The sequence below is a fragment of the Diabrotica undecimpunctata genome, chromosome 6 (assembly GCF_040954645.1).
Source record: "Diabrotica undecimpunctata isolate CICGRU chromosome 6, icDiaUnde3, whole genome shotgun sequence".
NCBI classification, from domain to species: domain Eukaryota; kingdom Metazoa; phylum Arthropoda; class Insecta; order Coleoptera; family Chrysomelidae; genus Diabrotica; species Diabrotica undecimpunctata.
Genome location: NC_092808.1, coordinates 69,410,005 through 69,482,093, shown reverse-complemented (window position 1 = coordinate 69,482,093; position 72,089 = coordinate 69,410,005). Strand labels below are relative to the sequence as shown.

The window sequence follows — 72,089 nt, the reverse complement described above, 5'->3', positions numbered from 1 at the left end:
TGGAAAGAATATTTAGAAGGCCCGTTTAATAATGCCCTATCAAATAGATCCACTATCAATGTGTGTTACTATGTGTAACTGGATCAAAGCAATGCTGGAAAATATATTGTTGAGTGAATAGAAGATTGTCACAAAGGTGCAAGGAGAGATTTTGGCCAAAACTGCTAAGGGTGTCCACAGTGGGGAGTGTTTTCTCCCCTCCTCTGGTCACTCCTGGTGGATCACTTGATGTCACTTTTTGACGCACACGGGGAAAGAAGTACATGCCTATAGGGATGATCTAGTAATTATGGTAAGAGGAAAATATGGTAATTTTCTTTCCAGCACACTCCAAAGAACATTAAATATCCTTAGTAGGTAGTATGACATGGAAAAATTCTCTATCAATCTTAGTAAAACATGTAGGAGTAATATTAGATAAGCAGCTTACATGTAACGCCCAGTTGGAAAGAATAACCAACAAAGCAAAGGTTTCCCTTTCTACATGTCGAAGAGTATGTGGGAAAATTTGGGGTTTGAAACCCAAACCGATGTACTGGCTATATATGACTACAGTCAGATCTATGATTACGTATGGCGCATTTATATGATAGTTTAAATAACAACAAAATACCACTTAATAGAAGCTGAATAAGCTTCAACGACAAGCATGCTTAATCATAACATGAGCAATGTTGACTACCCTAACCGCATCATGGAGGTCATGCTTGATCTCTCTTCATTACATATATGGATGAAGAAGGATGCGAAGATAGAAGCATACAGAAGGTGGATAAGATGTCAGGAAGCAGAGCAAAAGATACCTGGATTAAATCTGGAGAGATAATTAAAAATTACCTAGATTTGGAAATAGTACCAGATGCAATGCAACCTAAATATAATTTTGAAAAATCGTTTACCATCCTCTTTATAGGAAGGTACAAATAGGAGTTAAATAAAATCAATGCATTGGCCATTGATAAATTGTTGGCAGCACCCTTAAAAGTTAATGAATAGACTTTTATGCCTGAATCATAAATAAAATTTAAGCAAAAATTTACTAAGGATGCTTTTTCTTATCCACAAAAACTCTCAATTAAAAAACATGCAACTGGCACTTTAAAATTGTCATTTAAGGCTACTAACATAAACACCAGTGACTCTCATGCTTCTGGTATATTATCAGATTCTATATCTGTACCAAAATCTACAGAGCCAATATTTTTTTTCCCATCCCATTTTCATCTTCTTACAAAATCATAGGCTTTTGCTGAATACAATTTAAAGCCAGTGCAAATGATCTTAATTCTGGAGAATATTTGGCACCCTTTAAAAATCTTTGAAACAATGCTTTGGCTGATTCTCGTAAAGAGGCCTAAAACAATAAAAAATACAAAAATAAAAGAATATAATAATAATTTAATTTTGTTCTTTATGGAATATGTAAAAGTAAACTTACCAACAACACAGATTCAGCATTTTCTGTAACATACAGTTTTTCTTTTAATGATTGTACCAATGCGTTTAATGTTGTTGCTTGTGGTTTTCATCTTTTAGTAGATTTTCTTAGGGTGTCAATTTGTTTCTTTTTTTTTGCTATATACATGTTTACTGATTCCATGTATCTTTTTCTTTTTCTTGGACAGTCTAAGTCCGACATGGAAAAATCCCCCACATAATGCTTCCTAAAAATAAAAAGATTTAATGAAAGAAAAATTGCTTATTCAAGGATATAATAATGCAAATGAAAAATTAAATGAATATTGCCTCTTGTTATTTTTTTTTAGCTATTAATTCTCTATCTGCAGCATGCCCTTCAATATTTTCCTTGCCTAAGAGTTCCTCAGTTTCTGAGGCAGACAAAGTTAGTTCACTGCTAGCAGTTCGAAATTTAAATTGTGGGTGTCTGATGGACTAGGGAGAGCTTTAGTTCCTACCACCTCTTTAACGTCTTTAGAAGACCTGTATGCAAAGAGAAAACAATATAGAAGAAACAATAAACAGAAAATTTATATAAATATTAAATACCAATGTAAAAATTTAATAAAAATATTGCCCACCTTGGTATAGGTACTGGTTTTACATTTTCTTTTAGACGAACAAACCTAGATTTCATGATAACATCATTTGGATCAAAATAATCACAACAAATACGTGACCATCTGGAAAGCTTGTTCTTATTTAATTGTAAAATGTATATCCAAATTTCCTGTTTTTCTTCGTCAAAAGGAAATCTATGAAAAAAAAATTAGTAAGAAAAATTATATTTAAATGATTTTAATAAAAAAAACGACAAAAAATTTAATGGAAATTGTTATTATTCAGTATAATGCATAATAATTTATTTATTTATTAAATAAATAACAACTAAACGCCTCCACTGGCTATCAAAACATAACCTAATATTTATAAAATATAGGTACATATAAAAAATAACTTACTTGAAAAGTGATAACTAGACTTCGGCAAATATGCAAATAAAAATGTAGAAAATATGCGCATAAATATGCACGTGTTTACCCGAAAATATGCAAATATTTTACAAAATATGCATACAAATAAATAAAAAAATCGTAAAATAGTAACAATTTTATTTAAAAAAAAAGTGTACATAACTAAATATTTCCTACTATTCATTAAGATTTACATTTATTTTAAGTAACTACATCATTTTTAAGTATGAATAAACTTATTTAGAATTATGGTAACAATAAATGACCAAGTGGTGTTCAAAATTTTCTAACAAAAACTTGTGGCTTCTGTCTGAGTACATATATTTATATATGGAAAAACTTCGTTCAACATCAACTGATGTAACGGGAGCATTTTTCAAACTAACCAAAACATTTGGTTCTAAATTAATTGTTTCCGAAATATTTCCAGCTAGAACACTGAGTACTTCAGAAAGAATATGGTAACCTTTATTTTTTTCCATAGTAGCTTCAAATTTTTTTAAAATATCTTTTCCAATATTACCTCTAACGTTCCGACAACATGACGCAAATTCTTTTATTAATGCTGTACTTTCGAACAATGACAGTTTTGGTGATTCTAACTGAGTAATTGTTTTTTGAACAAAACTAAAATTTGATTTTATAAATGAAAGTTCTTGTTGAAGCAAGTTACTCTAAAAAGTTTGTTTAGAATCCAAAAGAGATTGGGAACTTTCATCTGTTAACGTATCAATTATGTTCTTTATTTTAACAAAATGATCTGCATAAAAATTAGCTGCTTCTAACCATGTTCCCCATCGCGTTAAAATAGGTTGTGGTGGAAGAGGAATGTTAGGTAGCATTTCTTTATAAAGTTGAATTCTTATAGGAGATTTAAGAAATACTTTTTTGACACTGGATATCATGGTATTTACAAGAGGAAACTTTTTTCGTATTTCCTCTGCAACTCTGTTTAATCCATGCGCTACACAAGTAACGTATTAAATCTGGGAAAAATATTTTTAAATTTTGTCCTGCTTTCACCATATAAGGAGCAGCATCCGATAAAATAAGCAGTAATTTATTAGAAGGAATAGTTGTCGGAAGAAAAAAAGTTGCTAATGTTTCTTGTATAAAACGCGAAATTGTTAAAGCATTTGTTTTCTCAAGTTGCTGGCATGAAATAAGATGAGATTTTGGTAAGGTATCTTCTTTAAGAACACCAATCAATAAATGAGCAATATACTTTCCTGAGGAATCAGTGGTTTCGTCTACAGATATGTAAAAATAATTATCTGCAATTTCTTCCTTAATATTAATTAACACCGACGAGTATAGCCCGTTCACATTATTTCTTCTTAGAGACCGATCACTTGGAACATTAAGTTTGCAATATTTTTTTAGAAACGAACTAAAATTTACATTTGCTAATTTTGAAAGCGGTATGTTTGCAGACACTAATGCGCGACACAAGTCTTCATTAAAAGTTTCTTGCTCATCTAATTTTTTTGAAGTAGATTGGAAACATTTAGCCACTGAAGTTTGATGTTTTCCTCCTATTTTTCCTTTTTTTGCAATGTGTGAAGCAGTTCTCACATGTTGGTCTATCTGAAATTTCTTCTCACATGCTATCTATAAATAAAAATAAAAACCTTTATTTTAACCCAACCTTTAAAATATAAAAATAAACAAGGTGTTTTTGGTTAATCAAATAACTGGTTTGGAAAAAAAAACACTCGCTGAGTGTTTTAAATGCAGTATTAATCCACAAATTAGTTTTTGTTACTAACCATTAGTACATCATATAACTTATTTTAAAATTCAACAAAAGTTTTTTTTTGTTAATTCAATTACAATAAAAATAATTGTGTTTTAGAATAGCTGACTTCATAAAAAAAAGTAAAGGTGAAAAATTTTTCTAAATACACACCATTGTATTGTACCATGGACAATTTTTTCTCACTAAAGGAAGCTATTTTTCATTTAAAAACAACCTACGAGTACTAAATTTCAAGTAAATACGTTTATTGGTTTTAAAGTTATTGTTGTTATTAATAAAAAGAATTTAATTTTTTTTAATTTTAACACCCTGTATCTCGAAAAGTAAATAAGTTTGACCCCTCATTAACTATATCGTTTTGTTCAATTTTTCGAGAAGTATTTACAGTCAAACGTTGTAAGTGTCATTTGGAAACACCCTGTATGTATGAAATATTAGATATTTAATAGAAAATATTAGATACTTACAATTTTGCCACAGACTGAACAGTAGATTTTTCCCATATCCATAGACAGCTCTTTATAAGGTTTAATCCAAGTTGAAGCACTGGTTGTTTTAGGCATTATAAAATCACAATCTTCCTTTTTGTTACGCACAACGAGTGTTTACGCTTTGAATATCAAAACAAAAATGATTTACAAATCTGAGCATCAAATTAGAAATGTTTAGGTACCTAATTCAATAAACTGGGAGATTTTGGAAAATCCCTAAATTAGGAACAAAACTATTAACCGTGTACCTGCTGTTAAGATACAATAAATTGTAGATAGATTTGGGGATTATATCATAAAATGCAAATGAGCGAACCCTTAGCGATTATCCAATAACTGAATGCCTCAGTGACCGAGACTTTCTAAGAATGTTGAGGGCTACTTAAATTGATCTTCTTTGAAATTGTAAATGTTTTGTACCTGTAGAGATTACGTACTTAGATCATTTCTTGATTAAAATGACTACAAAATTTTATACAAGAATTGAAATAAATTGGTATGTTTAAAAATTTTCAAATACAGTATAAAAATCTGAACTTTTATGCACTTTATGCAAACTTTTATACAAATATGCCAAAATATGAAATATTTGCATAAAATATGCACAATATGCAAAATATGCAATATGCATATTTGCCGAAGTCTAGTGATAACGTTTCGCTCTTCGAACTTCAGCGACCACAAACAAGACACCTAAATGGCATTTTACTAAAGTAGTAGGTAAATGACTCTCAAAAATTTTAAATAAAATTTGCTTGTCACAAAAAATATGTAAACACACAACTTCATATCAAAACAATAAACAATAACAAAGGTATTCATGTTGTGGACACTTTTTAAAGCATTCACGGAGTCTATATATTATTTGTCTTTTTGCTCGATGATTTTACGTCATTGATTATAACGACTATAATAACCACAAACCACATTTTTTACTTTTTTGGTTAGTTTTAAAAATTTATATAGCTATTTCTTATTTTTAATTAATAAATTTCTAATTTTTAAAATGTCGTGGACAAGAGACGAAGTGCTAATGCTAATAGAATATTATGACAAGCATAAAAAACGGGTGTGGCAGTCCAGTGGGACTGCCGGTAGAAGTTATACTTCTATACACGCGTTCGTCGTAACAAATTTATATGGGAGTCAATCTGCACAATCATTACATATGTAATACTATAGGTAAGAGAGAGCAGAAAGCGAAAAAGAATTAGGTATACAGGTATATGGTGCATCGTTTGCTGTATATAAACATTTGACCTGTAATAGGAGTATAGTCTCTCTCTCTCTCTCTCTCTTTGTCAACCATTTTCCATCCACTCCTGAATGTAGGTCTCTCCCAATTGCTTCCATCTTTCTCTATCTTGCGCCAATCTAATCCACTGTTTGCCTGCCACTGTTCTTATGTCATCTACCCATCTTTTTTGAGGTCTTCCCGTGCTTCTTGTTGTCGTCCTTGGTCTCCATTCTAGAATTCTCCGTGTCCACCTGTTGTCATTATATCGGGCTACGTGACCTGCCCAACGCCATTTCATTTTTGCAATTTCTTCCACAATATCCCTAATCTTCGTTCTACGTCTTATCTCGGTGTTTCTAATCTTGTCTCTTAGTGATATTCCAAGCATGATTCATTCCATTGCTCTTTGCGTTGTTTCTAATTTTTTAGCAAATTTTTTGGTAAGGGCTACTGTCTCCAAGCCGTAAGTACAAACTGGTAGTATGCATGTGTTATACACCTTTTTCTTTAAGTTTACAGGAATGGAAGTGTTTTTCAAGATATATGCTAATTTGCCGAAAGCGCCCCATGCCAGTTGTGTTCTTTTAATTTCAGCATCTTGATTTGGTTTTCCTAGTTTGATAACATGACCTAGATATACATAATGTTCAACATTTTGTATGGTATGATTTTGTATTGTTATATTTGTCTGGTTTCGGCTCAGTAGTTTTGTTTTGCTGTAGTTCATTTTTAAGCCTACCGCTCCTGAAACTGCATTTAATTGTTGTAACATATCATTTAGTTCTTGGATATTATCGGCTATTAAAACTATGTCATCTGCGAATCGCAAGTGGTTTAAGTATGATCCGTCGACGTTGATACCCTTATTGTTCCATTCTAGTTTCTTAAAAATGTCTTCTAGAGCAAGGGTAAATAGTTTGGGAGATATGGTGTCTCCTTGTCTTACTCCCCGTTGTAGTCTTATGGGATTAGTTTTTGTGCTTTCGTCCAGCTTTATCTGCATGGTGGCATTTTCATATATGTTTTTAATTATGTTAGTGTATCTTGAATCTATACGTGCATTTTCTAGAGATTCAAGCACTGCCCATAATTCGATGGAATCGAATGCTTTATGGAAATCGACGAACGCCATATGAATTGGAACATTATACTCGGTGCATTTTTCTATCAGTGTTCTTACGGTGTGCAAGTGGTCTATGGTACTAAAATGTTTTCTGAATCCAGCCTGCTCGATAGGTTGATAGAAATCGAGCTTATGTGTTAGGCGGTTGGTTATGATTTTAGTTAGTAATTTATACAGATGTGAGAGCAAGGATATTGGTCGGTAATTCTCGATGTTTGCTTTGTCTCCTATCTTGAATAGTAAAATGTCCGAAATGAAACGAATAAATGTCCGGGAGAGGAGAAAATTACAGTCGAAATGTTGAAAATCGGTGGAAGAAAAATAGAACAGGTATTAAATATTTTATTTAATAAAGTAATTGATGAAGGAAAGATTCCTCAAGAATGGTACAACTCCGGAGTATAGTAATAGAAGTAAATAAAGGATTGAATCAAAATTTTAATGAAAATATATATTTTTATTTTCATATATGTATAAAAGGACTTGAATTCAAAAAAATTTTTTATACATACTCTGCAGTAAAATTCATTGTTAAATAATTGTTGTTTGTTGTGTATATAAGTACACATTTGAACTTTCTTGAGATATTTACAAGTTTTAATTTATAATTTAACATGCCTAACGAGGCTTGTTACTCCCGTGCAAATTTCCGATTCACTCCCGTGCAAATTTCCAAAGTCGAACGCGCGTATATGTTAAGTATAGGTTGGTAGGTACATAGTGTAGGTTGACGGCAGTCCTGATGAATAACTGCTGTCAACGTCAACATATATTAGGTAATATAGTTAGTTTTTAGGAACAATAAAAAGGTATAATATGAATGTATCTTATAATTGTAAATTTAAATAATAAAGAGATAATCACAAGAGCAAATATTCAAAAGGTTATGGGCCTGTAACGATGCTCTGATCATTTAACAGTTCGAACCGTGGGAGTGTCAATATTTGCGCATCCACTTCTACAACGTGACGGCGTAGTGGGAATCAGAACGGCTATTTAAGGCGTGTGAATAGCGGAATTAGACAGTCTTGTAGCTAGCGCTCTAGGCTCCCTGACTCGCCGGTGTAGTGAACCAGCGAGCCATTCTGGACAGAGATAGTTCCGTATTGAGGATCATACTCTGTCCCTAACCAAGCGGAACCCATCGGTATTGCGTATTGAGCATTACCGTGGATCTGCACAGAACCAACCGGGACAGAGATTTCCGTATTGAGGATCATACTCTGTCCTTAGCCAAGCGGAACCCGTCGGCATTGTGTATTGAACATTGCCGTGGGTCTGCACAGCTAAATATTTTGTTTGCGAGCATATTCGGAGCTTTCGCTGAATTGAAGCGAAAGCGAGTATATTAATAGTACTAATTAGTTTCTTTTCTTTTATAGACGTTTGCCGGGGAATTCATTCATCGCGGGACCCAGACGGAAACGTAGAATTCATTTTATTTTTGTTTTATAAGTATACAACGTAGAATTCCTTTTTTTTAGTTTTTATTTATTGTATATATATATATATATATATATACTTAATAGATTTATTTTTATTTCAAACCTGTGTTTTACTGAGTCTGTCGCCCCGAAAGAGCTACCCATCACAGGCCCAGATAACTCCTTGATAAAGGAATAAAACATAAATCAAGAAAACGTGATTACCTTGGAAGATGTTTGCAGGTCAACAATTTCCGATTCTCTCAGGTGAGAATTTTAACAGTTGGAAATTCCCTGTAAAGACCTTATTAAATGAAAAGAAAGTATTACCAGTGATTGAAAGTATAGACCCAACAGAGAGAGAAAATTTTACAGATGAAGATGCAAAAGCAAAATCGATTATAGTTCAATGTGTTACAGATAAACATTTAGACATTATAAAAGATGCCAAAACCGCTAAAGACATGATGAAAGCACTTGAAGACGCTTTTGAGAGAAAAAGTATATTCACCAAGCTTACATTAAAAAAGAAGCTATTGACTTTGAAGTGTAAAAGAGATCAAAAACTGGAAGACCATTTTATGAATTTTGACAGAATTATAAGAGAACTGGAAGGTGTAGGTAGTAAGATAGATGAATCAGACAAAGTATGTCATCTTCTATTATCCCTTAATGAAGAGTATGAATCAGTAATTGCAGCAATAGAAACATTAAACACTGAGGTAACTATGGAATTTGTTAAATCTAGATTATTGGATGAGGAGCTGAAGAAATTTGATAAAAACAAACCACATACTATGAACAATGAGGCAGCATTCAAAGTAAGTGATATTAAATGCTTCAAATGTGGTAAAATGGGCCATAAATCATATGAGTGTAGAAGCAGAACTTCAATTGTTAAAAACCAGAGTAGAGGAATTAGTAGTTCCAGAAGACGTGGATTTTATAGAGGTGCCAATACAAATAGAAGTAACTCTGAGCATGCAGGTTATGTAGAAGAAGAATTAGGTTTTATTGCGATAAATGCCATTAATGATGATGTTGAAAACCAGAAAATGTCCAGTGGTGTTTCTAGTAGTGAAGAAATAGTGCGAAATGAAGAGACGGTTTATCCTGCAATGAACTGTGGTATTCTTGATGAGGTACATTTTGTTTTAGATTCAGGTTGTACACAAAATTTTTTGTCAGATCAACTTGTGGACTATATGATTGATGTAACAAATTTGGATAAAACAAGTTTTGTACAAATTGCAGATGGTTACAAATTGAAATCAACTAAAAAAGGTAAACTTAGAGGAATGTGTGAGGGAAGAAAAGTAAGTATTAATGGTTTAATTGTTCCAAACTTGAAACATAACTTAATTTCTGTTTCACAATTAACTGAAAAGGGTAATAAGGTTTTATTTAAAAATGATTGTGCGCTTATTATTGGAAAAACATATACTGTTGAATGTCCTAAAGTAAATAATTAGTATCTTTTTAAGTTAGAAATAGAATGTGTGGCTTTAAATGTAAATGTTTTAGATAAAATTGAGTTTAATAGAAACATTTGGCATAGACGCTTAGGGCATTTGAATCATTTAGGCTTAAAAATTTTACAATTACCTTTTTCAAAAGAACCATGTGAAAGTTATATTCACGGTAAAAGTACAAGACGAAGCTTTCATAGTAAAGAAAAGAAAAGCAAAAGAATTGGTGATTTAATACATTCAGATATAGCAGGGCCAGTTGCTAACCCTACTTTAGATGGAGAAAAATATTTTCAGGTATTAGTTGATGATTTCTCACATTTTACAGTCTAGTAGTTAGTAGTTAGTAGTTAGTAGTTCTCACATTCTAGTAGTTAAATTATTAAAACATAAAAGTGAAGCTGAAAATAATGTTCTTGATTTCATAAATTTAATTAAAACTCAACATAATGTTAAAACTAAGAGTATCAGACTAGATAATGAGGGTGAATTCTCATCAAGAAATTTTAAAAATATTTGTAGACAAAAGGGTATTGAGTTACAGTATACTCAACCATACACTCCACAACAAAATGGTACATCTGAAAGAATGAATCGTACATTGATAAATAAAGTTAGAGTTAAACTAGGAGAAACTAACTTGCCCAAACATTTGTGGGGTGAAGCAATAAGATGTTCAGCTTATGAATTGAACAGGAGTCCTACAACAGCTAATGGTGGTAAAACACCATCTCGCATGGTGAGAATAATATTAATAATCTTATTAGAGTTTTTGGTTCTAAAGCATGGAGTGTAATTCTTCCAAAACCGAATAAATTTGATATTAGAACAACAACAATAATGGTAGGTTATTCTAATTCAGGATATAGATTATGGGATTGTAAAAATAACAAAATAATTACATCTACAGATGTTATTTTTCATGAAAAACAAGTTGAATATAAAGGTAATGTAATCGATGAGGTTAACGATAACAGTAAAAGTCAAACAGTTTGGATCCAAAATGAAGAAAATTCTGAAAGTTTAGATGAAAACAAAGAAGTAATTAGAAATGAAATAGATAATAATAAAGAGGACCTAATATATACTAGAAGAGGAAGAGAGGTACACTTACCAAAACATTTAAGTGAATATGAATTATATTCAGCTTATTGCTTACTATCATTGAACGGTGAACCAGAGACGTTTGAAGAAGCGCAGAAAAATGGAGAGTGGAATAATGCAATTAATCAAGAACTGGAGTCATTGGAAAACCTAAACACATGGACACCAGTTAATTTACCTGATAACAAAAAGATTATAGATACAAGATGGATTTTTAAAATTAAAGATGATGGAACTTATAAAGCAAGGTTGGTTGCAAAGGGTTTTCAAGTACAGCAGGAGAATCCACTAAAATCGACCTATGCACCTGTGGCAAGAATGAGCACAGTGAGAATGATGCTGGCTCATGCACTGCAAAGAGACTGGAAAATTTATCAACTTGATGTGCCAACAGCTTTCTTAAATGGAAAACTTGATTCAGAGATATATATTTATATATATCTCTGAAAGGTTTTAAAATTAAATAGAGCAGTATATGGTTTAAAAGAATCACCAAAATGCTGGAATCATACTTTTAATAGAGTTGTAACAGAGAATGGATTTAGCAGATCAAAACACGATTTTTGTCTATATATTGGAGAAGACATATTTATGATTGTTTATGTTGACGATATAATATTAACAGGACATGAACAGAAAATAAAAGAAACAATAGATATTTTGAAAAACAATTTTTGTGCCAAGGATCTGGGTGAAGTGAAGAACTTTTTAGGAATAAAAATATCAAGAGAAAGCGGTAATCTCACATTAGGACAGCCGAAAATGATATCAAAGGTATTTAGTTCATTTGGTATGAGTGATTGTAAAGGTGCGGCATCGCCAATGGAAACAAATCAAATTTTCAGATAGATAACACTCTAGAAGTAATTGATGTTCCGTATAGGAAACTTATAGGTAGTCTTATGTACATAGCAACTACATCTAGACCGGATATTATGTTTGCTGTTTCATATCTTAGTAGAGTACTTGATAAACCTTCACAACAAACTTGGAAAGCAGGAAAAAGAGTGTTGCGTTATTTGAAAGAGACACAAAATTTTTCATTGACATATAAAAAGAAACCATGGGAACTAGTTTGTTATTCAGATTCAGATTGGGCATCAAATAAAATTGACAGGAAAAGTATTACAGGATGTATTGTATTTTATTGTCGGAATCCAGTTTCGTGGTTATCCCAGAAACAAAACTGTGTTGCTCTTTCAACTGCAGAAGCTGAATACATAGCTGCGGCTACCTCAGCTCAAGAATTGATTTACTTAAAAGGTATTTCATCTGACTTTAATGTACAAGGTAAATCAAAACTTTTGATTAATAATTTAAGTACAATAGCAATGTGTCAGTCCTTTGAAAATTCTAAACGTGCCAAGCACATTGACATTAAAGAGCATTATATAAAAGATTTAGTTTCAAAACAACTGATATGTATTGATTATATTTGCTCTGAAAATAATTTGGCAGATATATTGACAAAGCCTTTATCTAAAGAAAAATTTTGCCACCTAAGGTCAATGTCAGGCGTTTCTTAACTGATGTAAAATTATTGTAAAAATATTGATATATATATTTTTTAATTATTTAGATTTAAGCGATTTTTCCTCCTAAGTAATGTATTGAAGTTCAAATCAAGGAGGAGTGTTAAGTATAGGTTGGTACATAGTATAGGTTGACGGCAGTCCTGATGAATGACTGCTGTCAACGTCAACATATATTAGGTAATATAGTTAGTTTTTAGGAACAATAAAAAGGTATAATATGAATGTATCTTATAATTGTAGATTTAAATAATAAAGAGATAATCACAAGAGCAAATATTCAAAAGTATAGAAGTATAACTTCAAAAACCAACAACTCGGATTATGTTGTAAATTTTCATTTTATTTTAAAATTTAGCATTTTTGCGTATATAACATATATTTAATAAAATTAACGTGGGGTTTTTAAATATTTCAAAAATAAAAAGCGAAATTCATATTGGGATTCGAACTCACATCCACCAGCGTATGGACCAAACACGTAAAATATTTGCCAATTAGACATGACACAAACGTATTTCAAAATTGACAGTTCTCGGTCATACAGTGATTTATTGAGATTATTATTTTGAAATACAAAAGATTAAAATAATTATGAACATTTAATAAATAATCCAAACATATCACATAAATAATAATATTAATAAATATTATATTATATATATATATATATATATATATATATATATATATATATACATATATATATATATATATATATATATATATATATATAATATTACATATTTAGAATATATGTAATATTAAATATATATACAAAAGGAACATTCTTATGCTCGAGAGAGGAAGAGACAGAAAATACATCTTCTGTCCCTCTCTTACTCATTATCTTACATATGTAATGATTTCACTGATTCACTCCCGTACAAATTTCCAACGTGGGGCGCGCGTATAGAAGTATAACTACAAAAATGTAAAATCAGCATTATATAAAAACAAACACGCTCGACAAACTGCCCTGGAAGCTGTTGCTAAAGAGTTAAGTCTAGTTAGGCCAGGCACAACCGTACTGGATGTTACAAAAAAATTTAATGCTTTGCGCACGACTTACATGGCTGAAGTCAAAAAAATTGTTGCTACAAACAAAAGTGATGCTGGAGCTGATGATGTAAGATTTTAATTAAAATTCTATGTATTTGTGTATTATTAATGTGTAAAAATATTTTGTAGATTTATGTATCAAATCTATACTATTTTAATGAAATTGATAAGTACCTTCAGGGATCAGGAATTGAAATAAGGGAATCATTTGATAGTATAGATAATATAGATGCTTCTGATGGAACAGTTTTAATAGATGCCATGATTAATACAGATGGCACTTTAGACAGTAATGATGAACCTTCCACTTCATATTCTAATTTGTTCTCCAACTATACAAGATGTAAGTAATTACAATTACAATGTATATGATGAAAAATTAAAATTTTTTGCTTTTTAGAACTTTCCAGATCATAACTATGCGATAGATGAGTTTTTAAGCCCCAGATCAAGTCGTGAACCCACAATGCAACCAAATAGCAAAAATAGACGAGTTCAGAGTGAACAAGAAAGTATTGTTGGAATGACAGAAGCTGTAGTGACTCTTGGACAAACCTACAAAAAAGCAAAGAAGTACCAGCAGAAAAACCCCCAACGCCTGATGCAACTGACAGTTTATCTCAGTTCTGTGCAGCTAGAGTAAAAGAAATTAAATGTCCAATAGTCAGAACAAATGTGGAAACAAAAGTATTTATGGCAGTACAGGAAGCAATACTAGAAGATTTAAATAAAAATAAATAAACATTTGAAATAAAATTTATTTTTGTTTTATAAATCATGTTTTTGTATAAAAGCCTCTTGCCATTCTAATTTTCCAGCTGGAGAATTGAAGTAGTCTCGTAGCTCATCACGAACCTTTATTGCTGTTGTGCTTGAACGGAAGTTTTGTTGGGAAACAGATCTTAAAATACCGGCACTAGCATTGTTACTAGAATATTCATCTTCTTTAGCGGCGGTACTTTGCTCCATTAAAAAATTATGTAACACAATGCATGCAAGAGTTATTGTTTGAACTTTATGAGGTGATAAATTGATTGTAGTTAACAACATCCTAAATCTTTTTTGGAAAACACCACCATCACTTACTCTGCCATTCACTCCAATGTTTACATAAGTAAATTTATAAGATGCATCTACCAATGCCAACAAAACAATAGAGTGATCCTTTTTATAATTAAAATAATAGGATCCTTCAGATATAGGAGCACGAAATTTAATGTGTTTACCATCCATAGCTCCTATGCAGTTTGGAAATTACCACAAATTTTTGGATATTTTATCCCATTCTTGAGGAGTTTTGGGTATCTACAAATAAAAATCTGATGTAGGTTGTGCTTGTTTTTTAAATTTTTATTTACCTGTAAATATGTGCTTTTTAAACGATTGTAAATCGCATTACAAACTTCGGGTATAAATTTACTTATAGTGGTTTCATGAATACGAGATGCATACATAAGTGATCTATAAGTTTCATCAGTTGCTAAAAACCGGAGGGTAACCTGCAACCTAAACTTAATTAATAAGCTTTATTTATACTTTTACTTTAGAAATTGACAAACCTTATGCGTCCTGAGATGGACTCCCTTAACAAGGTGTTGGTTTTCTCTATGTCGTCTTTAAGCAATTGGTACAATGTTTCTAATTGCGGATCTGTCATCCGAAAAAAATTTTTGTATGCATTTGGGTCCTCAGTTTTAAGCTCTTCATTTTACATTTTTAATACATTATTACATTCATTATTATTTCTTCTCAATAAGAAAGGCCTGCTCCATAAACGTTTAATTTTATTTTTTCGTTTTAATTTTTGTACTGCTGCTTTTGCGGAACAAAGGGCAGTAGCTGCTGTTACAACAAAATCATCATCCATATCCATTCTTATATCACTTTATAAATCTCACAAAAATTAATAAACGCAAAACAGCTGATTCCACTGTCACTGTCGTTATTACTAAATTACATAAAACGCGGTGTGCGCAAAATTTCGCACATTTCTTGTACAAGAAAATGTGTACTAGGATCCAAATTCTTGCATAGTTTCTTCTTCTTCTTTTTACATAGACATGACTCTGTCTGTTTTTCAATGTACCTCCAGTAAGTTGTCATTCCATCGTTTGCGTGGTCTTCCTACTGATCGTCTTCCTATTGGGAAACCGTCTCTTGTCGTCTTTTCTTTACTACTCTATTTGTTGTCATTCGGCTTATATGATCGTTCCATTCTACTCTTCTATTTCTTACCCAGTTTTTGATGTTCTCCACCTTGCATCTATGTCGTATATCTGTACTTCTAGCTCTGTCCCATAGTGTCTTACCATCAATTTTTCTAAGTGTTTTCATCTCTGCTGTTTCTAACATCCTTGTTGTTCTCTCTGTGTCAGGTCTTGTTTCTGCCGCGTATGTCATTATTGGTCTGATGACTGTTTTGTAAATTCTGCCTTTCGTTTCTTTCCCGATTTTTTTATTTCTCCATATTGTTTCGTTTGGGCAGCCTGCGGCTCTGTTTGCTCTATTCACTTGATCTTCCACTTCGGTTTCGAGCTTTCCGTAGCTAGATAATGTGATGCCTAGATATTTAAACTCCATCACTTGTTCTATTATCTGACCTTTCAGCTCCAATTTATATCTTAGTAAATTTGTTGTTATAACCATGCATTTTGTCTTTGTTGGGGAAATTAACATGTTAAATTTTCTGGCGGTTATATTAATTTGGTGCAGCATACGTTGTAAATCATCTTCACTTTGAGAGAGTAGTATTGCGTCGTCTGCATAGCAGATTATTTTAAGTTTAGCATAGTTTCTTGTATAAGAAAATGTAAGTGTGTATGACACTATGCATTTTTTTCTTGGTTAAGAAACGATACAAGAAATTGTACAAGAAAATATATAGTGTCATACGGCCATTCGTAGCTTGTGGCCTTGCTTCTAGTCAACACCTTCAGACGTGTTGTTTTAGAGAGAGACACACATCGCTTGATAATTGGAGGCATTGGTTAGAAAGAGATACAACTAAACGGTAAAAGCGTTAAAAATTTAGGTTAGAGTTAGAAGTGGCAACACAGTATAGACAACTATACTGTGGTGGCAGATTGACAGTTAACCTCCAGCCACAAATGGGTTGACTGTGCTACCGAAGCGAAGGAACGTCGACGGAGAAAAGAAGAGGAGATCAGAGCAGCTAATGGCTGTCAGAACACGATCACACGACGAGGTGACAACGAAAAGAACTCTTACAGTTTTCTTACTTGTTTTTAGTATATAGTTTATTATTAATAAATCAATAAAACAATTTAAAGTGTGCCCAGACTATTTTGCTTCCCGAAAACAGGCCACATTGGTGACCCCGAGAAAAAAAACTCTAAGTACAACGTTTTATACACAACTATGACAAACACCGACCAAACAATGCCAAACAATATGAATATTACACCGTGCGAAGGCGATGATCACTCATTAATTGCACGGGTAGGCATCAAAGCGCCAGAGTCTTGGCGCACTGAACCAGAACTATGGTTTCTCCGGCTGGAAGCGCAGTTTCGACAAGCCAAAATCACAACTGACAACTGTAAATTCGACCATACTGTTGCTAGTTTAAACAGTGAAGTACTTATAGAAGTAGCAGATATAGTAAAGAATCCCACTGCTGGCAATGTCTATATACAACTAAAAGCTCGACTTCTCGACAGGTATGGCACCAGCTCAGATGAAAAGATCCACAAGTTGATAGAACTCACTCTAGGTGACCTAAAACGCACTCAAATACTCCATCGAATGCAAGCTTTGGCCATGGATAGCATTAGTACGCAAGTTCTCAAAAATGTTTGGTTGGACCGCCTACCACCTTCAGTTCGAAGCGTTATATCTATTCTTGATGGAGACCTAGAAGAACTTGCTAAGAAAGCCGATACGTACCTCCGGTGTTCCAGTTTTCCAGTCATGGTTGTTACAGAAAGCTCTACCTTAGACAAAACAGTGGCTGCATTGAGTGACCAAGTGAATGCTTTATCCAACAGATTAAATGTAGCTGAAGAAGAGTAACAGATTCAAATGGTCAAAGTACCAAGTCATCATCTGACGAACAGTGTTACTTCCATCGAAGATTTGATGCACAAGCAAAGAAATGTAGACCACCCTGCAGTTTTACAAAAAACGATCAAAGGGCGCAGTAATGGCGGCAACCGCAGCCCCCCACATACCACGCCGCCTCTTCATTACCGATAGTGCTCTCCAACTTCAGTTTATTATTGATACAGGGGCAGACCTAAGTGTGCTTCCACGTAAAATCTGCACTGCGACTCAGCCCAGCACTGTATTCTGCCACCGGATCGTGCATCCAAACATATGGTCAGAAACAGCTCACACTAAACCTTGGTCTAGGCCAACCTGTAACATTGACATTTGTAGTCGCAGATGTCACCACACCCATACTAGGAGCAGATTTTCTGACGTACCATGGCATTAGTGTAGACATGAGAAACAAACGACTAGTAAGTCCAAGTATGTCAAGCAGTATTACCTGTATGTCTCGTCGTGTTAGAGTGCCAGAAGTAGGCTTATCCACTGCCCATCCTTATGATCGTCCAACTGTTGCTATACTAGAGGATACTGAAAGAGTCCAGCACTATATTGAGAGTCGAGGTACACCAGTTTTCTCTAAACCACGACGACTTCCACCAGACCGTCTTCAAGCTGTACGAGCAGAATTCAACGAGCTGATGCAGGCAGGCATTATCCGACCATCAAAGTCATATTGGGTCAGTCCGCTTCACTTAGTTCAGAAGTCCAATTGACGATGGCGTGCCTGTGGAGCTTTCCGCCGTTTAAATGCCATGACGAAACCAGATCGCTACCCTATACCGCACATCCAGGATTTTGCTAACCAGCTACATGGTAAGAAAATTTTCTCTTGCATCGACTTGGTACGTTTTTTTTACCAAATTCCAGTCCATCCGAAGGATGTCCAAAAGACGGCTGTAATAACCCCCTTTGGGCTGTACGAGTTCCTCCGAATGCCGTTCGGTTTGCGAAATGCTGCCCAGACGTTTCAGAGATACCTCGATCACCTTTTTCGAGAATGCTCATATGTGTATGTATACATTGACGATATTTTGGTTGCCTCGGAGACTGAGACTGAGCATGAGCAACACCTGGCATCAGTACTTCGGATTCTGGAAGCAAATGGACTCCAAATCAACAAGGATAAATCAAAATTCCTTAAACGTAAGTAAACTTCCTGGGTGCCACGGTATCCCCAACTGGCGTTCGTCCATAGCCGGCTAAAGTTAGCGCGATTCGCAAGTTTCCACAACCTACGACCTATCGACAGCTACGACGATTTATGGGTATGCTCAATTTCTACAGACGTTGGTTATCTAATGCTGCCAATGAGCTAATGCCTCTAACGGAGTTATTGTCTTAGCAAAAGAAAAAGCAGCAAAAACTAACATTAACACCAGCAGCTTTCACCAAGGTAAAAGAACTCTTGGCCGCGTCGACTGAATTGGTCTTTCCAGCACCAAATGCCCAATTGAACATGTCAGTTGATGCCTCAGATGCTGCCATCGGCGGTGTTTTGCAACAGCTTATATGTGAACACCTACAGCCCATCGCTTTCTTCTCACAGCCCGAGAGTTGCTTGCAACATTCAGTGGCATACATCACTTCCGCCATTTTCTTGAGGGCATGCCGTTTACCATTTATAATGATCACAAGCCTTTAACGTTTGCCTTCCAACAGCGACATGAGCGGTAGTCTCCACGACAGATACGTCAACTAGAATTTATTGGCCAATTCTCGACCGTAATGAACGCGGAGACCGTTTGATTGAATTTGCAACTGAAGAAATGCTCGTAGTGACAAACACCTTTTATGATCTTCCTCCAAGACGACTATATACGTGGAAATCTCCCCAGGATACTCCAGATCACACAGTACGAAATCAAATAGACTATATTCTTATTAACAAACGATTTAGAAACTCTATAACATCTGTTAAAGCGTACCCGGGATCCGACATAAATTCGGACCACAATCCACTTATCGCCAAAATGAAACTTAGTTTAAAGAAAGTTCAAAGACCAAAAATTATGAAGTACGATATTAACCAACTGAAAAATAAAACAGTAAAGGAAAAGGTACAAAAACGTCTAAAAGAAAAAACGTGGGCTCGTACAGAAAAACCATGGGCCCATACAGAAACAGATAACACAGATGTAGAACTAGAAAATTTGCACAAAGTAAGTCAAGAAATAACAGAGAAATACTTAAAACCTGAAAGAACAAATAAAAAGGAATGGATGACGGAGGAGATTCTATGTATGATGGAAGACAGAAGAAACGCTAAAGATAATAAGAATTACTACAACAACATAAATAACGAAATAAAAAGGGCTATTAAAATAGCAAAAGAAAATTGGTTTAGCTCGAAGTGTACAGAGATAGAGTCATTACAACAAAAACATGATTCATTTAACCTCCATAAAAAGATTAAAGAAGCGGCAGGCTTATATAAACACAAGAACACTGGATTCCTGACAGATAATCAGGGAAACATAGTACTGGAAATAGAGCATAAAAGAGATATTTGGATTAAATACGTAGAAAAAACTTTTGAAGATATACGAAGTAACACTGGTATTACAACAAACACCAATTGCGAATCTGGACCACCATTTACAGTCGAAGAAGTAAAATATGCCATCAAAAGCACCAAAGATGGTAAAGCAGTAGGCCCTGAAAATTTTCACTCAGAATTCTTAAAACTTATGGACTATGATGGCATAAAATGGTTGACAAATATATTTAACAGTATATATGATACGGGCGTGGTTCCCCAAGAGTGGTTAGTGTCAACTTTTATAAATCTTCCAAAAAAAACCCAATGCGAGAAAGTGCGAAGACTATAGAATTATAAGCCTTATGAGCCATTTACTTAAAACATTTCTAAAGGTCATTCACAAAAGAATATATACAAAATGTGAGGAACAACTAACAAGAACACAATTCGGATTTCGTGATGCTCTGGGAACACGGGAGGCCCTTTTGCTGTACAGGTGCTATTTCAGAGATGCAGGGATGTGAATTGTGACATATACGTATGCTTTATAGATTACCAGAAGGCATTTGACAGAGTAAAACATGACAAATTAATGACTCTAATGCAAGAAATTGGAATTGACAACAAAGATCTTAGAATTATCAGAAACATTTACTACAATCAAACGGCCAAAATCAAAATAGAAGACCAGTTAACTGATAAAATTGCAATAGAACGTGGAGTACGACAGGGCTGTATTTTGTCTCCATTGTTGTTCAACATTTATTCTGAATGGGTATTTAAGGAAGCTTTAGACGGTTGTGCGAAAGGAATACTAATAAACGGTGAATGGTTGAATAACATTAGATATGCAGATGACACTATAGTTTTTGCCGATAATCTGAATGACTTACAGATATTAACAAATCGCATAACAGAAGTCAGCAACAGATACGGACTAGCTCTTAACATAAAGAAAACCAAATTTATGACAATTAGTAAAAAACCAATACTAAACGCTCAACTTACAATCAACCAACAGAATATCGAAAGAGTCGAGCAATATACATATCTAGGCACCAATTTAAATAGCCAATGGGACCACTCAACAGAAATTAAACAGCGAATAATAAAAGCAAAAGCAGCATTCGTTAGAATGAGAACCATTTTCAACAGTCGAGACATATCATTAAAAACAAAATGCCGTCTATTGAACTGCTACATATTCACAGTTCTGCTCTACGGAATGGAAGCATGGACACTGACTGTTGCATCTATGAATCGGCTTGAAGCTTTCGAAATGTGGTGTTATAGGCGCATCTTACGTATATCCTGGGTTGACAGAGTTACTAATGTGGAGGTCCTGCGTAGAATGGGGAAAGAATGTGAAATTCTCATGACCGTCAAAACTAAAAAGTTGGAATATCTAGGACATGTAATGAGAAATCCAGAACGTTACGGCCTTCTCCAGCTGATTCTCCAAGGGAAAGTAAATGGTAAGAGAGGACCGGGAAGAAGACGCATTTCCTGGCTTCAAAATTAACGAAAGTGGTATAACACGACTACCACTGAACTGTTCCGCGCTGCAATAAATAAAGTAAAGATAGCCGTGATGATCGCCAACATCCGGAACGGATAGGCACTTTAAGAAGAAGAAGAAGAATTCTCGACCGATATTCGACATATACAGGGCGCAGCCAATATCGTTGCCGATTGTCTCTCACGACCTGAAGTAGACGCTATCACAACACCCATTACCATTGACTATGACCGACTATCCAAAGCCAAAGACTACAGATGAGGGTCTTCAACAGACCATGAACGATTCTGCCAGTTCCTTACAACTTCAACGCATAGTTCTACCAGATAGCCAGCGACCTATTGATTGTTCAGTCCAAGATGGTCGTATACGAGTTTATGTGCCAGCTGTGTTCCAAAGAGATGTTTTCCTGAAGTTCCACACGCAGTCTCACCCAGGGCATGCTGCTACATTACGAATGATTGCTGAACATTTTGTGTTGCAAGTCAATCAGTGGTCACAAGAGTACATCCAATGTCAACGTGCCAAAATTGGACGTCACACTGTTACACCTGTGACACTTCTAGGAATGCCAGACGATCGATTCGCACACATACATATCGACATCGTGGGCCCACTTCCAGTAAATCAGAACTTTCGATACCTGCTCACAATCATCGACCGTTTCACAAGATGACCAGAGACCATACTTATCTCGGAGATTACAACCGAACTTGTCGCGCAGAAGCTCCTTGAGGGATGGATATCCCGGTTTGGCGTGCCAGCAATCATAACAACGGACCGAGATAGGCAATTTGAGAACCAGTTGTTTCGCCAGCTCAATGGATTGCTAGGTGTACAACATATTAAAACCACTGCCTACCACCCATAGTCAAACGGATGTATTGAACGTTTCCACCGAACGCTAAAGGCTGCTCTCATCGCCGCGGACACAGTATCGTGGGTTGAACCCTCCCTCTGGTCATGCTAAGCCTTCGAAACACTTTCAAACAAGACATTGCATGTACAGCCTCCGAGTTAGTTTATGGTACCCCAGTGAGTCTCCCTGGACAGCTGCTTGTCCCTAGTGCTATTACACCCGACGAGCATAGTTTTGTCCAACGACTACGTGAGACCATGGGAGCATTGCGTCCTGTATCGACAAGCAACCACTCAGCCTGCACTGTCTTTGTCCATCCGGATCTACAGACTACGAGTCATGTGTTTGTGCGGACCGATAAAGTGAAGCCTCCTCGTACACCTCCCTATACCGGCTCGTTTAGAGTTAGATCGAAGTGATAAGTTTTTAACTGTGGATGTCCAAAATGTTCCTCAACGAATTTCCATGGACCGACTCAAACCAGCATATATTCCAGCGGCCCAACAGGTGCAAGAAGAACATGCATATGCCAACCGTCTGATGAGCAACATAAGTCAACATAGCCGTTCGAAACTAGCAGGTTCCTCACTGGAGGGGAGCCCTGTGGCAGATTGACAGTTAACCTCCAGCCACACATAGGTTGACTGTGCTACCGAAGTGGGGGAACGTCGACGGAGAAAAGAAGAGGAGATCAGAGCAGCTCATGCTGTCAGAACACGATCACACGACGAGGTGACAACGAAAAGAACTCTTACAGTTTTCTTACTTGTTTTTAGTATGTAGTTTATTATTAATAAATCAATAAAACAATTTAAAGTGTGCCCAGACTACCTTGCTTCTCGAAAAGAGGTCACATATGTAAACGTAAACTGTTTCAAGTTGGCTTTATATTGAATTAAAATAATACAAGATTAACTTGTGAGCACGTTTATTAAATTCTAGAAGCTAACCTATAACCTATGTTCCGCCTAGCCCAGATGTCATGTATCTCCATGATCATAGAACATATAGGTGATATCTGACATGACACTATAAAGTGTCATGATCTCCCCTTTCTAGATACATATTGACATAATCAGAATTTTACAAATACTAATAACTAATACTACTACATAGATTATAAAACTTATCTTGACATCGTGAATTATCAAATACATATTTTTACTAACGCTATGTATAATAGTCTTGTAACCAATGACGTATAATATATAGACTAGTCCCGTATTCTCCCGGGTATAATCGGGTGTCCTAAAGATCTCCGCTCAAGGTATGTTTACCTGAACAGCGGCGTGCTCATTTCTATTTTAATGACAATAATTATTTTTTTAATTAAAATTAAATATTTATGAATTTTTTTTGTGTTCTCGTCTAAAAGAGAAAAAATAATTTTTATAATGTTTGTAAAGTACATTACCTGAATTTTAATCAGTTTACCAACAGGAAATATTGAAGTTTTGCCTAAAAATTAAAAATTCTCATTTTTTAAATTGTATTAAGGACTATTGATTATTATTTAGTGTGAAGGAAATTTTGATAAATAAATCTAATCAGGTTTGCATTTTTATTAAGTGTTGCGAGTCTATTTAGAGAGTCGAAAGATTGCTAGATGTCTATAAATAGTAAGTGAAAATTTATATCACGTTTATATCACTTTTCAATCAGCTGTGTTGGCATCTATGGTCGATTTTCTTTTTCTGAAGCCTGGCGGATATTGCCCTAGTGTATTTTCGGTAATTTATCTATTTCCCAATGTGCTTGACAATATTTTGTATGTGGTGTTCAGTAACATAATTCCTCTGTAGTTACTGATAACCTTCGGTCTCCTTTTTTAATATCGTTATTAGATGCCCCTTTCTCCACTACATCAGTATACTTTCTGAGTTCCCTGTATTTTTTATTAATTTAAGAATCCAGTGCATCAAATTGTCTTCTTAATTTTTTATTAATTCATTTTTTTATCATTTCCTGGTGGTTTTCACTGTTGCAATAATTTCCTTGTATAAAGCAACTTTTGAAGTTTATATTAAGGAATTAGGAAGAAAATTAGAAGGTTACTTGAGTGTAAACAAACAACAAACTTTTGAATTCTAATTTCGTGTTTTGTTGTAATGAATTAAAAACAAACAAAAAAAACATCAAATCAATTATACATTTTTAACAAAAAACATACAAAAGAAATAAATCATAAAACATTTTGCAACATAATTAGTAATTTAATTAACGCATTAATACACACAACGTAATAAATACAGTTTCAATTATTTTCTAAGACATACAATATGGTGTATATAAAGATACAATATGTTATAATAATAAATAAGTTGTATACCAAAGACTTCTATAATTGTAATGGTTGTGTGAATATACAAAATAGGACAAGATAATGCCCTGCTTAAATCGCACAGACCGATCAGTCTTACATCATTTTTGTTGAAGGCAACAGAAAACATTCTTGATAGACATATTAAGGGAAGACCTTTGAGGGATCATTCTCTTAATGGCAACCAGCATGCATATCAAGAAGGAAATCCACAGAAACAGCAGTGGACAAAGTAGTTCAGAAAATCAGTCACTCAATTAATAATGGAGAGAATATTTAGAAGGCACATTTAATAATGCCCTATCAAATAGATCCACTATCAATGTGTGTTACTATGTGTAACTGGATCAAAGCAATGCTGGAAAATATATTGTTGAGTGAATAGAAGATTGTCACAAAGGTGCAAGGAGAGATTTTGGCCAAAACTGCTAAGGGTGTCCACGGGGGGAGTGTTTTCTCCCCTCCTCTGGTCACTCCTGGTGGATCACTTGATTTCACTTCTTGATGCATACGGGGGAAGAAGTACATGCCTATAGGGATGATCTAGTAATTATGGTAAGAGGAAAATATGGTAATTTTCTTTCCAGCACACTCCAAAGAACATTAAATATCCTTAGTAGGTAGTATGACATGGAAAAATTCTCTATCAATCTTAGTAAAACATGTAGGAGTAATATTAGATAAGCAGCTTACATGTAACGCCCAGTTGGAAAAAATAACCTACAAAGCAAATGTTTCCCTTTCTACATGTCAAAGAGTATGTGGGAAAATTTGGGGTTTGAAACCCAAACCGATGTACTGGCTATATATGACTAGTCAGATCTATGATTACGTATGGCGCACTTATATGGCAGTTTAAATAACAACAAAAGGCCACTTAATAGAAGCTGAATAAGCTTCAAAGACAAGCATGCTTAATCATAACACGAGCAATGTTGACTACCCTAACTGCCTCATGGAAGACTACATTATAATACACAACCTAGGTTTGGCGTGATTGGTTGGTGGGTGGGTCCCAATTTAAAAATTGGCGGGTTTCATGTTTATTAAAATGACAATTGAGATATTGGCACAGTATATCGCTAAAGAATTTATTATACTGTGGTATTGGTACAAAGCGGATGATATTCACATTTTAGGATTAAGCTGGCTATTTCAGTTTTATTAGAAATCTAATTATTTTTCTTTTGAGATTATGTAGTTAAAATTAAATTCTGACTTGTGTTTATTTTATTTTGATATGCTAGTGATGCTTTTTTATTAGATATGTAGATATTGTTTTAATTTTTTTGATTAGGTAATTTTTTATTAATATTTAGAGGTTCCTCTTATTATTTTTATTTCTAGAACATTCATTAACATTATTATTTTCGTTAGCTTTCTCTATGTGGGATTGGCTTCTCTAATTATTTTCCTTTCCTTCTTTTCTCTTCCAGGGACTAAGTACCTCTCCGCTTTTTGTATGATATTATGGTTTTTCAGAAACATGCAATTGCTGTTCATCCGCTTTTTTTACTGGCCTACATTCAGTACCATACATCATAGCTGGTCTTAAGGCACTCCTATACAACTTACCTTTTAGTTTTCTTGGTACCTTTTTTATCACACATCACTCAATTTACCTCTTTCCTTTACCTTTAATTGAAATATAGATAAAACGGTAATACCGATCCTAAAAGCCGAAAATCATCTTTTGGGAGTTCTTGTCTATCCAAGCCAACTACTCTATCTGGACTTGAAATATCATCTTTAAAAAAATATTCTAAATATTTTGTTTGTATCCAACTTAATTTTAATTCTTTTTCTTCAAGGACCTGTCTTCACTACTCTAGTCTTTTCTACTAATACCAAGAAGGTTCAGTTGTTATCTAATCCAGCACAAATGAGAATAAATATGGGCTTAACACAAAACCCTGATGAAGCCCTATTTTCACACAAAATTTGCCAGTTTTACCTGCAATCGTTCTAACACTAGTTGTTACTTGCTCATATATCACTGACATATTCAGCCGGCACTCCTTTCCTACTTAATCTCTGCCACAGCAGGTTTCTGATAACTTCATCATGTGCTTTCTGAAGATTAATAATGTGCAAGTCTATCTCTTTCACTCGTAAATTTTTACATTAGCTGTCTTGTAATAAAAATTGCTGTTGTAGACCTGCCTTGCATAAATCCAAATTGACATTTATCCATTTTCATTTTTGAGAACCTTACACTAAATTCTGTTAGATTTCACCAAAAATAAAGCAGAGGTTTACTGGAAATAACTATTGCAAACCAAATAAAACACTAAATAGCTATGTTTAAAATGTCTTTATTCTTTATTAAAAATCTGGGAAATCAAAGGAGGGGGGGGGGGGCGTTATTGGTGCAATGGCGAAGGAAAACCCCTCTAAACCTCGCCTAGGGCCCAGTACATCCCGATTAAAAAATAAAATTCCAATATAAAAGTGTATAAATAACATCATTGCCTATTTTAATGTACAAATTTTACCTTTAAAATTCAGACCTAACCTAAGTGTGCCTACATATAATCTTATAAAAAATTACACTATATTACTAATCAAGTAAAATGTATAATAATGTTAAATTGACTAACTTTCTTGTAAATAGAACTTTATATATTGTTATAGAATTAACATTTCTTGTTATAGAACTATGATAAAAATTCAATACAGATACAAAACAAAAAATACTTGTGAGCTAAAAAATTGTTAAACAAATTTAATGTTTACTCAGTTCCTTTCTTTTTGGAAGGAAAATATTCCTGCTTCTCCATTTTTCGCTTCATTGCAACATTCTTCGCCTCTTCCTGAAATTCTTTCTTCACTTTGCGCTTTGTTCCTTGAATGTCCCTTACAATTTTGTCATGTAATCTTGCAAAACTTTCATCATCTAAGTCTTCCATGGTTTTTACTAAATTTACCAAGTTTTCTATTTGAAGACTTCGTTTGGTTTTTTCCTGGATGACATTTGTCTGTTCTACCTTCCCTCTGACAAACTCATTAATTTCCTCCTGATGCCTTGATTTGATAATTGAAGTTACTGCCAAACACCTTGCAGCATCATATAAAACAGAGTTAGTTCCCTCGCGCTCCTCATGCATTCTTACCAAGTGCACATGCTTACAAAAGGTATTCCTCACCACATATTCGGCACACTCACACTGGTAGCGATGAATACAAATTTTACATACTCTACAATACAATGTCTTACATTCATTTTCACATACTTGCCTTATATTTACATTATATAATTTATTAGGATCTCTAAATGACTTTACCTGAAATTGACCATCACATTTCTCTTAACCTCTACTTTGTTTTTCATCGTTTCTGCCATTTTGTGTGCTTTTGCTATAACCCTATCTTGATAATTGTTCGCATTTGGTCTTTCAATGTCTATAATCCTCTTCCACATTTTGATGTCCACTAGATCGTCTATTGTGTCCAATAACTTTTCGATTGATACTGCAGCATTTCTTGTAAGGTGGTTGGTCTTCAGTAGGTTGTTGAAAGATTCTATCGCCATGTTTGTATTGATTCCTGAATTTCTTCTGTAACAATTCTGTACATTTTGATTCTCTCTTCATTCTGAAAGTAATACCTACAAAAAAAGTATACTTAAGGACGACTTAAAATGTATGATTTCATATATTTATTTACCTTGCCAGATAATTAAAAAAATCTATCTCATTTGCCTCTTGTAATTTGATTATATATTTGTTGCACAACTCCATAAATCGATCTTCATCCGTTTCATTAATAATTCTTCTTTTCATCTCAGTTTTCATCTGTTTCTTCAAAATTGGATCCTGTATTTTCTTCTTCCCTTGGATATTCCAGTTTCTCACAACATGCCAGGTACATAAAAGCCTTTTTGGTTGGTTGCCCATAATCTTCGCCCATGCATTATAATATTTTCCATCATCATCACTCATAAAATGTTCCGCATGAATTTCAGTCTGTATTCTATTCTTGAGGGCACCTAAAAGTTTTTGAAAATTATTTTTACTTACCAGTTATAAATTGTCATTACTCATATAATACATACCTAAAAAACCTCTTGAACTAGTTGGTCCAATCCATAGATAAATTACACCTAGATTGGTAACAGGGCTAGCCAAGGTCAAATCATGTTCGGATTAGGCGCCCATTCGCTTGGTGGCGCTGCTAGTCTCGTTCCTGCACGGAGTGAGTGTGCTGTGATCAAGTCAAAGTTGAGTTTAGACAAATACGGCGCCATATTTGTATTTGTTTTATTTTTTATAATTTATTTTATAATTTAAAATTTTTTGTATAAATAGTGCAAAATCGTACAATTTTCGACGATTTTTTATTATGGAATCGAACACATTACATGGAATAACAATGTAGAGACGAAGAACTGAACAAAAAAGATGTGTTCCAGATTGCATGGATACTACCAAAGAATATAGACGCTTAAGCGTCTATATTCTTTGATACTACTTTTTTAAGTCCAGGACATTATATGGATATGTTTGATAAATGGGTGAATGCTGTTAAGAGCCCTAATTAGAGAATGCTGCAAAAGAAACTATTTATAACAATTTTCGTGTATGCGCTAGTCATTTTAAAGAGGAAGATAATATAGTCAATGTTGGAAATAGCGGTATTACGAGAACAGCCGTTCCGAGTTTGTTTTTACCAGGACCAGGTAAGAACTATTATACCACTGACCTATATTCTTATTCACATTATATCTGACCTTTTACTATAAAATTAGTTTATAAATTTAACCTAAAATTATATATTATAAAACCAGTCTTACTTAGCTTAGTATTTGAATTATTTGTAGGTGGTGGTTCAACAACTATCTTAAAAAGCATCACCTTAGAGAGGGTTGGGCATAAATTTCTACAGGTGTGCGCCTTTCAAAGTTGGATTAGATTAGCAGACCATGACTACACTATCATGGAGAGGTCTATGAGCTTGCCTGCTTTAAGTATGAGGAGGGATCTGTCCCTCTCTTGTGAGTGAGATTGGTCTTAGAGTACCATATTATAATACCATGGTTTGCCTCATCTATGTACTTTTAATGTTCCATTTTGTAAAACAACCTATGGTGCTAATAGCCCACTGAATAGATACTTATCTTTGTTAAACAACCTAAATGTAAATGTATTTAATATGTCCCTCAATAAATATATAAATATTAGTAGAAGAGTTACTGGTACCATAGAGTTTGGAAACTTAACTGTGTAAAATACTTCATGTTTTTATTGTAACTAGGTAATACTTTACATATTTTTTTATTTTTGTTATGTTATTTTTCCATCTTTATTGTTTGTGCTGGATTTTAGAATCATAGAACTAACTGTTGGGTTTATAGGTTTTAAAATGTCATTACATCTTTAATTATATATATATATATATATATATATATATATATATATATATATATATATATATATATATATATATATATATACATATATATATATATATATATATATATATATATATATGTATATATATATATATATATATATATATATATATATAATTATATATGTATGTGTACATGCATGTGTTTGTGTACATAATATATTTTTATTTCACATGATTTAATTTTATTATCTTAAAATACTGTGTACTTAACCACTAAGTTGTAACACTTAATCGGCTTGTCCCATATATTAGCCTGCATCCACATAGACAGCGGTAAGGCGTTCAGAGTTATGAATAAATAAATTTGAATGTGTTGACAGGGATCTTTCCTATTCTGTTGATGACAAGGATGGGATGTCTGATCTTAAGATGACATACTGGTGAAAAAATCTGTTGATTGTAATTGTGTTTGTCATTTCAGGCATAAAAACATTATTATCCTCTGTTGTTTGGAGTTTATACTGAGCAAATAAAGTTACTATATCAGGTTTTAGCAAAGCTTACATTCTGGGTGAAAACTTTAAGCATACCTTAGAAATAAATTATTTACCTTATCCATTGTTCTTTTTTTTTGTTCGTTTTTTCTATTTGCTATCATTCGGTTATTCCTCATTCTTGGGTTTTCTTTTTGCAAGAAGCAATATTTTGCTAATCTAATCAAAATCATAATTTTGTTGATAACCAGAATATTTTTCTGGAACTCATATTATGATTCTGATTATAAGAATAAAAGTATTATCATATGAATATATAACATATAGTATGAGTATAAATGTATATAAACTTCTTTCTAGAACTAAATCATTTAATTGTTCTGTTTCCAACTTAGCAGGATCCTTGAGTTCTCTCTTTCTGTGAGTAGAACGCCAGACTGTAAGAGTTTTCACTGACCACTGATAGTGTGTGTTATTGCATTAGGATGAAAGTACTACAAAAAACTCAGAATGTCTGATGGCTGTCTGTTGCTTATTAGGCTTTAATTTGACATTAGAATTACAAAAAAAATATTTAAATACTGACAAGTTCCTGTCACAACATTTAGAACACTAAATTATACTACATTCACCCGTCCCTATTTTTGAACAAAATATTGCAACTATTTTGGTTTATTTTTAGCTCCAGCTGATTTACAGCTAGAATGAAAATCTGAATTTTCCAATCTTGGTTCATCATTATCATCAGGTTTTTGAACAGGTAAATTTTCTGTCTCATCTGGTATTTATTTAGTAGTGGAATTCTCTAGTGTGTTATTTGGACCTTCATCATTATCTTGATTCAATAATATAACAATTCAACAGTAAACTTCTTATATAGTGCAGAGCACATGGTAAAGCAGTTTTCCATTAAGTGAATTCTAAATTTTTGGTTTTCTATGCTAGATTCACCAATTTCCATATAACTCATTGTATTTTTCGACTTAACCATTTTCTTCATGATTATATGGTGTTGTTCTACTTGAATATATTCCTTTAGAGTGTAGATAATTAATAAATTCTTGTGAAGTAAAGCTAGTTCTCCTTGTTAGATTTGATATATACCGTCATTCTATATAAACCAAATAGTGATATAATCTGTAATTGGTTAGAATTGCTTTTCTACCAGATAATGTCTGCATTTTTTTAAATACTTCAACTCATTTGCTTTTTTTTCAATTGCATAATGTTTTTATTCAGAATCTGTGAGGGTATGTGTAAAAAAAGCAATTGGTTTTCCAGATTGATTGCTTCGCTTATGTAATCGTAGATTAATTTTTTAAAAGCATGTACTTATCTTTACCTTCTAGGGATTTATCTTTAGATTCATTGCTTTCTAAAAAATTCTTGAATGTTATATACTTACTAATGTTTGAATTCTTTGGTGGAAGTTTGACAGTTTGGACCAGCCTCTAGTTTATCTGGTCTAAAGTACTTCCCCATTGTAAATTTATGCGAATAAAATTGTAGTAAAATGTCTTTTGCAGAATTAAGCTGGATTTATAGTTTGACGCACTGTAAACGTAGACGCACTGGAAAAAGATCAACATAGAATTTTGTGTACTCTTATTTATAAATCAACGTAAACGCATGACGGAACGTAAGTGAAACGCACTGCAACGGAAGAGTTGGCCAACTTTCATCTTTTACAGTGCGTTACTTGCGTCTGGCCAATCAAAAGGAAGAATTTTGTGCTGTCAACCAAAGTGAACTGTCTGGTACGCCCACCATTTTGTAAAGTTGTTTATCAACATATTCGAATTTTGATTTTGTTGATTATTTGTTACAATAAACGTTAAGAATTTATAAAATAATAATAATTAATAATAAAAGGATATTATAGTATCATGTTTACCAACTCTAGCCACTGTTTCTACTCATGCGAAAAAATTCCACTCCTCGATTTATAAATTGAAATAATCTTTACAGTCCGTTTGTTACGTCTGCAGTGCGTCTACGTCTACAGTCCGTCAAACTATAAATCCAGCTTTAGGCTTTTATTCACATAAAACTTGATAAGAATGACAAAACAATTATTTAAATACTGACCCGTTCTTGTCACAACATTAAGAAAACTAAATTATACTACACATGGCTTGTATTATTAATATTTCTTGTAACACATATAACATTTCTTGTAACATTTTTATAAATAAAGATTTTATTCTATATTTTATTCTGTAATTTTTTTAACCACTTTGGCATTTTAATGTAATGGAAAATAAATATAGTCCCAACATAACAAGAAAACCCAAAAAGTATACGAAAAATATTTATTATCGTATAGGATAAGGATTTTTCTTGTTATTTTAGGATTATATCGATTTTCCTTTACTTTAAAATGAGTTCACAATCCTAGGTAATATTACTAAACTTTTGAATTTAGCGCCATGTATATATAGTTATGCGCCCGATCACTAGGTGATGCGCCAATCATTGTTTTATTCCTTAACACGGAAGTTTCAATGCTAGGTGGTAGTGTGCTATGGTCCAATCTGTTTGACAGTAAGAACGCAACTGGAAATCCTGTATTCCTGTCATCTTTAATAAGCACAACTGTTAAATCCATTCCCCTCTTGTTTGTGCCGTGTGTACCATCCATACAAATTATGCTAGGGAATTCTCTTAATTTATCTTTCATTACAGAATTTATAAATCCTAAGGCAAAATCTTCTTTTTTAAGTACATCATGTTGTTCTCCTAATAAAAATAAAACACCAAATTTATAGTTTACCCAAAATTTATAGTTTAGAGATAATTAAAGATAAATTAATAGTAAGAGACTGAAATTTTATTGTATATTTTAATAGGTAATCATTAGTCCTATTTTTTCAGTTCAGTTGAGTTCTTATTTAAAAAAGATAACTTAAAACCCAAAAAAATTGAGTGTCCTGGTATAGTACTGAGCCCATGATATGTTAGAACATGTGATTTGTGGAAAAGGTAGCATATAAAAGGGCTCTAAGATGAAAACAAAAATAAAGAATACAAAAGAACCTTCAACAACAGACTATAAAATAAAGCAAGGCATGAAAACATAAATGAGAGATGGAAGAATATAAATTAATAACTGAAAGAAAAAACAGAGCACATAAAGGGAAGCAGCAGCAATGTTGGAAGAGATAAGTAGAAGCAGAATATACTCAAGAAGGTAGAAAGAGTAAATTCACGAGGAACAATAATCAATAAGTATGCAGACAACTAGCTTTTGCAAATGATGTTAACATAATAGTAAGAACAAAGTGAAAAATATTAAAGAGGAACTTAATCAGATAGAACAAACTGCATGGACAAGTAAACTGAAAACCAATCGAGCTAATATAAAATACATGTAGCTGCAAAACAGCAGGTAATCAGTGATTACAACACCTAACTATAGGATAGTATAGCACTGAAGTGTAAAAAAATTTATATAGGATAACTAGTTATATGCAATACTAGTGTTAACAAATAGTTGGGTAGAAGAATCTCCATAACCAATAAGAGTTACCATGGCTTAATTAAACAACAAAGGTCAGGTAATAATACAAGAAAAAACTAAGTGCCAATTATATAAAACCTTAATAAGATAAGTTGAGCCACATATTATAAACCAGTAACAGAAAATTGTATGCGAATAAGATATACATTTTAACTATAAAGGGAATACCAGGATCTGGATATCATAATATTCATACAAATAGGACAACTTCAGTATAAGAAAAGTGTAGAACTAATGAAATAAGATGTAATCCCTTTCAAAATAAACAAATAATTCCAGTTGGAAATAAAACAAAAGGAAGATTAGATATAAGGAACAAATAAAGCAAGACATGAAAATTTTAAAAATCAAAAACTGGAAAAGCAAAGTGTGAAATAGATCAGAATGGAGAAGTATTCTTGAACAGACTAAGACCCAAAAAGGGTTGTCTAGTAAAATAAAAAACTAGTAAATTTGCCCCATAAATCAGCACCTCCATTACAAAATTAGCTTTCATGTAAAAAACCAATAACTACAATCTTAGGAGATATATTATTTAAAAATGTATATTGAATGAATGAATTGAATTAATTATAATTGTAGTAGGCATAAAAAAAAATGATTGGTCTTTACCTTCCTTCTTGAATAAAAAAGCGTAATTGTTGTTGTTAACATTCCATTCCTGAACCTTTAAAGCCGTTGCTACCATATCATTTTGATCTCGTTTCTTATATGTATTATACTTCCTGGACAAATTTGAGAGATCTTGACTTGTTAATAGGGCAAGTCTTTCTAGTTTTGGTGTTTTCAATTTTCTTGAATCTTCTAAAATTCTGCTAGATGGCACCCCAGATGTTAACTTCTCTACAATCATTTTTTTTTTCTACTTTTGACAGGTGCATGGTTCTTAATTCCTCTTTATGTCCAGCATGTGTTTTCCAATAACTGACTGAAACTTGTCCTTGATCTCTCAGTTTGCAAATCAGCCTGGAGGGACACACTCCTTTAATTTTAATTGATCCACCAGATTTCTCTGTCCTAATTTTATAGTTGGGCTTATATCCTAAATATAGATTAGTATAAGTTTTAATTACTTGAAGTAACAAAGTACTGGACCTACCATTCAAGTTACTTCTGTTACAATCATAGTATAATATTTTATACTCCTTTTTATGAACTGCTCTTTGTTTAACATAACTTGTCTCAAATTTCTGCATGTCTTTCCATGTCTCATATTCTTGTAAACTAGAAAATTCAAAAGTTATTAATTCAATACTCAGCTGGTGGTTTTCCTTTAGATGTTTTCGTAAGTTCTCATGGCTTTTTAAATTAGTTTCTTGTTCACATAAGGGACAAATAATGTGATTTATTTTCTTATTCGACACATCTATTTTATGTATTCTTTTGATATGACGATTTCGTAATTCCACATTTTTAAATATTTTGCTGCAAAGATGGCAGGCTCCTGAGTTAATTTCATAGTTTGTTGAAGTAGATGGAATAGGACTTGTTGAAGTAGATGGATAGACAGAATCCATAATTGCTTTCTAAAACAAAGTCTTAGGTAATTAAATATGGTGTTCTAACGAACAGATTTTTAAAACAATTTAACAGATTTTTAAAAATAAATGAGAAAAATTTAAATTAAAATTTTTTATGTGCTTGCTTATTGGCAAATTGGTATATAACCGCCTAATCATAGATGTTTAAGCGCCAAACCACAACGCCAAACAGAGAGATACATAACCTGCGACAAACAGTTGTCATTTTAATAAACATGAAACCTGCCAATTTTTAAATTGGGACCCACCCACCAACCAATCACGCCAAACCTAGGTTGTGTATTATAATGTAGTCTCCTCATGGAGATCATGCTTGATCTCTCTTCATTACATATATGGATGGAGAAGGATGTGAAGATAGGAGCATACAGAAGGTGGATAAGATGTCAGGAAGCAGGGCAAAAGGATACATGGATCAAATCTGGAGAGATAATTAAAAATTAACTAGATTTGGAAATAGTACCAGATGCAATGCAACCTAAATATAATTTTGAAAAATCGTTTACCATCCTCTTTATAGGAAGGTACAAATAGGAGTTAAATAAAATCAATGCCATTGATAAATTGTTGGCAGAACCATCAAAAGTTAATGAATAGACTTTTATGCCTGAATCATAAATAAAATTTAAGCAAAGATTTACTAAGGATGCTTTTTCTTATCCACAAAAACTCTCAATTAAAAAATATGCAACTGGCACTTTAAAATTGTCATTTAAGGCTACTAACATAAACACCAGTGCCTCTCATGTTTCTGGTATATTATCAGATTATATATCTGTACCAAAATCTACAGAGCCAATAAATTTTTTCCCATCCCATTTTACTAGCTTACGAATAGACATTTCGTTCAGCACTAAATTACACACAAGTGTAACACAAGTGTTACAAGTGTTTTATTTTGCTTCCCTGCTTCTTCAACTTTGTTTTTCAAAGCATTTAAAGCTTCTTTGGAAAATCCGGGTGCGCCATCAACAGTTTGGTACCATTTTGTTATGGTTGATGGGTGTGGTAATGAATTATTAAAAGCTCTTCTTATAAAATCATAGGCTTTTGCTGAATACAATTTAAAGCCAGTGCAAATGACCTTAATTCTGGAGAATATTTGGCACATTTGGCACCCTTTAAAAATCGTTGAAACAATGCTTTGGCTGATTCTGATAAAGAGGCCTAAAACAATAAAAAATACAAAAATAAAAGAATATAATAATAATTTAATTTTGTTCTTTATGGAATATGTGAAAGAAAACTTACCAACAACACAGATTCAGCATTTTCTGTAACATACAGTTTTTCTTTTAATGATTGTACCAATGCGTTTAATGTTGTTGCTTGTCGTTTTCATCTTTTAGTAGATTTTCTTAGGGTGTCAATTTGTTTCTTTTTTTTTTGCTATATACATTGATGGAAAGGGTAAACTTTGTTGCCAAACTATCCACATTTAAGAGAGGCGTATTTGAACACCTAATTGCTTCAAAATATTTATAAAGGACCACTGAAGCAATAAAACAATTAAGAGGTATTTTCCTTCGATTTATTTACAGTGAACTTAAGGGCTGATTCAAACATTGACAATTATCGCAATTCTGACAGTTACATAAAGAGTTATAAAAATATTAGCTTTACAGTGAGTGCGGGGAGGCAGTAACAGATATACATGAAATGATAAAATTGAGAGAGACCAACTATATACGTTTTAACACAAAACACCGGGTTTACAAGCGCATTTATTACTTACGGACCACGCACTTTTAGGGATCGACAACACACGCACGGCCTTCAATTTTCGAGAGGCAAACTGTCACTGTCTAGTCCTAGTCCTAAGTTATATAAAGCGTAGAGTAGAGTGTTTATGATGTAGGGAGTCAGTCGCACACACGTCAACACGATAGCTGACGACATAAGCGCACAATTCGATAAAATAACTATATTATACAGGTTGCTTTTTACAACATACTGCCCCCCGTTGAAGCACTAGCTTTAACATTATAAAAGACATTAAAAAGAAAAGAGTACATAAAAAAACCAATATGAGTAATAGTATACAAATTCATACAAACAACATATTATGAGTAAAAGTACTAAACCTAATAACATTAACATAATCCTTCACTAGGAAGAGGACACAATTTTGTTATCGAGCGTTTGAAAATCCCATCCTTAGTTTTAACAGATGCAATTCTCACTCGGCCATCTTTACCCGGAAAGACTTCCATCACTCGTGCCAATGACCAGTAGAGAGGAGGGAGATTGTCTTCTTTAACTAGCACAAGGTCATTGGGTTGTAAATTTTTAAATGGGAGAAACCATTTTGGACGATTTTGAAGTCGATTCAGATAATCAGTCGACCACCTTTTCCAAAAAAAAGTTGCTGGAGCTTAGAGAGATTTTGCCAGATGCTAAGTCGATTTTCCGGGATAGATGTATACTCCTGGTCGGGTAGCGAGGTGAGAGACCTTCCAATCAGGAAGTGACCAGGGGTAAGATATGTGAAATCGGAGGGATCATTAGAGAGGGCACAAATGGGCCGAGAATTAAGTACGGCTTCAATTTGGGTAAGCACGGTACTGAATTCCTCGAATGTAATTTTGAGATTGCCCAACAATCTATAGATATGATGTTTAGCGCTCTTTATAGCGCTCTCCCAGAGTCCTCCATGATGAGGAGATCGAGGTGGTATTGTTTTCCACCGAATTTGAGAGGAGGCTAAAAATTCCTGAATAGAAGAGTTAGTTTCCTTATTTTTCAAGAAATTGTAGAGTTCGGATAACTGATTTTTAGCCCCAAGAAAGTTTGTCGCATTATCAGAGAAAATAGTCTGAGGGAGACCTCTGCGACTGATAAAGCGCTTGAGAGTGAGAAGAAACGCTTCTGTTGTAAGCCCACTGACTAATTCTATATGAACCGCACGTGTGGACATACAGACAAACAGAGCTATGTATGACTTTATCAAGGGACTTTTACGAAGTTTAGAGGCCTTTATTAGAAAGGGACCACCAAAATCCAAACCTACATGAGCAAAAACTTGAGCAGAGCATAAGCGTTCCTTAGGTAAATCAGACATGATTTGAGCTAAGGGTTTGGCATTAAACTTGAAACAAACATGACATTCGTGGACTATCCTCTTAATCTCCCGTAGACCATTCAAGGGCCAATATCTAAGGCGAACTTGAGAGAGAGTATTCTGAGGACCTGCATGATGGAGCCTTAGATGTTCTTTTTTGAGAATTAGACGAACAACATGATTTTTCGAGGGGAGGAGGAGAGGATATTTTTGATCAAAGGTAACTTCGGAATACCTAAGACGTCCACCTACACGGAGCATTTCATTTTTGTCAAGAAAGGGAGCAAATTGTAAGAGAGACTTATTAGAAATAATCTTATTGCCTTTGAGATCAGCAATTTCTGAGGAAAAACATGAGTTTTGCAATAATTTTATAATTTTCATTTCGGCATTTTGAAGTTCAGATACTTCAAGTGCACCCGATAATTTTTGAGTGCCAGACTTTGCGTTATTACCAAATCTGAGTACATAAGCTATAGTCCTTACATATTTCGTGAAACTGGAGAACCTTTCAGAAAGCATGACAAAGAAATCAAATTGAGCACTTCGAGTGTGAAGAACAACTTTTCTTTCTTCAGGTAATTTATTAGAATTAAACTTCGGACTATATTCAGACAAATTTAGGTCAAATGTTTGCAAAAACTGAGGACCGTGAAACCAAAGAGTGGAGTTGAGTATGTTAGTGGGCATCATTCCTCTGGAGAGGATGTCAGCAGGGTTGTCTTTAGACTTTACGTGTCTCCAATGAGAGTGAGAAGAATTTTCTTGAATTTGAGCTACCCTGTTGGCGACAAATTGATTCCATCTGGAGTGATGTGATCTGAGCCACGCCAAAACTATCTCAGAATCGCTCCACATGTTTATAGAGGTAATAGAGGGCAATTTATCCTTTATGATATCAACCACCTTTGTGGTGAGCTTGCTAGCCAATAAAGCACCCATAAGTTCCAGCCTTGGAAGCGTTATGGTCTTTAAAGGAGCAATACGACTTTTCGAAACAATAAGAGAGCACGAGATATTTTTTGATTTGTAGATGACCCGTATATAACAACAAGCAGCATATGCTTTCAAACTTGCGTCAGAAAAAGAGTGAATTTCAATAGAAAAAATTTCATGACATGAGAAAAGACATCTGGGTATGCTTATGTCTTTGAGAGCAGAGAGATCAGTTATAAACTTCAACCATTCATTTAAAATATTTAAATCCACGGAGTCATTCCAATTAATTTTAGAAATCCAAATTTTTTGCATAATAATTTTAGCAAGAACAGTTACGGGATTAATGAGCCCTTGTGGATCAAAAATTTGAGCGATAATAGAGAGTACTTCCCTTTTTGTGTAATTATCCTTTATTGATAATTGAGGTACAGAAATTGAAAATGTATCAGTACTGGGGTTCCAACAGAGACCTAAAACCTTATTAGAAGCATTCTCTGGTGAAATAATATACGCAGAGTTTGTAGAGAGAGTAGAAACATTTTCCAAAAACATTTTTGAGTTAGAGCACCATTTATGAAGAGAAATGCATGCCTTGTTGAGTAGGTCAGTTATCTCATTATGAGCCTTAAGAAGAGTTTGCGTGTCATTGGCCCCATATAGAATGTCATCTACATAGCATCCTGTTAAGAGAGCATCGGAGGCCAATGGGTATTTGTTTTGATGAGTTTTAGCTAATTCCATCAAACAACGAGTACTTTGAAAGCTTGCGCTTTTTGTTCCATAAGTTACGGTTTGAAGCTCAAGACATTCGATGTCCTGTTCTGGAGAATCCCGCCAGAGGATATTCTGCAGGAATGTGTGATCAGGATGAATTCGTACCTGCCTGTACATTTTTTGTATGTCGGAAGTGAAGACATAGGTATACAATCTAAACCGAAGGAGAATGTCGAAAAGTTCAGGCTGAAGAGTTTTTCCTTTCAACAGGATGTCATTAAGAGAATAGCCACTGGAACTTTTCATGGAGCCATCAAAAACCACCCGTAATTTGGTAGTTAATGATTCTTCTTTTATGACAGAGTGATGAGGTAAAAAGTATTTATTTTCTAAGTGCACATTTGTGAGAGAAAGAGGAACCTTTTTGGCATGTCCAAGAGAAACATATTCATTGATGAATGCTTTATATTGAGTGTATACATTTTCGTGCTTTAAGAGTTTATTTTCTAAACTAATAAACCTTTTCCTAGCCATATTGTAAGAATTGCCCAGCATTTTATGTGCTGTTTCAGAAATGAGAGGAAGCTTTACCTGAAACCGACCAGAAGGTAGAATTTGAGTTGTTTCAGTGAATATTTGTTCAGCCAGATCCTCAGAGGAGGAGATTTTAACAGAGGGGGTCACTTCTTCGACTTCGAAGAATTGTCGAATTATATTATCGAGCTTATCTTCCTCAGATGTGGACTGGACAAATAAAGAGACATTTGAGTGTGTAGGAGACAACTGTGAGCGATAAATTCCTTTGTGAAGTGCGTAAGGAGGTAAAGAACCAAACATAATGTACCCTAAGTGTGTGTTCTGGAGAACAGGGAGTCCTTTACCTAAACGTATTAAACCATCCGATAACAACTCGCTATATATGTCACTGGCAAGAAGAAGATCTATATTTCCAGGGACAGAGTAGGTGGGATCTGCGAGAGTGACTGTAGAGGGAATATTCAATTTACTTCTGTTTATGGATACCTGGGGGAGTCTACAAGTTATGTTGTCTAAAATAGCACAGGAGATTTTGAAACCATTACCATTTCTTTTGTATGGAAAAATTTCTAGATCGACCATTTTGTTCGAGAATGAACTATGTTCAGAGATGGTAGAGATTTGTAACCTTTTGCTATAAGGAGAGAGATTTAATTTTTGAACCAAATCTTTAGAGATAAATGACGACTGAGATCCACTATCTAAAATACATCTAGCGTGTATGGGTACGCCATGCTTTGAATAAATAGTGACTAGAGCGGTTGCCAGCAGAACATCCTGCTTGATTGACAGAGCAGAGAGAGAAGTCATCACATTTGAGACCTGAGAGGTTTGAGATTCAGAGAGAGAGACAGAATTACTTGGACCGGCTTCACCATCAGACCAAGTGTTTTGTACATTGCGAGAGGTTGCGTGATTTTGTCTTTGAAAAGATCTACTAGAAGAAGAGCTATTTTCATGGTCATTGTGCAAGAGTGTGTGATGCCTTTTCTTGCATATACTACATGAACGTTGAGACGAACAATTTTGAGAAAAGTGTTTAGTTCCTAAACAGTTGCGACATAGTTTGTTTTCATTAACAAATTTATACTTATCCTGTAAGAAAAGATTAGCAAATTTTGTGCATGCATAAATAGTGTGTGTAGCATTATTACAAAATACGCATGTTTTGGAGTACGAGTTAGTTTTGTTATTTGCCGAAGAGAAGAGAACCGTTTTAGAGTGAGTTTTAATAACTTTTTTATCGTTATTATCTAAGGAGTTTAACTTTTCCATAATGTCACACTTTTTTTCTAAAAAATCAAAGAATTGATTTAGCGTGGGAATATCTTTTGACCCTAACTCGTATTCGAAAGACCGGTGAGTGGTAAAGTCCACTTTTTGCAAAAATATTTCTATTAATAAGAGATCCCAATGCTCGATGGGTACATTCATATTTTTTAGCGCGAGTAAGGTCTGTTTTGCGGTGACCAAAAATTCACGTAAGGCCTTTGCATTAGTTTTGACTAAGGATGGAACTTTCAAACGACGCTGTATAAGCAAACTAATTACGCGCGATTTGTTTTCGTAGCGATTTCGAAGAGTCTCTAACGCGATTTGGAAGTTTTCTTCTAAAACTTGGATGTTTTCTACCAACTGGAGAGGTTCGTTGCGTAGAAAGGATTTGAGATAAACAAAACGCTGGACGTTGTTGAGTTCCGGGTTATTAATAATTAACGTCTCGAAGAGCTGATAGAATGCACTCCATTCTGAGAAGCATCCTGAGAAAGTTTGAATTTTAATTTCGGGAAGAGTCACTTTAGCACTAGCTAAACGTGGAGAAGTGGAACTGAACTGGTGTGAAGGAGGTTGGAGCATCTCCATTCTATGTTGAAGACCTGCCAGAGTTGAGAAGTACTTTTCTTCAATTTCTTCCCTATCGCGTTCTTCAGTGTTTTCTTCGTCCAGTTCCTCAATCTGATCCATGAGGTCATCATATTTGGCGTAACAATTCGTTAGTTCAGTATGACGGAGTTGGAACTGCAAGGGATCCGTTTCTTGAGTAGAGTTATCCCTTAACCAATTAGAGATACGAGAGATTTTTGATTTCAACGGTTTGCGTTGTTTCTTTAATTGATCCATTGCGGTTAGAGATGTATCGAAAGCTTTGCGAGATATTTATCTATGAGAGATACACGAGAAATAAAAAATTTTAGAGTCTAAAACACAGCTTAGTCCACCCCGTATAATAAACAAGAGTCTCAGAAAATAATGTCTTTACTAATCCTGCGAAATATAAACTAGTCCTGTATACTAATAATATGCGTTCGAACTTTTGAATGTCCCTGTACGTGATTATAAAAATATATCTTGGAACGGACTCACCAAATAGAAATGAATCGTAAAAAATCCATAAAAATCCATAGTCACATCACATGTTTCTTGTCAGCAATTTCACTTGAGATGCACCTCGAAGAGCGATAAATCTAACATCTAAGATTGTTGGGTGGAAACACTTCAAACACTTGCGTGGTGACGTAATGTTCCATGTGCCGTGAGATTGTTTATCTTATGTTTTTACGCAAAGTTCTATTTTGTGAAGAGCACTTAGTAATGAGTATTATTTTAATTTTTATGGGAAAAGAATTAAAATAAGAGAAAATTAATTTGATTTATGAAAAGGAATTGCGATAAACAATATATTCGGTTCGAAGAGACCACAAGATGTTGGAAAGGGTAAACTTTGTTGCCAAACTATCCACATTTAAGAGAGGCGTATTTGAACACCTAATTGCTTCAAAATATTTATAAAGGACCACTGAAGCAATAAAACAATTAAGAGGTATTTTCCTTCGATTTATTTACAGTGAACTTAAGGGCTGATTCAAACATTGACAATTATCGCAATTCTGACAGTTACATAAAGAGTTATAAAAATATTAGCTTTACAGTGAGTGCGGGGAGGCAGTAACAGATATACATGAAATGATAAAATTGAGAGAGACCAACTATATACGTTTTAACACAAAACACCGGGTTTACAAGCGCATTTATTACTTACGGACCACGCACTTTTAGGGATCGACAACACACGCACGGCCTTCAATTTTCGAGAGGCAAACTGTCACTGTCTAGTCCTAGTCCTAAGTTATATAAAGCGGGGAGTAGAGTGTTTATGATGTAGGGAGTCAGTCGCACACACGTCAACACGACAGCTGACGACATAAGCGCACAATTCGATAAAATAACTATATTATACAGGTTGCTTTTTACAACATACATGTTTACTGATTCCATGTATCTTTTTCTTTTTCTTGGGCAGTCTAAGTCCGACATGGAACCCCACATAATGCTTCCTAAAAATAAAAAGATTTAATGAAAGAAAAATTGCTTATTCAAGGATGTAATAATGCAAATGAAAAATTAAATGAATATTGCCTCTTGTTATTTTTTTTAGCCATTAATTCTCTATCTGCAGCATGCCCTTCAATATTTTCCTTGCCTAAGAGTTCCTCAGTTTCTGAGGCAGACAAAGTTAGTTCACTGCTAGCAGTTCGAAATTTAAATTGTAGGTGTCTGATGGACTAGGGAGAGCTTTAGTTCCTACCACCTCTTTAACGTCTTTAGAAGACCTGTATGCAAAGAGAAAACAATATAGAAGAAACAATAAACAGAAAATTTATATAAATATTAAATACCAATGTAAAAATTTAATAAAAACATTACCCACCTTGGTATAGCTAATGGTTTTGCATTTTCTTTTAGACGAACAAAGCTAAATTTCATGATAACATCATTTGGATCAAAATGATCACAACAAATACGTGACCACCTGGAAAGCTTGTTCTTATTTAATTGTAAAATGTATATCCAAATTTCCTGTTTTTCTTCGTCAAAAGGAAATCTATGAAAAAAAAATTAGTAAGAAAAATTATATTTAAATGATTTTGATAAAACAAAAAAGACACAAAATTTAATGGAAATTGTTATTATTCAGTATAATGCATAATAATTGATTTATTTATTAAATAAATAACAACTAAACACCTCCACTGGCTATCAAAACATAACCTAATATTTATAAAACATACATATAAAAAATAACTTACTTGAAAAGTGATAACGTTTCGCTCTTCGAACTTCAGCGACCACAAACAAGATACCAAAATAGCATTTTACTAAAATAGTAGGTAAATGACTCTCAAAAATTTTAAATAAAATTTGAGTAGATACTCTATACCATTCCTGGTGCAAAATGTGGTGGGGGAAACCGGTTTTATTCAAGGTCAATTCAAGATCAATCAAGTTCAAGGTCACGCGAAGGTTGCGTGGAGGTGAAGGTTACTCAAAGGTCAAATCCAAGGTCACGTAAAGGTAAAGGTCACGCAAAAGGTCAAGTTCAAGGTCACGCGAAGGTTACGTTCAAAGTCACGTGGATGTAAAGGTTACTCAAAGGTCAAATCCAAGGTCACGTAAAGGTAAAGGTCACGCAAAAGGTCAAGTTCAAGGTCACGCGAAGGTTACGTTCAAAGTCACGTGGAGGTTAAGGTTACTCAAAGGTCAAATCCAAGGTCACGTGAAGGTAAAGGTCACGCAAAAGGTCAAGTTCACGTGGAGGTCAAGTTCAAGATCACCCAAAGGTCAAGTTCAAGGTCACAGTGACAGTCAAGGTTAGGATAGGTTATTAGTATAATAAAACTCTTTTTAAAAAAATAATTCCTTCTTAACTATTTATTACACTGTTATACATATCTCTTAAATTTTCAAGCGCAGACTTACATAAATGACAACTGGATTGCGCCGGTGCTGTACCTTCAAGCTCTGTTCTCCACTCGGGACGATTAAAATGTACAAAACATGGCAGACGAGTTTGAACTTCAAAATCTTGAACTGCTTTTGTGGGTAATGTACCACCTACACCTTAATTATTATGAGTAATACGTAAAACTTATAAACTAATATATACACTATTATTTTATTAAAATGATAAGTACATGTTGTAGTTACATTATTAAAATCAACAGGATATGTTGTTTTTGTAATAATTGTATAATGTAAGAACAATCTATGAGTACCTCAAATAAATTGTAAATTTTTTAAACTTTAATATTAGTTTTTAAACGGTCTATCCCACCTTGTATAACCTGAGAATAATGAATGTGTATCCCACCTTGTATAACTTGAGAATAATTAATGTGTATTCAGATACTTTCTAATAGTTCTAATAACACCTTTTCAAATTTAGTATTAGTTATTCTGTTTGTAATACTATTACACCTTGTATAATCTCAGATTAATTTGAGCTTACCTCAAGTACTAAAGAACAAAATCTTATCAAATAAATACTTTTTAAAATAAACGCCGTCTCTGCAAGGCAAATATGCGTAAAGCAGGTATGGTAATATAATTATCATAGCTGTGTTACGCTTCGGCACTCATTAACTATCAGTATTAGAATCACAAATTATTTCTTTAAAACATAAATGCACTTTGTTTGAGATTAATTCAATTAATAAGATTTTAATCATTGAAACTTGTTTACCTAATTACTACTTAATTAATAAAATAAAAGTAAGACGTAAAGAGATAAATTTATTTTATAAAATTAAAAACTATACAATATTATTAAGCTTATTATTATTATTATTATTATTATTATTATTATTATTATTATTATAAACGTTACAGAATAAAATTAACATTTAATATATACACTAAATATACTATTACTTATACTTATTATATATCGGTACCATGTCCATTTTTACATTAGAAATTGTTTGATCAATTTTTTTCTTTTTTCCTTAAGAGCCTCTAATTCTTTTATCATATTTTTTTCTGCCACATCAACCTCATCCCTCTGCTTTTCCAAGGTATCTAACTTTTCCGATAAAATTGACCACGACTGAAGGTTTGTGTATAGGTCATTATATTTTTTCATCATATTGATCCAAAATCCTTGATTATCGGATTAGTTAGTGTTGTTGTTTGATTAGTGGATGAAGTTGATGCTAGAGGCTGCATCTCCTCAAATGTGTTGTATAATTCTTCAATGACATCACTTGTCATTGTTAAGTCGATCTAAAACAAAGAAGTATATCAGAATAATTTATTAAAAATTTAATGATAATACAGAATGTTTTAAACTTAAACTTCTCTGAAGCGAGATTATTAGTTAAAAAAAATAGCAGGCAAAAAACCAAAAATACGATACATAATGTTTTAAAACAATTTATAACGGATTTGAATGAGAGATAATTAGTTAAAAAATAGCATCTAAAAAAGAGAATGTTTTCAAACAATTTACTAAAAAGAGAATTGGTTAAAAAAATAAATTTAAAATAGAAAAGTACTTACAGTTTTTTTTGGCTGCTCTGACAACAGTAATTGTTTCAATTCCGACATAGGCACAGGCTGTTTTTCTAACTTTGGTTTCTTAATTTGAATATTTTCTAAAATTTTAATGTTTTTAGGCATTTTTCTATTTAGTTTTCTATTCAGTTTTCTTCATAGACTGATAGTACAAAAGGCATATCTCCCATATATACACCTAGCCACAAACTAGTTTTCAAAAAGAAAAATTGAAAACAAGTTCTGCTCAATCTAAAAATAGAATGTACTATAAGGAACAAGTACCTAGGTCTAGAAACTCAAAGAATAAAAATTAAGTTGAATCAACATTGACTGCAAAAGAGAAATAACCTTTGGCTTGAAGAAAAATTATCAACAGCAAAGGGCAACAAACTTAGGTTCAGAGGAATGTTAACTGCAAAGTGCAGCAAACTTACATAACAAAATAAAAATTACAACTTCAAAACGTTGACTTCAAGTTAAATGAACTCCATGCAAATTCAGAAAAATACTATAGGTGAATACCTTATTTACCATTAGTTGGGTACAAATTTATTTAGAACATTGAAATCAAAGTTAAATGCACTCAATGCAGTTTAAAAAATACGATAGGTAAATGACAAATCAAATAAATTTTTATTTGTCAAAAGAATGTGAATGTTTTATCGAAAACCATTATTAACCTTACAGTGGATCTATACATATTTTTGGCAATATTTTAAAGAAGATACTTCTCTTTTATTATTAGGAAAACATAATAGAGAAAAGATGCGTAAGACTCAGCTCGAGATAAATGCAAATAACTATTTATTTTAAAGCATTATTGTTCAATGTGTAGCTCGACGTTCTAAAAACTACAAATAAATTTAAACTGAGAAAAAAATTAGCTTTTCATAGACACCTAACAGTATATATGTCTTACACTAATTTGAATTTTTTAGTTTCTGTTTAATGACCCCATCGATGGCCGCATTCCGCAATCTTCATTCAGCAAACGATTCGAAAGTTCGATCAACGACCGCATCTTTTACTAACATATTAAAATGCGGATATCTTAAGCATTCAAGGCAAACCATACTAAGAAGAATAAATTATAGAAATATAGGGTGATTCAAATCGAAAATGTGTAAAAAGATACAAACTATGTTTTTAAATTTAAAGAATTTAATACCGCAAATATTAATTTTTAAAATATACAAGGCGACAGGAGTTATTTATAAGTTATATCTTGATTAATATAGGGTGATTTACATTGAAGAATCAAAAGAATAAAATCTAGCTTAGTAATTAATGTACTTAATGTACTTATTGTATAGAAATATAGGATAATTTAAATCAAGTCTAATAAAAAAGAAGAAGATTATTTAGCAATTTACTTATCCAAATAATAGTTTTTAAAATATACAAGGTAACAAGAGTTATCCAAAAGTTATTATCTTGAAAAATATGTGTAATCAAAGAGATAAAAAAAATTATACAACAGACAAATAGACTGAACAGATCTTAGTGTTAATTTATATAATTTATGGAAATACAGGGCGATTCAAATCAAAGATGCGTAAAAGAATGAAAAATCTATATTTTGTAAATTTAAAGCATTTAGTACCACAAATTATAATTTTTAAAATGTACAAGGCATCAGAAGTTATCTATAAGTTATATCTTGATTAATATAGGGTGATTCACATTGAAAAATCAAAAAAGAATGAAATCTAGCTTAGTAATTAATGTACTGTTAATTATTAATCGAAGAAGTATAGGGTAATTCAAATTAATTTTAATAAAATAGAAGAAGATTTTTTAGCAATTTACATATCCAAATAATAATTTTTAAAATATACAAGGTGATAAGAGTTATCCAAAAGATATTATCTTGAGGAATATTTGTAATCAAAGAGAAAAGAAAAATTTATACAAAAGGCAAATAGACTGAACAGATCTTAGTGTAAATGTATATAATTTATGGAAATACAGGGTGATTTAAATTGAAGATGTGTAAAAAGATGAAAAATCTATTTTTTTAAATTTAAAGCATTTAATACCACAAATTATAACTTTTAAAATATACAAGGCGACAGTAGTTATCTATAAGTTATATCTTAATAAATATAAGGTGATTCACACTGAAAAATCAAACAAGAAATGAAATCTTGCTTAGTGATTAATGTACTATTAATTAGTAACTGAAAAAATATAGGGTGATTCAAATCAAGTCTAATAAAAAAGATGAAGACTATTTAGCAAGTTATTATCTTGAGGAATGTGTGTAATCAAAAAGAAAAACTTATACAAAAGGCAAATAGACTGAATAGATCTTAGTGTAAAATAAAAAAGATAATGCGACAGGAGTTATTTATAAGGTATTATCTTAATTAATATAGGGTGATTTACATTAAAAAATCAAAATAAATAAATCTAATTTATTAATTGGTACATTGTATAAGCTAATAGACTAGTGGGAAATAGTAAAAATGTTAAATGGTGGGGGTTCAAAGGTCAAGGTCAAGGCCAAGGCCAAGGTCGAGGTCAGGGTTAAGATCAAGGTCAAGGTTAAGGTCAACGTCAAGGTTAAGGTCAAGGTCAATGCCAAGGTCAAGTTTAATGTCAAGGTCAATGTCAAGGTCGAGGCCAAGGTCAAGGTCAATGTCAAGGTCAAGGTTAAGGTCAACGTCAAGGTTAAGGTCAAGGTCAATGCCAAGGTCGAGTCCAATGTCAAGGTCGAGGTCAATGTCAAGGTCAAGGTCGGGTCAAGGTCGGGTCAAGGTCAATGTCAAAGGTCAAAGGTTAAAGGTTGAGGTAAATGTCAAAGATCAAAGTCAATGTCAAAGGTTAAAGTTTAAAGATAAAGGTTGATGTCTATGTCGATGTCAGGGTCAATACCAAGGTTAACACCGGATATCCTTGAAATGTGTTATGAGATTTGCTATAAAAGGCTGAAGCAAACAGCGTTTTAGAGTAAGTTGAAAGTTTTCACTGAAAGCATTACGTTACGTTAAGTATCTCAGTCAGTGATATTCAGATTTAACTCGGTGTGTTATTTAACAGTTTGATGTGTTATTTAACGGTAAGTTAAGTGTTTTAAGTGTTAACAGTTTAGTAATTTGTGATACGTTTTCAGAAAAAAAATGGATTTAGAAGCACTAAATGAGTTTCTTCTTTTAGAAGGACAACGAAAATCTATTATAAAGTTAAATAAACTTCAAGTAAATGTTCCATACAAAATTTCTGAAGCCAAGGTGACTGCATCGAAATTCGGAGATTCTGTTGTTTTGGAACTGGATGATAAGGTTGTGTTTTTACCACCTAGATCTACGGAGGTGCTTAAAAATCATATTTTGGAATTGGGAAATGGAAGGTATTCGCTAGAATTCATTGGAGAAAAGGACACAGGCAAAGGCAATCCGGCAGCTTTATTTAAATTTATAAAATCTTAAGGTGAGTGTTAGTTTAAAATGTCAGAAAGGCTTGCTAATGATGTAAACAAACTAGTTAAAAAGTTTTATGAAAAAAATTATGATTTTACTGTTGAGGAAATTGAATCATGGCTTAAACATGTTGATATTGCAATTAGTTTATGTTTTAAAGCATTAAAAACAAAAAAAATTGAAATCGGAAATATTCGCATGTGGCAAACAAAATTAAGTCATTTAACAGTTGTTTATAATAAGCTTAAAGAATTAAAAGATAATAATTATACAATTAAATGGGAAGATTTAGCCACAGTTTATCATGGAAGGGTTCAAAGTGGTGTAATAGTAAATTTAAAACATAAAGATGTTTTAAAGTTTTTAAATGATGCTATGTCTTTATTTAAAACCAAAATTTTGTTAATTTTATCTAGATTTTACATAATTAAGGTTAACAGTACGTTTTGTGGCAAGTTTATATAAAAAAAACAGTAAATGATGAAGAAACGATAGATTTTAAATATTTTCACACACCATATGCAACCATTGATAAATCTACTAATTTAAATGAATGGTTTTATGAACATATAGTTGATTTTATTTTAAACAAATTATTAGAGTTTCAAGAACGTGATTCAGGTTGATCATTAAGTAAAGTAATTTCTTTAGAGATTAACATTAATAAATATGAAATTGGAAATGGTTCGAGCTATATTCAATTACCTCAACAAATTATTAATAAAAAAGCTTGTGTAAACGTTAGAAATTTTGATGAAGCTTGTTTTTACTGGAGTATAGTAAGTGCATTACATCCAGCGAATCAATCCGTCAATAGGATTACTTCGTACCCACATTATAGTCAAGTTTTAAATTTGGAAGGACTTGAAATTCCAATTAAATTTAATAAAATAGCAGTTTTTGAAAAATTAAATAATATTTCAATAAATGTTTACGGTTTGGAACTAATTGGAAAAAAATTTAATATAACCCCGTTACGTCTATCTAAAAGTAAATTACAGCAACACGTTAATTTGCTAATGATTCAAAATTTATATTTTCAAAAGTTAAATGATTATGATGCGCCTGATCCACTTGACAATGAACAAGTTAGTATTACTTATCATTATTGTTGGATTAAAAATTTATCTAAATTATTAAATAGTCAACTAAATAAAGATGGTCATAAAAAAATTATATGTGATAGATGTTTAAATTATTTTACTAATCAAGAACGGCTTAATAAACATTTAATTTTATGTGAAAAAATGAATGACTACAAAATTGTAATTCCCGAAAATAAAATAATTAAATTTAAAAATTTTATTTATAAACAACGAACACCATTTATTATATATGCTGATTTTGAATCAATGCTTGAACCTCTTGACATATCTGTAGAAAGTAAAAAGTATCAAAAACATACTGCATTTAGTTGTGGATATTTTGTAAAATGTGAATATGATAATAATATCTCATTTTTTAAAAGTTATCGTGGAGTTGATTGCATGGATTGGTTTGCAAATGAAATGTCAAACGTTGCTCAAATAACTCAATCAAAAATAAAAAATATAGTTCCTATGAAAATAAAACCTAATACAATATATGCTCAAAAATGTCATATTTGTGAAAATAATTTTAAATGTACAGATATCATTGTAAGAGATCATAATCATTTTACTGGTGATTTTAGAGGTTTTGCACATGAAATTTGTAATTTGAATTTTAAAAAACTATTTGTAGTACCAGTCTGTTTTCATAATCTGTCGGGATACGATTCGCACTTCATAATAAAAGATCTTGCAAAAAGAGGCAAAATTACATTACTACCCATAAACAAAGAAAAATATATTTCCTTTACTCAACATTTACCAATTGATATTAAATTTCGTTTTATCGATTCACTTAGATTTTTAGGTGCATCCCTTGATGAATTAGTATCTACAGTAGATATTAAAGAGTTAAAGAATTTAAAGTATGAATTTAAACACCTACCTGACTCTAAATTTCAGTTACTAACACGAAAAGGTGTATTTTGTTACGATTACATTGATAAATGGGAAAAACTCAATGAAACGCAATTACCATCACCAGAACATTTTTATAATAAACTAAATGATGAAGCTTTATCTAATGACAAATATGAACATGCACTTAATGTTTGGAAACAATTCAATGTACAAAATTTGGGAGAATATTCAGATTTATATTTAAAAACAGATATATTTTTATTAGCAGATGTGTTTGAAAATTTTGGAGATATAGGTCACAGGACTAGTGGCTTAGATCCAGCATGGTACTATACCATTCCCGGATATTCCTTTGACTGTATGCTTTTGTACACAAAATGTGAATTAGAGCTACTAGGTGATGTAGATATGATATTATTTATCGAAAAAGGAATTCGTGGTGGTATTAGTCAATGTTGTTCAAGATATTCGGAGGCTAATAATAAATATATGACAAACTATGACCCAACCAAACCAAAAATATCTTTTTTATGTTGATGTCAATAATTTATATGGTTGGGCAATGTCTCAACCACTTCCAATAAGTAATTTCAAGTGGGTTAATACAAATATTGATGTAACTGATATACCTAATGATGCATTTTTTGGATATATACTTGAAGTGGATATAGAATATCCGCAAACACTACATAATTTACATAAAGATTTTCCATTCTGTTCAGAACATCAAATACCTCCGGGTTCAAAGTTGCCAAAATTAATGACAACACTATCAAATAAAAAAAATTATATTATTCACTACCGCGCTTTAAAACAAGCAATAGCGCACGAATTGATCATTACAAAAATTCATAGAGTTTTACAATTTAAACAATCTGCATGGCTTAAACCTTATATTGATCTTAATACAGAACTTAGAACTAAAGCTAAAACTAAGTTTGAGCAGAATTATTTTAAGCTTAAAGTTAACAGTATTTACAGCAAAACGATGGAAAATATCCGGAAATATAGAATTGTGAAATTGACGAGACAATGGCAAGGTCGATATGGTGCAAAAAATTTAATAGCTAGTCCAAAATTTCATAACAGAACAATATTTGACGCTGATTTAATGGCAATTGAAATGAAAAAAACTGAGCTAATTTTTAATAAACCTTTATATATTGGAATGTCTATTTTAGATATTTTAAAAACATGTATGTATAAATTTTACTATAATTATATATTACCAAAGCTAGGAAATAATTGCAAAATTATGTATACAGATACTGATAGTTTTATATTTGAAATTAAATGTAACGACTTGTATAAAGAAATTATATGTACTGATATTCATAGATTTGATACAAGTGACTATGCTCCTAACAATCAATATAATATACCCCTACATAATAAAAAAGTTCCAGGTTTAATGAAAGACGAAGCTAGTGGTAGAATTATAACGCATTTTGTTGGTTTAAGATCTAAAATGTATAGTTATAAATGTGAGGATAATACTGTTGTAAAAAAATCAAAAGGAGTTAAATATTGTGTTATTAACAAAATTACGTTTAATGATTACATAGAATGTCTTCAACAAAATTCGGAAAAATTTATTTCTCAATGTTTAATTCGTTCAGATGCTCATAATGTTTTTAGTATAGAGCAAACAAAAATTGGTTTAAGTCCTTTTGATGACAAAAGATTTTTAATTAATAATTCATTTGATACCCTTCCTTGGGGTCACTACAGTTTAAATCTGACATTTTAAACATTAATGATTTTGTAAAATCTTGAAAATAAATATTAATTTAACTGTTCTTGTTATCGTTGTATTATTCCCACCTCTATCATCCTACATAAAAAGAAACTGAACTGTAAAATCAATGCAGTCATCATGTGTAGTTCAAGAATTTACTTGGGTGAGAGAAGATTTTACTTGAATAGAGCAAATCCTAATGAATATGTTGCTGTAAGTATACTTGGATCATCTTTCGAACCATGCATCAGAATATGTGGAATTACAAATGGCTCCATCATTTTTAATTATGAAGAGTGGAAACAATTTTTATTAAATAAAGAACTAATTGACGTTTATTTTCACTATTCACAAAAATCAGAGAAAATAAAATTTGAAAAGATTTGGTTGCAGTTTGAAAATATTAATAACATGAGGATGTTAAATATATCAAGGGATATAAATACAGTTTGGTTAGGAACAATCTCTATTTCGGAACTCTGGAAAGTATCACCGATATTAAATTGCATTTTGGATGCATATAAAAATATAAATTTCATCATTTCTTTTAAAATTTTGCAGTTGGGAGTTAAAAACTGCAGTAATATTACAGATGCTGGTTTAAACGTACTTAAATATATAAAAGATACAAATCCACTAGTATACACCATAGCAATAGAAATTATTTATAGATATCCTGATCTACTTAAATGAAAAAAGTTACATTTAACAAGAATAATGAAATGTATATACTATGCACTTGGAATTTTGCTTATCAAGACGCTAGAAAAGGAAATTGGGAACAATATGTAGTTGATAGGTATCGGTTTCATCGTCGGATCAAAGAAATGGAAAAATGTATTTCTCCAATTTTAAGTAATAGTCATAGAAATAAAATGTATAAAAATTATTATTGTAATGAATAAAACATAATGTAATAATTTATAAGTTTTTTATTTAAAAATATATATGTAAATTATACAACATTATTTTTATTAATCCAAGACTGTTGTTTCAATCCAAGCCATTTTACAAGAATCTTATTTCCTTTTCGTTTCACCACTTTTTCAATTAAATATACATCTGGATATTTAACTTTTTGTAATTCTTCTCGATAGAATGATCCTTGAATTTCTTCATGTTGTTCATCTTCTAAAACGTATGTTACAGGATTAGTTAAATTAATTTTAACAATTTTAAAAATTTCAGTAGTCCAATTAGGAGTATAGCCTTTGTTGAATGCATGATAGACCTTGCTTATACGCACATAATCTCCCTTCTGAAATTTTGGTCTCCTAGAATCTACAACTTTTATATGATTAAATGCAGTAATATATTTCGCATTGTGATCGTTTATTTTACTAGGTATAGCGTTAATAGTAGAGTGTTTTGTATTATTATATTTTGATATAATTTCTGGTAATATATCCAACCATTTGTAATTACCTTGCATACTAAATCGTTTCCAAAGTAACGATTTTAAAGTTCGAATTACTCGTTCAGCCATACTTGCTTTAATGTTAGAAAAAGTACTGTAATGATTAATTCCAAATTTTTTCATTAATGTTTGAAAATCTTCATTGTAAAACTCTGTGCCCTTATCAGTCTGCAAGTTTTGAGGAGCTTTTTCATTTGAGATAATATGTCTTTCATTGCATTTGTAATTTCTTTTCCGGTTTTAGTTTTAACAGGTGCAGCCCATACGTATTTACTAAATACGTTAATAACAACTAAAATGTAATTATAACCTTTATTTTCTTTAGTAAATGAATTCATAATAGCTAAATCTGCTTGTATAAGATCATGCAATCCTTTAACGATTACATGTCTCCGGGGATAATTAATTCGAGCTGGAGCATGAAGTTCATGAACAACTTGAGCCTTAGACATTTTTTTCTACAGGACACTGTAACAACAGCTCTATGCAGATATTATTCGTTTTTCCTATTTTAAATTGTATCACATCACCCTTTCTAATTGTGATACCGGCCAACTCATGAAATTTATATGTTTTTGAACTTATTTCAACATCTCCATCTGCTGAATAATGTGCAACACTTTCAATTTTAGCTGTTAGAGGACTTTTAAATGCTGTTCCACCGTTATCGAGTACGTAATATTTTTTATTTAGACTCGTTTTCTTTTCTCCTCTTAAACGAATTAGACACTTTACATGAAAGTCAAATGAATCACAAATATAAAAAGCTGACTTTAATTGTGGTAAAGGTGTTGACACAATATCATCTGATGAGCAGGTAGGTGACAATGTAAGATAATGTTGATTAAACTTGTTTAAAGGCATATTTTTTTTAAATAATGTTAGCAGTTACTTGACGTAACCTGTTTATATACTAAAGCAGGAGAGATATGTACTATATATGTAGAAAAACTCGGATTCACGTTAGTTTTTCAATATGTATACAGAAACGATTTCTATAACAGACATTGATACTGGTGTTAAGAGTTTAAAACAGATATTTCTAAATCTTGAATGGGATGCTCAACATGAACTAGTATATGGAAGAGGATATTTTGATGACAACTATTGTATACACCTGTCAGCGAAATATAAAAAAGGGTATGAGACTTGCGATTTGTTTTTAGAAAAGCAAATTTGTCTACATGGGTTTGTATCCTTGTTAAGAAAAGTGGAACTGGATACTTATTTAGATCGCTTAAAAGATTATCTTCCGTCTGTGCTATATGAAACTGATGTTGATAATGCTGATAAAGAGTCATCAAAATAATTGTATTTTACAAAAATAAAAAAATTCAAAATATATATTGTTTTTTATTTACGTTTTTACTAACGGACAAGATAGTGTCAATTCAACATAAATTTCATTATATGACTTAAACTGAACAAGTGGAAATGATAACACATCATTTTTTGTAAAAACATTGTTATCAACCAAATCTTCTAAGATGGTTGATGAACTATTATACTTCATTTTAAGCGGTTCTGGAAACATTTAACATTTTTTACTTTTCCAGTTACAGGCATAGTATATAGAATGTTTTTGCCATCCAATACAAAGTATCTTTGCTAACATTTAAGTCTTTACGTCCACGAATAGTAATTATACACACACTACAATAATCGGCAGGTTGGCAAATGTAAAATTGAGATTGTAGTGGCTCTGAGACAATTTCATCGACATTACAGGTTTGAGATGTTAGGTAGTGTTGGTTGAATCTGTTAAGAGGCATTTTTGCACTGAATGATATTTAACAAAAGTTGCAATATTTATGCACTTTATGCGATAACTCCACTTTCCCGCAATTCCTCAATTATTGAAATAATTTCATTGTTGTGTCCGTTATTACCCGCTGCTTGAGAAGCTACTAGCAATCGTAGTCTATCAATCAACTCATTAAAATCATCAAAATATTTGTATTCAATAGGATTTTTATTATAGGACATTAACGTCATTTTTCCACCATTTTTGGAAGATTTCAACGGTAATTTTCCACCACGTTTGGAAGACATTCCCCGCGTAAGCACACCTGATGGTATTGAACCAGATCTAGGACGTATGGGTTCAATTAAGTTAGGTTTTACTATGTAGAGCCACTTGTCTTTTATATCGTTTGGAAATGTACGAATAGGTAAAGCCCTATTATTATTCCTACGGTAAGCATTAGTCCGTTCTATAATATCAACATAGTAGCTTATGTCTTACTCAGTATACGTAACAGGTTTTTTTAAAAATAACAACTCATAAATTCCGAGAGTACCAGGGTAACTCACTCCTTTTATTCCAATAGTAGACCCATCAAAGTAAATCTCTGAATCTCCAATGAAAAACTTTTTTTCTTTAGGATCGTAGAATATACCCAAAATATGATCATATTTACCTGTCACATCACGCACCATTCCTTCAATAAAATCTCTTGGAAGTGGTGCTGTAAATTAATCAAAATAATTATGCGATACTTCAGGATCGGTTTGATAAAATTGTGAAATAGTATCATCTATAAATTCATTCAATTGTGTTCTGGATTCATAAGGTGTTTCAATCAAATTAGTGGGTTCTGTAGGGCGAGTGCTGGATCCTAATTGTGTGCTGCTTAGTTGAGGTGGTGGTGTCAAAAATGCTATTTTTCTAAAGGTGGATGGATCTCTCTTAATAGGACTTAAGTTTTTACTTCCAAGAAGTTCTTTTTCTGATTGTGGTGTAATAAGTTCTTGTTTAACAGATGGTTGTTTTGTTTCCAATGCGGTAAGCAATTCTTTAATCGGTTTAGTAATGGGTGTATAGTTTTTTTCCAACTGTATTTGTGAATCAGTTATACCACTTTTTAAACGTTTATATTTTTGCTTCAAAGCTTGCCTACCTTTAATTAGTTGTTTAGCAAGCTGAGGATCCATTATAACTGAGGAAATATAAGTAAATTATAAAGCTTATATACTAATATACGCATCAAAGCCTTTTCTATATCGACCAGATGATAATTGACAATCTTTGTCAATGGTTAGAAAACCAAATTTATCTTTCCAACAGTGAGAACACACATTTTTAAAATCTTGAAAGGACATATTAATATTCACATGATCATCATATATATGTTTTAAATTTGTCATATCTTGTTTAAAAATTATTAGAAAATTTGCATTATCTCTAATGAGTTGTTTAGGTATTGCTGAATAGGTTTGACATAAATAAAAAGCATCTGTGGATCTATGACGACCAAAGCAGTAGTAACTTTGAATAATTTTTTGATTGCATGAACCTACATCATCAAATATAATAACAGAATTATTTTTTATATCTTCCGGAGCAATGATGTCGTCTACATTACCATATTCCTCATAACCTATTTCTTTAATCGGACTAATTAAAGTTCGCAAATATGCATATTTTGGTTGATGTAAACTTTTAGAATACACATAGATATTTTCAAATCTTAAACCATTAGGATGATCAATTAAAGATAACATAGCATTGGTTTTTCCTGAACCACTAGCCCCAACAATAAGACCTCTTTTAGAATCACCTCCAAACAAACAACCATGTTTTCCCGTTTTAAATGCATCGTTATTATCATGATTTTCAATAGGTAAACGATTCTTTTGTTGAATGATCTTCATAACGTTCAAGTGATAACTGATAGTATAAATAGGTTGTAATATATATATAAGTACCATAATGGTAAAACGTGCGAAAGTGAAAACACGTCGATTAGGAAAAGAATTAGTCAACAGTCTCATTAACAAACTTCCATTCGAAGCACATATACCTGGATATCAATTTTGTGGTCCTGGAACTCACTTGCATCAAAGATTAGAGAGAGGGGATGAAGGAATTAACGCATTAGACGCTGCGTGTAAAACACACGACATTGCGTATTCACAACATAAAAATTTAAGTGAAAGACACGAAGCAGATAAAATTTTGGAAAATAAAGCGTGGGAACGGGTAAAATCAAAGGACGCTAAGCTAGGTGAAAAGATTGCAGCTTGGTTTGTAACGACAGCAATGAAAGGTAAACGTAAATTGGGTATGGGATTTTCTAAAAAACCAAAAAAAGGAGGTGCATTGAAAAAAAAAAGAAAACGCATTATTCGAGCTCCCAAGAAAGGTGGTTTTTTACCTTTGTTGTTACCATTGCTCGGAGCGTTAGGAGCTGTTGGGGGAGGTGCAGCTGGAATTGCCAAAGCGGTTAATGATGCCAAAGCTGACCGTGAAAAACTTGCTGAACAACAAAGGCATAATTTGGTAATGGAACAAACGGCAAAAAAAGGAGCGGGGTTTTATTTAAGACCATACAAAGGTTACGGAATAAATCGTCAAGAAACTCCCGGTAAAGCTACCTAAACGAGCAATGACTAATGTAGATCTTGTTAAATATGCTGGTTTGTTACATATTCCTCATTTTCGTGGAGTTTTTATGCGTGATTCTGTACCTCATGTAATACGCAAACATGAATCAGGTATAGTAAACCACGATACGAAAGACGGAAATGGTACACATTGGACTGCATATGCTAAACAAGATACAATTATTACTTATTTTGATAGTTATGGAAATTTACCTCCTCCTACTGAATTAGTACGATATTGTAAAAGTAATGGAAACGTTACTATAGTATATAACTATGATGTCATTCAAAATTTTAATTCTTTTAATTGTGGTCAAAACTGTTTAAGATTTTTATTTAATTACTATAATTAATCATTGAGCATCATTTATACTTGAACCAGCATGTCAGTCACATTCACCCTTACTGGAGAATCATCAATTCTCAGTGATGATTACAATCCTCCGATTTATCTTGATGAGAATTTCAATTATGAAATTGGTGTTGCAAATTTTGACACTTTTAACAGTATTCCAAATGTCGATATTCATAATAATGTTTTTGTGTGGGGTAAAAACAGCGAATTTACCTTTAAAATTCCTGTAGGTGCCTACGAAGTTGATGATATTATTAAAATTATTAAAAATGAAATGATTCAAACCGCTAGCATAATTAGTATGAAACCCGATATAAATACAAATAGAATTAGCATTAAAAGTAGTGATTGGATTAATTTTGATGTTGATAATTCTATAGGAAGTTTACTAGGTTTCGAAAGAGTTAAACTAACACCAAATAAACTTCATATATCCACGAATGTGATAAATATTTTAAAAGTTAATACTATCTGTATTGATTGTAATATTGCTGTTGGATCTTTCTTAAATGGAAAGGCTGTGCATGTTATTCATCAATTATTTCCTCAAGTTCCTAATGGGTATAAAATAGTCGAGCAACCGTTAACCACCTTGTATTATCCTGTAAGCAACAAGACAATAAGCAACATAACTGTTCGAGTTTTAGATCAACAAGGAAATTTATTTAATTTTAATAAAGAGACAATTACTGTTTGGCTACATCTTAAAAAAATTGAGTAAAATGGTTTTGCAGTTTTATCAAAGTAATTATCCCAAACATTCCTATAAAAGACGTCATCTCATTAAAACAATTAATAGAAGGATAACATCTAAGCTGTTAACATCTCAAAATCGTAAATTTTTTAAATCACTTGGTTATCAAGTTTTAATATAATGGAAATGTTACATGTGTTGGGTCAACCTTTTTGCGATACAACTATTAAAGATTATCAGTATCACACTTATCAACCATATACATCAAATTTAAACTATAATGATGAAATTAGAATTCCTATCCAAGATCTAGACGTCTATACTTTACCATGTAACAGTTATATTTACATTGAAGGTCAAATGTTAACCGATAAAAATCAAGTTCCAACAAAATTTCAATTTATTAATAACGGTATATCATATTTATTTAGAGAATTAAGGTATGAGTTAAACGGTGTTATAATTGATTCTGTACGAAATATTGGTTTAATTTCGACTTTGAAAAATTATTTGTCTCTTAATGAAAATCAAAGTAAACTCTTACAAAATGCTGGATGGTTTCCAAAAGGTGATAAACTGGTAATTGATAACCATGGGAATTTTAACGTATGCATACCGTTAAAAATTTGGTCCGGATTTTTCGAAGATTTTCAAAAAATTATAATAAACATGAGACAAGAATTAGTCTTAATACGAGATAAAGATGATATTGATGCTATTATTGCTACAGATGAAACAGAAAAACCAAAAATTGCAATTAATAAACTATATTGGAATGTACCTCATATTTTACCCAATATTAACGAACAATTGCGATTAAACAAAATAGTTCGTAGTAACATAGAACTACCCATTACATTTAGAAGTTGGGAATTGGTTGAGTATCCCACTTTAAATAATTCAACACCTCATACTTGGCCAGTAAAAACAACTACAAAGCTAGAAAGTCCTCGACACATTGTAGTAGCTTTCCATGATGGTCGAAAAGGAAAAATGCTGAAAGTGTAACAGTCGTTACTTATACTGTATTGATATTAAAATAATTTCAGAGATGTAGTATGGGTTGCCTAACTTTAAGTGTTCATTTGCCCATTAAGTGTGTATTTTTAATAATTTAAGTTGTCACTCTGATCTAATTTGGTACCATTGCGAACCAGAGAGATGACAGGAGATTAGGGGGAAGTGGAAATTGGCTCTTCTTGGTTAATTAACTGTGAATTAAGATTCACTTTTGATCGGGAGTTTGAAGTGGTACACAACGGTGGTAGTTAGCGAAAGAAAATCCAATTAATGCATAGAATTTCCTTCACTTCAAGAAGTTAAATATTCCAAGTATAACTATCACAATTTAATTGACGGTGTTTTCGGAAACTCGGGGAGTTGAAGTGAGATTTCTAGCACGGAATCAAGTAGCTATCTGGTAAATAATAATTTTTTATATTATAAACATTAGAGTATTTTATCTATATCCTATTATTCAGATTCATTATTTCATATTTTAATATAGTATTTTGTCCAAGGCCATTATATTTTTACTCTATGTGAAGCAAGGTCACGCTACATCCGATTGGATGGGTTTTTTTATCTACCATAATTATCTTTTTGCTCCGGTTTCTTATGCTGAAAGAAACTTTCCTCACTTCTTCTTTGATTTCTTTTTATCAATGTTGAGATTAGAAGTAACGGGGAATTGTTTTCAGCCACCTACCATGGAATTATAAATTTCCCTCAGAACATCCGAGGGAGAGTACCACTTCAACTCTATTAGAATCAGGGTCATTGGGACAAGCCAGGGAGTATTGTCTACTCCACCCTCATTTTTTCCTCCAGCCTGCACCTAGAGGTAGGGCAGGACAGTCATCATCGGAACTGAGCCAATTAGCACCAGCTCCGTGCTAATTTCGGACCTCAAGGAGGACTTCGCTGGGACACCGAAGCCATTAGGGAGTATCCTTCCAGACAACTGTTGCTGGACAGCTGGACAGCTGTAGGAGGACAGTTGGTTTTTACTTCAGAACTATATATATATATATATATATATATATATATATATATATATATATATATATATATATATATATATATATATATATATATATATATATATATATATATATATATATCTTGTTTCACCAGTTATAGGTTTTTTTTTATAACATATATATATATATTAATTAATATAACTCCCCTTGGTGTAAGGTATCGGTAAGTTTGAGCTCAAATTCTACCCAGAGATTATCTTCCATTGATTTTTTGTATTAACCATTTATTTCATTAACTTTACTTATTTCATTATTTGTTTACTTAACTAATTTTTTTTTATATTTCATCTTGCGTTATTAACTCTGGCTATTATCCCTTCAGGATAATAGACCGTTTCAATTGTTTAACTTGGCTTGTTCCCATTTATGTATTATTTTGTTTATATTTGAATTTAGAGTTGTTTAACAATATTGTTGGTCATATTGTAGGTAAGTTTGATATATTTACTTGGCTATACGTTCTTCCAACGTTAGCATTATTTTGTTTAAGGTTGTTTTAACCTAGATGTAGGTTGTACACTCTATATCAGAGTTATTCTGTCTAGTTTTCAACTTTTTATTATAGTTGTTTTCAACATTTTTTTTAAACATTATATTGTGAAATTTTCATATACTTTTTGGTAACTTAGAGATTGTCAAAATCTAAGAAGTTATATTTAATAAACTTTAACTTGTTTTGCATATAATTTTTTTATTAATATTTCCTTACCTTTTTACATTTACAGCATTTTTGTTTATTAAATCAACTTTAATTAATTTTAGCAGTATACGATACCTGGAAGAGTGACTGTTACTCTTTTTAGAGTATTATCCCTCTTCTGGCGCCCTCAATTTGTTTTCTTTGTTAATTTTCATTATATCTATTCATTTTTCTTATCTTCTTTTCTATCCATCATACATATTTTCCTGATTTACTGTCTTTAAAAGGCATGCAAATTGGCCGTATCCATCCTTGAGTTTCTAGTGGTCATTCTCTTGCCTACATTGCTAGCCTAGCCACATTCCGTTCAATATTTTTTTTTCATACTTCTTTACTTAATTGTTATCTATTTTATCCCATATATATAGACCACTCTTCTTATACCTCTCTCCTCCTGCACACCCCAGTATTTTGCTACAAAAGATATGAGTAAATTTGATCACTGCAATCTAACAAATATCCGTATGTTTCTTAATTCGGAGCGATATCCTTATCAAGATCTCAACTTAGATTTTGACACCAACCGTTTTGCAACGTTGTATGAGATGTTTGCCAATTTCCAAGAATCTTATTATCATATTTAAACTAATCAACCAATATTCAGTCCAGAAGAATTTAAAAAGTATACTCCTATAGTGCATACTGATTGTTCAAGACAAAAAGAAATAATTCAAAGTGGCTCTGTTGTTTTGAGAATAGAATTTGAAACTAGTAAATCTGTAGGAAACAATGTTTCCGCTTATTGCTTAATATTGCATGAAAAAGAATTCTCTTACAATCCTTTAACTAAAATTGTGAGACAGCAATAAAAGGTCTGTATCATAGTCAAAATGTTAGTTGTTAAAATGAATCTGGTAATAGACGTTCAAGGGTTTAAAATAGAAAATAATAAATTTGTAGTGAAAGAACTTGCTGCTTTTAATGGAACACAAATTTGTCATTATGTATTCAAGTCTCCGTTTCCTATTAGAATGTTGTCTTCCGATTTACACAGACAGGCAACTTGGTTAACAAGAAATCATCACTGCATTGATTGGAATTTTGGTTTTACACCCCTTTATCATTTTGCAAATATTTTAAAGGATATTACACAAAACGCTAATGCAGTTTACGTCAAAGAGTTGGAAAAGAAAAATTATTTAAAAAAATACATTGCTGTTCCTTTATACGAATTGGAACAACCATCATTAGAAGTTAAGGAACCTGCTTGTTTTTATCATAATAGTAAAAAATGTATTTGTGCTTTATCTAATGTATTTTGGTTGTATAATACTTTTTTAATGCAAAAATAAAAATATATATTACATTATTTTTGTTTTATTTCTTAGTTATAAATATTGTAAAACAAACAACCAATTAGCATTAAAATCATTTATTAATACAAAAATTACATAGTATACGGTTTCATTTTTCTACATCGGCGTCCCAACGCGGTGCCTTTTCCAAGTTTTTGGTTTTAAGACAGTAGCTTTTAGCTGATTTCTTTTTTTTTTCTTACTTGAGTTTTTGTATTTTTGCTTTTTCTTTTTTTACTCATATTATTGCTGATTTATTCTATCTTTAAATTTTTTATTAATACTAAACAGGTATACTTATACTGCTGTATTGATTTATTAGTTTTATTTATTAGATTTATTAGTTATTAATATTTTGAGACCTCAGTGATAGGTTATAGTAGTACAACTTACATTCTAGGTTGAATTTTGTATTTTTATTGAGAACTTATATTTACTTACTTACCTACACATACTTATATCGTATATTATATAAACTTTTATTCCTACAGCCAACAGTATTATACTTATAGGTACTATTAATTGTTACATATATATTAATATTTGGTTTAGAATAGTTATAATTTACATATAACTAGAAATTATTTTGAGTATTTTAGTAAGATAACTAAGGTATTTATTTGATTATATATACATATATTATTTTTGCTGGCTATTTTGATCTTGGTGGTGTGTTGCTAATAATTTGTCCACATTTTTTTTTTACAACTTAGGTATAATTAATAATTAGTATTTCATATTTCTGATCTTGGTATCACTTTGTCCATATTTTTCCTCTCATCATGTGTGCTTTCAAAGTTGAGCATCTTTTGGTAAATGAATTGGATTACGAATTGAATGTTAGGGGTATAACGCCTGCAGAGTCGGCAAAGGTTGAAGACAAACGCAAGCTTTTGCGTGGAGATTTAAAGCAGAAACAGGAAAATAGGAGTTTTACTCAGATTTCTGCTACACACATCCCTTTCGATGACCAACAGAAAGGAATATCCGAAACCTTAGATGATTTGTCGACGAGAATAGGAGATTTCAGGGGAACTGTACAAGATAACTTGTATGCTCGACTAACTTCTCGTTTAGCTCACATTTCTGGCCGCGTACATTTGTTACATTGCACTACTGAAGAGCAGCAATCTTTTAAAAAGACTGTTTCTCTGAGAATACTTACATTGGAGGGTGAACTTGATTCTAGAGTTAATTACATTGTTACATCTACTCCTAATGCTCCAGTCAATGTAGTTCCTAGCTTCGCATACTCCAAACCTGTGCAAGTACACAAATGGGGTGTTTCATTTTCTGGCGAAAAACAGCACACTGATGTGATGTCATTTATAGAAAGGGTTGAATGTCTTCGTGTTTCTAGAGGTGTCTCTGAAGAGGATTTGTTTGCTGCTTCTGCTGAACTGTTCACCGGTACAGCTTTTACATGGTTCATGAATAATAGAGGTAATTTTTCTTGTTGGTCTGATCTGGTACACAAGTTGAAGTCAGATTTTCTTCCTTACTCATTCCAGGATGATCTATTGGACCAAATCAAAAACCATAAGCAGAAACCTGGAGAATCTGTCACCATGTTCATTAACACTATTTTGGGCATGTGTAGCCGTTTGGAGACTTCTTTATCAGATTCTGCTAAGATAAAAATTATTCTTAAATGTCTGTTACCTTTTTATCATCAACAGCTAGCTCTTATGGACATCCAAACTATTGATGACCTTACTGTAAAGTGTAAACGTTTAGAGGAAACGTTATCCTGGTCCTCTCAGTCTTCATCCACATCTCGACCTTCTTCTAAATTTTCTTCTCAGCCAAACTCTTTTAGTCATCGTTCTTGGCAAAATAAGGGCCCTGAACGTAATGTGTCAGTTGTAAGTTCTATCGTCTGCTGGAATTGTCGTCAGTCTGGTCATTCGTTTGTTGAATGTTCGATCCCTCGCACTCGTATTTTCTGCCATGGTTGTGGTAGGGAAAACACTCTAAAGAGAAATTGTTTTAAGTGTTCGGGAAACGAATTGTCGGAGGTCCGTCCCCTGAGCGTTTCTCCGTCCACCATACAATCAGGGAATCAAACCCAAACTTCAAACGAGACCGCTGGTCCAAGCACATCCAGCAACCCAAACCCATCTCCGAGTCGGAAAGGGAAAGGGGTAACTTTCAAAAAAAGCAAAGCACACCACAGGACAAAATCAGTCCCGAAATTAACTACTAATCATGAAACGTTGAATCCGCCTGTTTTAAGTGATCACAGATGGTCAACTACCAATTCTTCTTTACCCAGTAGCGTTAAACACAATTCTAATGATTACAGTAGTGAAATAGTTCCATTATCAGTATCAACTTCTAGGTTTGTTGATGATGATGATATGTCTATGGTTGTACCATATAATATTTATAACCAACCAAATACTTTAGATTTAGATTTAAATTCTTTACTAGTTAGGAAGGTTAATGATAATAGACCTTATTTACCCATTAAGATTTTAGGACAAGCATGCTTAGCGTTGTTAGATAGTGGCTCTAATATTTCATTGATAGGTGCACATTCGTTACATCTTTTGAAAAATGCAACTTCTTCCATTATGCCCATTTCATCTTTGCAGGTATCTACTGCAGATGGTACAGTTCAGTCTATTACAGGCAAACTTCAAACTGAAATCACTGTTGCAAATATATGTAGAGAAATCACATTTTATGTTATTCCTTCTGTACAGAATTCTATAATTTTAGGCATGGACTTTTTCAATGCTTTCAATAGCACGTTAAGTTGTTCTGATTTTTCGTTTTCAATTTCTGAATTTAATTTAGCTACTCTGAGTGCTATTCATGATTTTTCTAGTCTATCTAGTTCTGAACAAAGGCAATTAGAGAACATGATCTCTAAATTTACTACTCTTTCTTCCAAAGATAAACTAGGTCGTACGTCTTTAATATCTCACACTATTGAGGTGGGAAATCCCACTCCTTTTAGACTTTATCAGTATCCCATACCTCAAGCATGGCAGGCTGATTTAGAAACAGAAGTCGATTCGATGCTCTCGTTAAACATCATAGAACCTTCTACCTCGTCTTACTGTAGCCCTCTATGGTTAACGAAAAAGAAGGATGGATCCTTTAGGATCTGCTTTGATGGTCGGAAATTGAACAGTATTACCACTAACCGGGATGCTTATCCTATCCCCAGAATAGATGTGATTTTGAGCAAACTTCAGAATGCCAAATACATCTCTTCTATTGATTTGTCTAAGGCCTTCTTACAGATCCCATTGAGTGAAGAGAGCAAGAAGTATACTGCTTTTGCCGTCAGTGGCAAAGGACTATTTCAATTTGTCACTATGCCTTTTGGTCTTGTTTCTGCTCCCCAGACAATGTGTCGTCTGATGGATTTAGTCATTGGTCCTCAGTTAGAGCCCTATGTTTTCTATTATCTGGATGATATTTTAGTTGTTACTCCTGATTTTTCCCTTCATATGGAAATTTTAGATAAGTTGTTTTTACGCCTTAAGGAAGCTAATCTAACGATTAATTTAGTTTTGCCATCCTAGTCTTAAGTTTTTGGGTTATGTTGTTGATAATCAGGGTCTAAGGACTGATCCTGATAAAATTGTTGCCATTAAGGATTTTCCTATACCTAAGACCACAACCCAAGTCCGTAGGATATTGGGAATGTGTGGTTATTATCGTCGGTTTGTACCATCTTACTCTACCTTGTTGTCACCTCTTACTGATCTTCTGAAGAACAGGAAAAAGGGACAAACTATTACTTGGACTCCTGAGGCAGATGAAGCTTTTAGGCGCGTTAAAGATGCTTTAACGAGCGCTCCAGTCATGATGTCACCTAATTTTAATGAGCATTTTTATTTAATGACTGATTGCTCTAATACTGCTTCTGGTGGCGTGTTATTTCAGTTGAAAGATGGCTCTGAGCACCCCATCGCTTATACGAGCAAGAAGTTGAATAAGGCACAGAAGAACTATTCCACTACGGAGAAAGAACTCTTAGCTATTATCCATGGGTTAGAAGCATTTCGTTATTATTTGGAAGGTCGTAATTTCACTATCATTACAGACCACAGTTCTTTAGTATGGCTTCATAGCATGAAAAACCCTTCACAGAGACTTTCCCGATGGATCTGTAAACTGGCTGCCTATTCCTATAAGATTATCCATAGAAAGGCAAACGGGGTAGTAGTTGCAGATGCTCTTTCCCGTGTCCATGACATTAACGTCTTAGATCTGTCCTCTTTAACTCCTGACGCGTGGTATCAGAATATGATTGATAGGGTTACTCAAGACCCACAAAAGTATCCTGATTTTAAGGTAGAGAACAATGTGCTGTACAAACACATTTTAGGTCCGGTAGAGACATTATCTAATATGTCCGACTGGAAAATAGTCGTACCTACGCTAAATCGGGAAAACATTTTGCATATGTTTCACGATGAGGTTACTGCTGGTCATTTTGGCTTTTATAAAACGTATCACCGTATTGCAGAGTTATATTATTGGCCCGGCTTGCGCAAATCTGTAAAAAAACATATTGCTAAGTGCCTGGTTTGTGCTACTTGTAAACCAAGTAATTTACCACAAGCTGGACTCATGGGTTCCTTCAGGAACATTGATTTCCCTTGGCAAATGATCTCGTTGGATCTCATTGGACCATATCCTCGTAGCTACAAAGGAAATACCTATTGTGTAGTAGTTGTGGATTATTTCACTAAATTCCCTTTAGTTTTTCCTCTTCGTCAGGCCACAACTCCAGCAATTGTGAAATATTTGGAGGAACAAGTCTTTTTGTTGTTTGGTGTTCCCCAAATTGTTTCATGTGACAATGGTCCACAGTTCGTGTCTAAGGCTTTTAAAGACCTTCTAACCAAATACAAGGTTCAGAAGATCTTTTATAATGCTGCGTACCATCCGCAAGCAAACCATACTGAGAGAGTGAATCGAAGTATTGTCACAGCCTTGAGATCATACACTTTCCCAGATCACAGAGCTTGGGATCAATATATTCACTCCATAGCTCAAGCCATAAGGACTTCTGTCCATGAAGTGACACAGTGCTCCCCATCATACTTGAATTTTGGCAGAAACATTGCTTTATCTGGTGACTATTTTGGGTTAATTTCTGAAAATTCCGCAAATCTCCCTCAAATATCCGAGAGACTTTATCGTCTAGATGACCTTCAGACTCTACCTCCAATTTTTGCTGATATCAGGAAGAAGTTAAAAACTTCTTACCTCCAGAACAAAAGTCAATACAATTTGAGGAAGAGAGATTTGCGATTCTTTGTTGGCGATAGAGTTTTAAAGAGAAACTTTATAAAATCAAGTAAAGGTGATGCTATTTCGGCAAAATTTTGCCAGAAATACATTCCGTGTACGGTTGTAAGGGTAATATCTCCTTTGGTATATGAATTAAGGGACAATTCGTCCAACAAACGAATTGGTCAATTTCATGTAAAGGATTTACTGCCTGATAACACCATCGACGAGGTTAGTTCTTCATCCTCAGAAGAAGACTAACTTAACACTTTTGTTTAAGCTAATCTCTTTCTCTGTTTGTCTTTAGCTTATTTTGATTATATTTTGCATTTTAGTCTAAGATTTCTTAATCACCAGATAACGTAGGTACACCGTTATTTTTTGTATCTTTTGGCATTGGTTAATGACTTCTATAACTTATTAGATAATTAGTATGTATGACTTATCCATTTTTTTTTGTATTATAAAGGATGCACTTTATAATGAATTAATATTCTTAAGTACTAATTCTCCCAGGAGAATTACTCCTGTTAACCTCTTATGATACGAGGGTTGTTTAGTATATATTTACATATTTAGATTTATACTTATAGTTAATCCTATTACTGATAAGGAACTATGGAACTATGTTGTTACACTACTGGATCATATATTTGATTTGATTCCTTAGTATTTGTTTTGATATATTTGTTCAATATTTGCCAATTTGGAAAGATGTTGTGATTTTTTTTTATCTTTGGTCTGCTTTATTCTCACTTGTCACGAAAATCTTAAATACTCTACATTAATTTATGTCCTGATTCCATATACAGGATGGTTCTGGAATTAGTTTGGAATTTTGAAGTAGGTAAGGATGACCGGTGTCCTTCTTATTTCTTCTTACTTATTCTTCTGAATTTTCTGTCAATGAATCTGTCAATACTCAGCTTTAGTGAATACGTGGGTTCGAGATTGTTGCTCAGCAACTGATCACTGCTGCTCAATTAGGTTCGTACTATATGTGTTTATTGCAGAGTAGGCAGATGTTTATGCCTCATAATATTTCTGGTCAGGAAATGCTCGCGACATGTCCTAACCATTCTTGTGTGATTGTCCAAATATTCCAGTTACCTTTTCACAACTTGATAGGGAAGTTTAATTAGTTCATATTAGTTATCTTACTTCAGGTTATGTTTTTATCTTTAACTATCCCTACACATGTCAAGTTAGTCATTTTCACTATTTAAGAGTTTAGACAAATGAGTTGTTCTCTTAGTGTAATCCCACTTCTTTCCTTAGGCATAAATTGCTGTTTAGATTTAGGACTATTCCCGGATAATTCCATGCTGCGAGAACTTGTTATAAATCTACAGTTTTGTTCAAAATTGGTTGCTTGTTCTCGACATATTTTTTTTTCTATCGTTAGTAATGGTATTATAGGAAAAGTCCACCACTCATATTTTCTTAGGATTTCTATTGGA

The 72,089-nt window shown here is 32.7% G+C and overlaps 2 protein-coding genes across 2 annotated transcripts; one reads left to right on the top strand and one right to left on the bottom strand.

Moving 5' to 3' along the window:
• Positions 1-38,117: 38,117 nt before the first annotated feature.
• LOC140444389 (uncharacterized) lies at positions 38,118-43,160 on the bottom strand. The gene is made up of 3 exons (XM_072536142.1): positions 42,837-43,160; positions 40,380-42,134; positions 38,118-39,818 (listed from the first exon to the last, which is right to left on the bottom strand). The coding sequence occupies exons 1-3, from the start codon at positions 43,158-43,160 to the stop codon at positions 38,118-38,120; spliced, it is 3,780 nt and encodes a 1,259-aa protein (XP_072392243.1).
• Positions 43,161-61,513: 18,353 nt separating this feature from the next.
• On the top strand, positions 61,514-62,341 carry LOC140444388 (uncharacterized). Its single transcript, XM_072536141.1, has one exon. The coding sequence runs from the start codon at positions 61,514-61,516 to the stop codon at positions 62,339-62,341; it is 828 nt and encodes a 275-aa protein (XP_072392242.1).
• The last annotated feature ends 9,748 nt before the right edge of the window (positions 62,342-72,089 follow it).

What these genes read in the sequence shown, in the direction of transcription:
- LOC140444389 (XM_072536142.1), bottom strand. Translation starts at nt 43,160, where the DNA reads ATGGATCAATTAAAGAAACAACGCAAACCGTTGAAATCAAAAATCTCT. An exon ending in CACGTTTAGCTAGTGCTAAA is followed by an intron (nt 42,135 to 42,836) that starts GTGACTCTTCCC and finishes CTTTTCTTACAG; the next exon opens with GATAAGTATAAATTTGTTAA. An exon ending in TAACTGACCTACTCAACAAG is followed by an intron (nt 39,819 to 40,379) that starts GCATGCATTTCT and finishes GCTCCTTTAAAG; the next exon opens with ACCATAACGCTTCCAAGGCT.
- LOC140444388 (XM_072536141.1), top strand. Translation starts at nt 61,514, where the DNA reads ATGGAAATGTTACATGTGTTGGGTCAACCTTTTTGCGATACAACTATT.